The sequence below is a fragment of the Emys orbicularis genome, chromosome 17, assembly GCF_028017835.1.
Source record: "Emys orbicularis isolate rEmyOrb1 chromosome 17, rEmyOrb1.hap1, whole genome shotgun sequence".
NCBI lineage: Eukaryota > Metazoa > Chordata > Testudines > Emydidae > Emys > Emys orbicularis.
This window is the reverse complement of record NC_088699.1, coordinates 8,728,136-8,800,224: the sequence shown is the minus strand read 5'-3', so window position 1 is coordinate 8,800,224 and position 72,089 is coordinate 8,728,136. Positions and strand designations below refer to the sequence as shown.

General features: G+C 44.0%; 1 protein-coding gene across 1 annotated transcript; it reads left to right on the top strand.

The window, feature by feature from the left end:
• Nucleotides 1-28,458: 28,458 nt before the first annotated feature.
• Nucleotides 28,459-51,551, top strand: HEATR6 (HEAT repeat containing 6). The gene is made up of 20 exons (XM_065418283.1): nt 28,459-28,695; nt 31,433-31,540; nt 31,996-32,136; nt 34,163-34,278; nt 35,863-35,977; nt 36,333-36,434; nt 36,998-37,135; nt 38,348-38,640; nt 39,061-39,238; nt 40,617-40,823; nt 41,422-41,521; nt 41,736-42,088; nt 42,833-42,955; nt 43,568-43,654; nt 44,836-44,970; nt 46,335-46,457; nt 47,850-47,974; nt 48,863-48,959; nt 49,553-49,757; nt 50,500-51,551. The coding sequence occupies exons 1-20, from the start codon at nt 28,459-28,461 to the stop codon at nt 51,048-51,050; spliced, it is 3,534 nt and encodes a 1,177-aa protein (XP_065274355.1). The 3' UTR covers nt 51,051-51,551.
• Nucleotides 51,552-72,089: the final 20,538 nt, after the last annotated feature.

The window sequence follows — 72,089 nt, the reverse complement described above, 5'->3', positions numbered from 1 at the left end:
ATTTTCAGCTAAAACAAATCAGTGCAGCCTGCTGGCCTGAGCCCTTGGGCACTGCAAGGGGCACCAACACAGCTCTTGCTCAAGACATGGATTTCTGCTTCAGGCTTCCCAAGTTCACACGCTAAGCAGCAGTTTGCCCAGCAGAAGCTAGCATGTATCCCAAGAGTCTCCCTTGTTAGGCAAAAAGCCTAGATCCCAGTTCCAGGTTGCAAGTTTGAAGCAGTTTTGGTAACGTGGGGCTAATAGGAGGAGGATCCCAGCGGATCTGAGCATCTCCCCAGCTCCTATTTCTTGGTCCATCATAGACCTCCTTATAATATGCATTGTAACCCCACTGACCTGGTTACACGTCTTCCCCAGTCAGCCCCTGCTTCCCACCAGCCTCATGAAAACTTTATCTCGGTGCAGCTGCTACGCTCCTTACTGCTTCCCCTGCTACGGCATCCTTCCATTTCCTTTATTGCCTCCAATGGAGGCAAGTCACAGTGGCAGATTTACAGCTGCTACTCAGCTGTCCAGATTACAGCTCACCTGCCATCCTATATCACCTGCTCGGCCCTGCACCCCAGCTCACTTCCTAAGCTGCAGCATTACAGGAACGTCCCCACGTTTTTCTTCCCACTTGCATACTATTCACAAAGGACTAAAAAAATCAAGTATAAACTGTATAAAAATGGTCCCGTTGTAGCATCCTTTTGGAATGTAAATGTGTGTGCGGCCTTTTGTTTTGCCTCTAACTTTCCTCCCTCTCACTTGGCTTTGAATGGAATGATTTCAGGAGTGGGAGGAGCTCCCTAAGAGTTGCGATGTGTCCTGACACTGTTTATGACCCATCCAAATATCCCAGGAATTCACCATGGCAATTCCAAGCTCCCATTCTTCCTGAACTTCCTCAGCTTCATTTAAAGCCAGTTCCTGGTGCCACAGTGTATAATTATAACAGTCAGCATTTATGCCGTGCTTTCCGTCCTGAAAGCACTTTGCAAGCATTAATCAAGCAGTCTATTTATTCTTATGATCTAGACAAGTAAATTCCAACCCCCTCTCCCCGGTCTTGTATAGGCAGTTACTGTTGTAGAATCATAGAATCGTAGGACTGGAAGGGACCTCAAGAGGTCATCTAGTCCAGTCCCCTGCACTCATGGCAGGAGGACTAAGTATTATCTAGACCATCCCTGACAGATGTTTGTCTAATAGACAATAGGAAGTGTTTTCTAGACATCTGAGCAGAATGCTGGGAGCTAAGAACTCCTAGATCCCAAAGTCAGAGATGACAAATAGCTATTAGATCTTCCTGTGCCAGGTTAGCTTCTGAGCTCTAATTCTTGCATTGACACCAACGCCTCTTGTAGCCTGGGAAATGTCTCTGAACCTTTGCTATTATTGTTGTCGGTCCTAACAGCCTCAGGGCCCCATTGTGCTAGTGCTGTATGTGGGGAGAAACAGTCCCCGCTCCAAAGGATACACAATCTGTGTAGACAAAACAGGCCCAGAGAGGCTGAGTGAGTTGCCCATGATCCTGTTGCAGTTCAGGAGAAGTTGGTATTAGAACCCAGGTCTCCTTGGTTCCACTCTCAATGTTCAGTTCACCAGACCAATACTGCCTCAATTTCCCCATCTGTAAAATGGAGCTAGTGGTCCTTAGCTACCTTATTGTGGTGTTGTGAGGTCTACACACAAAAGTTGTACTGCTTTAACTATGCTGGTATATCTAACGTGGTAAAACTTCCCTGGTGTGCCCACAGTTATACTGGTATAAATATGCTTTATTCTGGTATAACCATTAGTAGGAGACGGGAATAACCTGTATGCCACCTTTTTCCTGCTGTAACTGTGTCCAGTGACTTAGCCTGCATCCTCATTGCAAAGTGGGTGGGTTACCAGCCTGAGTGAAAGTGCCACCAATTTTAGTCTATAACCTGAGGACAGACCAGCTAGCCCAGGCTGAAAACACCAACTTGGGTGAGGTTTTGTGTGTGGATAGGAGAGGGGTGTGACATTCCCCAGGGTACAATCTGGACTATTGAATGGAAGTACCCTCTTAATTCTCTAGCCTGGGACACCTCTTACACTGCTTTGCTGCCAGAACAGCCACACCTAACCTGCTCACACACAGCCTCCAGCAGGTAACTTGCTCCCATCCACACAGTATTGAGAGCTATTAGCTAGCCACACATAAATTACTTACAGGGCGACACTTGCATATCCTCAGTCCCAGCCTTGTTCCCCAGAAATGTGCATCTTGCACTGCTCAGTATTCTCCTGGACAGCGTAAGCTCATAGGAAGCCTGTCATTCCAACACCAGTTAATGATTATGCACTGTCATTCAAAGTAGAGATTCCCAAACACTTCAATCCAAACACACCGGTTGACATCAAACCAGTTTATTAACTAGAGAAAGATTGATTTTAAGTGATTACAAGTGATAAGGCATAAAAATCAGAATTGGTTATAAAAGGATAAAGCTGCTAGCTAATACCTAAATGAACTAAAAAGCAAAATGTCTCTCTCACCATAAGCTGTAACAGTTTCAGCAGTGGATTTCCTTTCAGCCAGGGATCCCTCCCCCAGTTCAGTGTTCTTCAGGTATTCGTTGATGTCATGAGCAGAGAGATGGTAGAAAGAGAGAGGTAACTGTCACTTATTTTTATATGCTCCTCCCCCCTTTGAGGATTACCTCCTCCTCGCCGTGGTGTAGACAAACAGTCCCCTTTGTACGGGAGATTCGAACTGTCTCTGGGAGGAAATGTAAATGTCTTGTTTATACCTTCTCCCATGCTGATGGATGGCCAGTTAAACAGGTAATGGCCCTTTAGTACCCTGCTGGCATGCTAGTGTGTCTTTGTCTCTGAGAAACTGGTTTGTGGGCGTTACCCAGAACTACAACATATTTCAGTAGCAATCATATAGCAAAATCTCATCATTTTACATACAGCCTTGTTACATGCATTTCAACAGGATAAGCATATTCAGCAGATTATGAGTTTTCAAATGATACCTCACAAGGCATACTTTGTAGAAAATAATTCATACCCATATACAAGTGGTGAACATGGGATACAGGGTGTCACAAGGGATACAGGGAGTCAGGGCTCAATACCTGAGTAAGAGGCTGAATTGAGTGAAGATGTACCCTGAGTGCTTGTCTTCACTGTTGAGTTTGCTCGAGTATGGCCCCTAAATTAAGTCCCATCCACGCACACCCTTAACTCGGTTTGGCTGGCCGGTCTGGAGGAATAGGCTGCCGCTAACACAAGCGCTCCAAGAAGCTTGAGAGTTATTTTGCAGCATGGCTGCTCCCGCGTGAGCTAGGCTAACTGGAGCAGAGTTAACTCTAGTGTAGATAACTTGAGTTAACTTTGCAGTGAAGACATAGCCTAAGGTAGAAAACAGATTCTGGGTTCTGACTGATCTCCATTTGCACCCGTAAATCACAGGAGAATGGCAGTGGTCTCACACACACTGAAAGGGAAGAGAAGATTGTAGCCCATAGATTTGTTTGCCCCTATTTTGGGGCAAAAGAACATAGTTGCAGCAGTTGAACTCCCAGGAGATTAAATCTCTGGAGTCTGAACTGACTGCGGGCACTGCTCCCAGTTTGGGGTCTCTAGATGCAGATCCTCTATCTAGCAACCCCTCCTGCAAGCTGAGATCTCGTGGGCCCCTGGGACCAGTTGCTGACCCTTCAGGCTCTCCCGTAGCTCCAACAAGCCCTCTCTCAGAACTCCAGCCATGGGGTGTTCTGGATCCACTGGTTACCTCTTCAAAGAGGCACATGGTAGATGTAGCACAAACTTTGCACGGCATTCTGAAACCCCATTGCTCTTTCTTTAATAGCACAAGAACTGCACAGAGTTTAAACCAATAAGAAACTGTACACGTTTCCCTGCTTCAATTTCCTCACCGCTCTGGAGCATTCTTTGGGCTGTGATCTGTGTCCACTGGGTGTGTCCAGGACCCTTCTGCTGCAGCTCATGCCTTGACTTCTGGGCCACGGAGCGTCTCTCTCTCCCGCTAGATCAGCTTGCTTCCTCTGACTTCAGTTGGTCTTCAGCTAAACCATCCCCGCCCCTGCTACGAAAACTGTTTCTTCCCCTCCTGCCCAAATATTTTCCATGTGGCTCTCTGAGTCTTCCCCTTGTGAGTCCTTTTTAAACCCCCTGTTTTGTCACCTCCGTCTTTTTGTCTTGTTTGGGATTTTTCCATTCTCCGAACGCCAGCAGACAAGTAGGATAAAACTGGTTTTCCTAGCTTCTGCTAACTGCTGGTTCCAAGATGCTTCCACCTGAGTAGGTGGTCACTGAGGTCTAATGACCCCCCGTTGTACCTGGTCTGGGAGGGACGTGATACGGCCTTTGTCAGCCTATGATAGAACCACACAGAGAGCTATTCAATGATAGTGCAATTTTCATAAGAATAACTTCACAATATCAATAAGCTGTACAGATGGATTCCCCAAATCGTCACAACACGTGACCTGGGTTTGATGGATTTACATCTAGAGCCACCGGTTTTCACATTGCAAAACTACCCCCAGAATTCGACATTTTAAAAGAGAGGCCAAGATAGATGCATCACAGGAACTGAAGGCTTCACTCAACCTCTAGTGATGGTTCCCTCCACCGCAGGGCCGCAGTACGCCGGCAGGAAGGCAGCGCAAGAGAGTTGGAAAGGCCACATGCATTTTTGTAAACAATAATTAGCATGAAAGGAGAAAATATTTTGTGACTCAGCAGATGCTCAAAGCCGAGCCATTGTTTTCATGGTTCTGATTGTACTTCAGCAGAAGTGACACATATGCGAGGCAAGAACAGCCTGGGCCATCTGAAGATATTATATTACATACAATAATTTATAGACAATCATTACACAATTAAATCTGGCAGATCTCTCAGCAAACAAAAAGCAGCCTGCAGTTTGTATGATAAACAGGGCAATTCCATTTTTTTCTCGGCTGTCTTCTTGGAATCTAACTTGAATCCTTATTTCAGAATAACTATAATTATCTTTAATTGCCATTATTGTTTAACATTTTTTAACATTTACAAGTACAAACTGTTACAGTTTTCCATGCAGGTACAATCAGAAGCCAGGGTTCGCAATGAAAGCAATTAAAATGCTGCAATCATTACAAATATGTGTGTATGTTCAAATGCGTGTGTACGTTCAATTTGCATAACTTGCCAGTATGTAGGCTAGAAATTCAGATAAGTTTAGCATTTATTTAGAAATTCAGCATAGCTCGTATTTTCTTGCCATCTCCAGTGATTTGCAGCTATGGCTCTTTTTGGACGGGCAAGAAGGAGGGAAAAAAGCACTTTCTATCTTACATCCTTGGAGAATACATAGCAAAGATAAAATTATGCACATGAATTATGCATATAAACGATGCTTTCACTTCTGCTTTTGCTAGGGATTAGATCATGTTTGGTGTTAATCCTTTGTGAATATCTATATGTTCTGTAGCCATCTGAACATCCCCTCTGAATGCTACCGGCTCACAGTAATTTCAGTGGTAATGGCTGAAAACTGCCACATTTCACATTTGTGTGGGCAATAACCTCAGATGGAATTTCAGATCTTGGAAATCAAAAGTATTATTAAAAGTGACATCCTGTGTTCCCTAACTGATTTCAGATTTAGAGCAAGTGATTTTGCTGCCCAATGTGTGATGCTCCTTCCAAACAAACAAACAAACCCACCAACAAAAATACATGCAATAGATAGAAAAAGATTTAGCTATAATAATAATAATAACAACAACACAAGTCTGTGCTATTTTATATATACGCTTGGGAACAAATATTCAATCCTTTAGGCAGATACTTCCTACACCTGTGTAGCTTTGAAAAATCTCAGCCTGAAAGTCAGAAAGGTGGCTAGTACACAAGAAAGTCAAAAGCCAAGGAAAGTTAATGTTACTGCCGCCTCTTCTGGGAAGCAAGATAAGTGGTCATGAGAAATATACCAGCATATCCTGGATTATATAAAGATAAAGACCAGCAAAGAGGATGATAAAGGAAACCCATCAGATTAAAGCACATGCAACATAAATGTAGAGTATTTATGCAACAGAGTACAATTCAGGCCCAACAGCTTTTACTGACATAACTTAAGGCACACATATAGTCTAGAGCAGTGGTTCTCAACCTATTTACCACTGCGGGCCGCATATGCAGCTCTCTATCTGTCATTTGGGCCACAGCCACACAATATATTTACTACCTGTATGGCCCTGAGGCTGTCTGCTGATTGGTAGGGTGACCATATTTCCCTATGCTGAATACGGGACACCTGGTAAAATTACTCATATTTAAGCGAGTTTAACAGCAATCAATCGTACAAATGTTCAAATTAACATCAAGTTGACTGAGCCCCTGTTAAAAAGAAATACTGCGTAGTTGGATTCTTTTTATTTACCTTCTTATCTTTAAGGCTTTAGTGTTCACATGGGGAAGGGTAACACAAACACACCCCTACTCACTCACACACATACACACACGGGGAGGGGTAACACACACACACTCCTGGATACCTCTCTCACACGGGGGAATGAGCGACTGACCTGACCCTCCCTGCCTGGCGCTCTCCACCCTCCATACCTGGCTGGGCCCCCGGGACGGACCCGCCTTTCCTGGCACCGCGTCTTCCTGAGGCAACACATGGGGGTGGGGATGCAGGGTCACATGCTCCTCCTCCCCTGATTTCTCCAAGGATTCATACCAGAACTTGGCCAGCAGCAGCCTTTCAACACTGTGCAGGAGGGAAGGGACGGGAGCTGCTTCCAGCCACTGGGGAGGAGGAGGGGGGGGGGGGCGGGAAGGGATGACCTGGCCTGTGTTTTTGCAGAGCTCATCTCTTCCCACCCCGTACTGCTCCGTGTGGCTGGAAGCAGCTTGTCCCTTCCTGCCCGCACAGTGTCAAAAGGCAGCTAAACACCTCCAGGCTGCTGCTGGCCACCGACATAACCCAGGCGCCTCCTGTCCTGTCCCCCGGCTACAGTGCGGGCAGGAAGGGGTTAAGCCGTAAGGATGCATTGTGTGCCAGGGCCCAGGGAACCTGACTGCAGTGAGCCTGGCCAGAGAGGTGGTTCATCAGGGGACAGAGCAGCTCTGCGCTCCTTGGGGGCAGGACCCGGGGAGGGGCGTGAAGAGGGGGCTAATCCCCTGCCCTGGGGGCTGCTGTGGAGCCTGCAGGTTCGGGGCACGAACAAGCTGAAAATTGCTTCCCTGCCACCACTCCAGAGCTTAGCTGAGGGGCAGAGAGGCTTCCCCGTGCCACTGCCAGCTCTGTGCCGGGCTTTGGCACATGCAGGGCTCCGCTCCTCCTGGGCTGGAGGGTCTTGGGCTTTCCCGGGGCACCAGCCCACCCAGAGGCAGTGGGGGAAGGAAGGAGCCTGCCGGCCAGGCTGTTGGTGAGCTGAGCGTGCAGACCAGAGTCTGGTTCTCCGCATAGCGCTGGGACCAGGACGTGCCCCGCTGGGGGGATATAGAGGAGCAGCTGGGTTGGCGGGGTGAAGGGGCAAAGCAGGGAGCGGACAATGAAAGGGGAAGCATGTAAAGGGCCCCGCCACCAGCCTTGCACACCCATCCCCATTGTTAGCTACTGGATCCCCCCCACTCACCGCTGGTGGGCGGGTGGCTGCCGAGCAGGGATCCAGCCAGCATTACGACCCTCCAATACTGATGGGGGGAGACAGAAAATACGGGACAATTTGCCCGTTTTTAAGAAATAGTTGGGACACCTGAAGGAGGGCTTAAGTGTGGGACTGACCCTTTAAAAACAGGACATCTGGTCACCCTACTGATTGGGCTGCGGGTTGAGCACCACTGGAGAATGTACCTATAGAGATGATGTTTGCTTATGTTTATACAGAAATGTGTTGAAATGTAAGTAGGCCCAAAAATCTATTTTCTAAAAATAGGCTTGACAACGGTCAAGTGAGGCCTAGTAAACTCTGAGTAAAGGGAAGTGGGACAGTTCAGAGGCAAGTTGCAGGTAACTTAGGACACAACCCCAGGTCATGTTGTAGACATATTTTGCCTAACTGGTTTTCACAAACATCTTAGATAAAATGTTAATGTCTTGGAAAATGCTCTCTGTATTGACAGTTATTGGTGGCATTTACACAGATGCTAATTAAAGATGAGCTTAATGTTCAATGGCCAATGAGAAAGTAGAAAATATTTGTGATTAAAATGGTGGATTTAATGTTAATTAATTAAAGGGCATTACTATAATTTATTATAAAAAGGGTAGCATGCTAATTTTAGATTGGGCACGCCCATCTCCCATCAGGGTACCATTAGAGAACGGGTTATCCCCAGTCTCCTTATTTAGGGACTGATCACCCCATAATGCATCATTTCATCTCAGAATATGTGTAACAAGGCAGTGTATGGTAATAGTACGATGCTTGTTTGCTTAGCTTACTATTTTATATTCAATAAAGTCTTTAATGACTCATTCACTGTGTCATTCAAAGCCCTCTATGAAATTCAGTGTTGATAAATGCAAAGTAATGCACATTTCCCATATGATACATACAAAATGATGGGGCCTAATTTAGCTGTTACCACTCAAGAAAGAGATCTTGGAGTCATTGTGGAGAGTTCTCTGAAAACATCCACTCAATGTGCAGCAGCAGTCAAAAAAGCGAACAGAATGTAAGGAGCCATTAGGAAAGGGATAGATAATAAGACAATAAATATCATACTGCCTCTATATAAATCCATGGTACACCCACATCTTGAATACTGCGTGCAGTTCTGGTTACCCCATTTCAAAAAAAGCTATATTAGAAATAGAAAAGTTACAGAGAAGGGCAACAAAAATGACTAAGGGTATGGAACAGCTTCCATATGAGGAGAGATTAAAAAGACTGGGACTGTTCAGCTCAGAAAAAAGAGAAATAAGGGGGATATGGTAGAGGTCTATAAAATCATGACTGGTGTGGAGAAAGTAAATAGGAAGTGTAGTTTATCCCTTCACTTAACACAAAAACCAGGGATCTCCCAATGAAATTAATAGGCAGGAGGTTTAAAACAAACAAAAGGAAGTACTTCTTCACACAATGCACAGTCAACCTGTGGAACTTATTGCCAGGGATATTGTGAAGGTCAAATGTATAGCTGGTTTCAAAAATAAATAGCTAAGTTGATGGAGGACAGGTCCATCAATGGCTATTAGCCAGCATGATCAGGGATGCAACCCTATGCTCCTAGGTGAACCTAAGCCTCTGAACGCCAAAAGCTGGGGCTGGATGGCAGGGGATGGATCACTCGATAACTGCCTTGTTCTGATTCCCTTTGAAACAGCTGGCATTGGCCACTGTTGGAAGACAGGATATTGGGCTACATGAACCATTTGTCTGTCCCAGTATGCCTCTTTTCATGTTATTATTCTAGTTCTTTCTTGATTTTGCGAATGGAAAAACACAGCATGAAGATGCACTGAAATCCGACAACACTTCCTTCCTCGCCCTTTGCTGGCTTAGTGGGAGCCAGCAAGGCCAAAGGGACCTTTTGCGTAAAATCAAGAGTAGCGTCTACTATCCTGGAGCTAGGGCCTGAGGGCATGATCCGGAGCGGCGCCAGGGTTTTTGCTGCCCTAGTCGGGGGGTCCTTCCGCGCTCCCGGTCTTCGGGGCACTTAGGCGGCGGGTCCCGGAGCGAGTGAAGGACCCGCCGCAGAATTGCCACCGAAGACCCGGAGCGCGGAAGGACCCCCCGCCGCAGAATTGCCGCCCCCCAAATCCTGCTGCCCTGGCGACCGCCTAGGTCGCCTAAATGGAAGCGCCAGCCCTGGGCATGATCAGTGCCCACTGAACTCAATGGGAGTCTTTCTATTATTTTCCATGGAATTTGGATCAGGCTTTGTGTCCTGCTCTGGCATGGTCATGGACTGACAGATATCATAAGCCTTTTTAATTGTTAATCTCTCTGAGTCCGCTACATGATTTCTGAACTGTTCCTCCCCAATCAGGAAACTTTGTGGGGGGGGAAATGCATCACTGTCCCTCACTCTTCCCCCCCGCCCCTCAAATCCTCCACATGGGTGAAGAAAAACAAGTGTTTCTAAGATGTTGCATTCATTGTAAAGCTTTCTGATGGTGTTGGCAATTCAATTAGAAAACCATGTTGATTGTATTGTCCATCAAACTGCAGCCTATCCTGTGGAATCCTAGTGCTTTGAAGATGTGTTCATTTGGTACTGGCAAGAAAAGGAATTGAGATACACCAGGATAATGATCTGAAATTTCTGTGCTGATTTGTTGCTTTAACTGCCACTCCAAAGTGCCTGCTGACTGCTCATAAATACGTCGCACTGGGTGTTCTCAATTCAAAAGGTGTTGAAGGGGGAAGACAGACAGAGAGGAGCAAAAGGAGGATGAAGAGAGATTTAGGGAGAGAAAAGCAGCCAACTGCATGTTCTGTCATTCACGCAAGCCCTTGGCTTCGATAGATTACACTTGTCACATGTCTGTTTTACACTTTGAACTCACATACACACATACACTCTGTCACATACACGCTCTCACATATGTACAGCCTACCAAAAATATCAGTGTATGTGCATAGGATATAGCAATATAACTGATGAGGCAGCGGTAGTAGTTCCGTTAAAATGTGAGTACGAGAGGCCTGGGACGGTGTAATTTAAACAAGGCAGCACTGTAGAGTTATTAGAGAAGTTGACGGGGCATCAGGACTCCTGGGTTCTGTTCCTGGCTCTGCTTCTTGATTTGTTCAGGGTAAGTGACCCGAGGCCACATCTTAAAAGGTATTCAGGTGCCTAAAGATCCAGAGAGGCACCTTGGAGTGTTTTCAAAAGCACCAATGCAGATTAGGCACCTAACTCCCATCAACTAACCCATTCAGGTGGTTTTGAAAATCCACTCGATGCCTATCTAAATCTTTAGGTACCTGAATGCCTTTGAAAATGTGACCCTGAAGTCTTGATTTTCAGAAGTGCTGAGTGCCCACAGCTCCAGCTGAAGTCAATCGGAGGTGCAGGTGTACATACGAAGCTCCCCCAAACCGTTACACTGTGAACGTACACAGTATTATTACTAAGTGAGAGAATGACATGTACAGTTCAGGATGACATTGCTAGAAAACACCATTGTCAGAAGAGGGTGATGCAGTCTGGCCATTGGTTGTGAATGGAATAACTCAGGGATTCTCAAACATTTTTTATTTCCTGTGGACCCCGACCCTCCCATTCCCAATATCACAGAGCACTAACCCTCCTGCTGACAATTGTATAGACCACCTTCTAGCCCCGTTGCAAGTGCATGACATTCCCCAGGCAACAAGCACAATTGCTTACGTGAGAAAATAAAAGATTAGGAAAGTATTTAAAGTATCTCTGTCTGTCTTTTAATGGGATTTAGCATCTGAAAACAAGTAGGAGCTGAAGCCATGGACCATCCTTGGACCACAGGTTGAGGAACACGAGAGTAACTGAAATTCCCAAAGCATTTTGAGTGACTCCCTTGACATCTGTGAAGCTGACGCTACCTAGTTCAGCTAAGTCCACAAACACCATTTGGAGAATGTCCCCTTTAATATTGACAGTAACCCACCAAGGCAAGGGAATTCACTAAATTAGTAATTAGTCTTTATCCCAGGCCCATTGCTCCCATAGACCAGGACTCTAATTCAGGTGTGTGTATTGTAACCAGGAGTACATTCTGCCATACAGGGTGAAAGCAAAAGCTTTTCCTACTAATGGATCTGCTATCATGCAATGGCACCTGTGTCTGTTAGCTACACCAGTGGTTCTCAACCAGGGGTCCGGGGCCCCCTGGGAGGCTGTGAGCAGGGGGGCCGCCAAGCCTAGGGCAGAAAGCTGAAGCCCTGCTGGCATGGGCTGAAGCCCGGGGCCCTGAGCCCTGCCACCTGGGACTGAAACCGAAGCCTGATCAATATAGCTTCACGGGGCCCCAGGCAATTGCCCTGCTTGCTACCCCCTAGCGCTGGCCCTGGCTTTTATATGCAGAAAACCAGTTGTTGTGACCCAGGTGGGCCGTGGAGTTTTTATAGCGGGGGGAAGGGGGAGGGCTCAGAAAGAAGAAGGCTGAGAACCCCTGAGCTACACTATTCCTCCTCGTATGTGTTTTCTCCCTCCTCCTCCAAGCCCAGCTAGACCCAGCTTTCTCTGCCTCACAGGGCAGTTTTTATTCAGAAAAGTGACTGCAAAAATGGCACCTTCTCACTAAACATGTCAGCCTGTTCTACACTTAGCTTTGTTTCTTAAAACTCCCTGCTGGTGCAGCTCCCTCAGTGGGAGTGCTAGTGCCAACCGGTTGCTAATGGGGTGAAATCACGAGTCTAGTGCAGCCAGGATACAAGCAGAGTCAGACAACATGTGGTGGAAACGCTGGTTTGCATGAACATCTCCACTGTAGCCACCAGTAGTGGAGCTGCAGAACCCTTAGTTTGGTAGGGATTAGAGATGTGCAAAACTTTGTACTGATAGATTCTGATCAAGATGGAGCATTGCATTCTGGGACCTGCACTCCCCACGAGCATGAGCATGGGCTGCACTGAAGAACTCTGTGGACAGTACATTCCCAGCATGCAGTGTTCCATCCTGATTAGAGCCTTGGCCAGCCGTCTGCCCTGTTGGCCACCCCTTATACAATGTGTTCTGACTGGGAATTTAATACTGGTTTTCCTTTGAATTTGACACATGGTGGAACATTAGGAAGCTTGGAAGAGTAACAGTGTGTTAATGACATTAGAACAGGAGAAGGACAGACTTCTGGCCAAAGCACAGGATTGGGAATTGAGAGATCAGGTTCTGTTTTCATCTCTGCCACTGAATTGCCATGTGACCTTGGGCAAATCACTTAAAACTCATTGTGCCTTGTTTTTTCCCATCTGTAAACTGATGGTGATAATATGTCATAAAGGACTAGTGAAATAAATTCACTAATGGTTGTTATACGGTGTGAACTCCTCCAATGGAAGGCACTAGGGAAGTGAAAAGTGTTATTAATGTGTCTACATTAACTTCTTCAGACATACAGTCACATCAGAAAGTCAGAGCTTTTCTGGGTCAGAGCATTCCATCTACTTGTCTCAAGTTAATACTGATACAACCAGATGAGATGATAGTAAATTTGGAAAGTCTTCAGCAATAAAGAACTGAAGGATGACTTGGTGAAATGGTTAAGTATGTATGGCCAGGAGATCCCTGGACTAAAAAGGAGTCTGATTGAATTTTTCCCCTGAGCAATTCTCTTTATCAAGGTCTTGCAAAGACAGACGTGATGAAGCTGAATTCTCTCCACATCCCTCTTTGATAGGGACAGACATGGCTGAAAAATATGAAATGCAAGAAGACAGATAGAAATGATGCCTGGTCGTAATTTTGTCAAAATGGCATTGATACCCAAGAGCAGTGTATCATAGTTACAGGTTAGTTTAACTCCCCCTGGAAGCTGGCACCCTCCCCGTATTATCAAATCACCTGACTGAATTTCAAGGAGCTCTTCAATATATTCAACTGGAACATTCAATCTCAAGAGACTATCCAAGTCTCTGGGATATGGATGTCTCAGACTGGAATTATCCACTGTTACGTATCAGAGTTGAAATTTTCTCCAATTTGATATCTGCTAAGATTCAGGGGACTGTATCCAATTCCAGCATGTGCATGGGGGTGTTGGCAGGCCTGGGCTCAGGTCAGAAGTTGTAAAGCCATTGATTTGGCTGAAAATTCCTCGCTGTTAGTAATTATGTATCCGTTATTTGAAATAATAGCAATCTTAATGGATTGAACCTTTCTGTCCTTCTTCAAGGGAAAACTCTCATTTGAAAATCAGCTTGCCTGAGTCAGGACTGCAGGATATGGTCCAATAATAACTTGGCATCACAGAGCACATTTCATCCTGTGTGGTGAAGCTGAGAGACAAGGGAGGGGATCTGGCTGAGGGCGTGATCTGTGCTGAAGTCGTTTCCCTGGCCTATGCCATTATTAGTCTGCATCTTTCTTGGGAGTGTTGTTGGATCCATGGCTGCTTCTAGATATGCAGGTGACAGCTATGGCACGTACTCAGTGTGGCTCTACGCACTAGAAGAGGACAAAGAGCCATGCTGGTTAACATGGGTTACTCAGAGACAATGAACCTTCCTCTCTAATGAAGACCTCATCATGCTGAACCACAGCAGCGATGGCTTTAGTGTGAGTTCAAACTTCAGGGGTTCAGTTGCACCCACAGAAATCATGAAACCAAGGGTACAAAACCAGGCAAACGTACACTTCTCCTGACCTGCTGTGGAGAGGAGCCCTGGTGCTGGGAGCATTGGAGAGCTAGCCAGCCAGCCCTGCACTCATCCTGCAGCAGCAGCTCTTGTCCCATAGGGCTGGCTCCCTGCTCTGGGCATTACGACCTGGCACCCAGGGACTCAGCGCCACTCAGGTTTGGCCTGTCATGATGGAGGCGTGGCTGGGCCAAACCTGAGTGGCATTGCAACCCCATGTGCCAGGTCACAATGCCCAGAGTGGGCCAAATCTGAGTGAGTAGTATTGCAACCTGCTGTACAGGGTTGCCCCACGGCTCAGGTTTGGCCTGTCTGTCATGCCCCTCCTCACCGGACTGGGATTAGGGTTGTGGTGCCGGGTCGGAGGGTGCTGCTGCCCCTTTAGCAGCTTAGTCTAGTACACCCACTGAATCAAGAGGCTACATCGAGGGTAGATTATTGCTGTGTACTGTACCTAGGGCTATTCTTATGAGCTGGTGAAGGAGTTCTGCAAAGAGAACATGGGGTCTGTCTGCCAGTCAAATACTTTTTATCAGCGAGAATTTGATCTCTTGACCAAAAAAAAAAAAAGCCAAAGTGTGACAGCTCTGAAAATCTCAGCTGCCTTCAGGGGGGAATCCCCAAAATGGAGGGGCTCAAAGTGAGAAGCCGCTTTTGCAAACGTAGGTCTAAGTGACTTGCGCACAGTGTGTCAGTGGTAGAACCAGGAGTCGAACTTGTGTGTCTAGACTCCAAGGGACAAAATCCCAGCTCTATTGATGAGCGTTTTGCCTTTGACTTCAAAGGGGGCCAGGATTTCAACCCTTATAGATTCATAGATTCTAGGACTGGAAGGGACCTCGAGAGGTCATCGAGTCCAGTCCCCTGCCCACATGTCTCTTGGCTCACTCAGGGATTCACTATTTCCTTTGCCTGTCTTGTCTTTTCAGATTGTAAACCTCTGGCTCTGAGTTCCTAGCCCAATGGGACCTTGATTTTGGTTGAGGCTTGTAGGTGCTACTGTTAATACAAATAATAATGAATACATCATGTTTTTCATCTATGGTGTAATAACCCAGGTAGGAATATTATCATTATATATGATTTTTTTCAGTCAAAAAGTGTTCCTTTATGCAGTATGGAATCAGTGCAGGAGACTCAGCCAGGGTATAAGTAATTCTCTACCTAATCTGTACTCAAATCTATGGGTGGGATTTTCAAGGAAGCTGATGGGAATTAGCCATCCCATTGATTTAGGCTCCTTTGAAAATCCCAAGCTAAAATGTTAATGATAGCCTAGTGTGATACATGCGCAAAGAACCCACAGGCTTTGGATTGTAAAAGCTTTGCTCTCCTGAGAAAGGAGTTTTGATGATTTATTAAGACTTTCACTTTTAACAATATTATAGCAGTTGATACTGGAAGATGTTCACACAATTAATGAAAATTTCATAGACTGACTGGGGAAGAAAGAGACCATTTTATGTCCCCTACCAGATGGCTTAAACCAGCTGCTCACTTTTTTCTTTGAACTGTGAGTCTAATAACTGTGAAACTTATATGTCCTTTGAAGTCTGTTTCTCTGCTGCTGAACCAGATGTATTTATATGAGAGTAGCAGAGCTTATTCAACAATTGCAAAGTTCTGCCTCTCCCCCCCACCCCACCCCACTGGATATTGTCTAATGTTTGTTCTGTTTTTTTGGTCTTGGAGGGGAGAGCAAATATTGACTGATCTAGCAGACATTGGTGCAAATTCATCCCTGGTACAACCCCACTGGCTTCTGTGGCATTACAGCCACAATGAATTTGGCTCAGTGTCTTTATATGGCATGATGTCTGGTTTTGTTTGTTTCACGAGTCCACAGAATGTTTCAATCTTGTGCTCAAAGATTTGAGTCAGGGAATCAATGAACTCAAAGGTAAGGGATCCCTGGTCATGAATTTTTAAATGCCCATTTTAAGCAAGAACATTGAAAAGACAAAAGGAACTCTGTGGTTTCAAAAGCAGAGAAGCCCTTGGGCCCATTTTCAGCTGGTGCAGGTCAATGTAGCTCTGTTGGAGTCAACTGATTTACATGAGCTGAAAATCCAACCCCCTTATGCAAGTAGCCCATTGGGTTAAATGAGGTTACTCACGTAAGTAAAGATTGCTGGACCAGGCTGTAGAGTAGAAACGAACAAGAAAGAATGCTCAAATTTGTTGATCATGAGAGTTGACTTGATTACAGAGAATTCTGACTTGGTTTGAAGCTTTGTTTTCAAAGATGTGCCTGAGAGAGTCTATAGTACCCTTACATTGATCTTTCTTTTTTTTACAAGACTTTAATAAATTTTGTATAAAGTATGCAGTGTGAGGTATCATTTTAAAGTTCATAATCTGCTGAACATTATTGTCTTGGTAAAATATATGTGGCAACATCATATGTAAAGTTATAAAATTCTACCGTATAAGACATGTTCCAAGTCTATGGAAACAGCTTCAAATCAATTCCCCAGAGACAAAAGGCTAGCCATCACCTTAGCCAGGTATCAGCATAATCAAATGGACTATCACCTGATTAAGGGGCCATTCTATGGCAGGAAAAAGGGTGTGAGCAAGAAATTTACATCTTGGCAATGGAACCTATGTAAACAGACTGGCTGTTGCCTGAACCCCAGCTGGAAATGATTTTCAAAGAAAAAGAGAGCTATAAGAAAGGAGAACAGAGCCCCCAAAATATTCCTCCTTTCTCTCTATCTATGGCAACCACAACACCAGAGGAACAAAGAAACAGCTTTGAACTGGGGGGGAGAGGGGTAATCCTGTCTGAAAGGAGTTCGGCAAGTAACACTGCTAAAGCACGTGGTGAGATAACTCTTTGCTTTTAATTCACTTTGGCTTGGTACATTAGGTATTAGTTTGTGTTTTACCTTTTATTTCTTTGTAACCAATTCTGACTTTTATGCCTCATTACTTGTAAGCACTTAAAATCTTTCTTTCTGTAGTTAATAAACTTCTTGTACTGTTTTATCTAAACCAGTGTGTGTTTGGATTGAAATGTTTGGAAAACACCATATGAGATAACAAGGTTTGTGCATATCATTTTCTATTAATGAAATGACCGACTTATATGAGCTTGTATTGTCCAGGAGGTACTGAGCAGTACGAGGTTTCAGAGGAGCAGCCGTGTTAGTCTGTATCCGCAAAAAGAACAGGAATACTAGTGGCACCTTAGAGACTAACAAATTTATTTGAGCATAAGCTTTCGTGGGCTACAGCCCACTTCTTCGGATGCAGTGGGCTGTAGCCCACGAAAGCTTATGCTCAAATAAATTTGTTAGTCTCTAAGGTGCCACAAGTATTCCTTTTCTTTGAGCAGTACAAGATGCACATGTCTGGGGACAAGTCTGGGACTGGGAATTTGCTGGTGTCACTCTGCAATATAATTCAGGAATGGCTGGCTAAAAGCACTCATATTACTCAGCTGGGAGTAATTTACATGCTAGAGGCTGTGTGTGAGCAGGCCAGGAGCGGTTGCTCTCACAGTGAAGCAGTGTAAAAGGCACCCCAGGTTGGAGAATTGAGGGGACACAGCTGTTCAGCTGTCCAGATTACACCCTGGGGAATGTCACAATGCCTAGAAAAATATTTTTTCTTTTTTAAGGGGGGTGGGAAACAGGGAGAAGATGGCACTGAACATGTATTTCAAAATTAGGGATTAGAGAGCGTTGTCAACTGCTGCAGAAACAAGCGCATTAAAGCGTATTTCCATTCTGAGAAATTACTCTGAACAAATAGCATTCTGAGGTCCTATATCTATGACTCCCAGAGAGAATATGCTCAACTTCCAGATAAAAAAAGTAGCTGCCAGCCCTGGAAACTCAACTTGTGAACTGAAAGTTGACCTTGGTTTTTCTGGTTTATGCCTCACCAACAATTGCTACAATCGGAACTTAGTTAACACTTATGTCAAAGATGTGTGAGCTATCTCTGTAGCTGCATCAATTTTTCAGTGCCAGCAGCAGTTAATGGTAGTCAAATCTTATTTTAATCAGTAAAGTGAGCAGAAATGACAACAGATACACACAGGGGTTGGGCAAGAGGTTGCCATTTTTGCGTAGTCACTTTTTAGAAGCGAGCCGGGCCGCATTTGATGTCATCTTCTGTTATTATTCACGAATGTGTCCTGGAGTTTGATGAAGTTCTTCTGTGCAGTTTATATAGGGCCTCATCCAACTTCCATTGACATCAATGAATATTGAACCCTCACAGGTCTTAAAATTAAGACTTTGACTGCTGCCTTATAGACACGGCCCTGTTCTAAGTGTTAAATCTAAATAGGCCTTTATGTAACACCCAAAGACAATGCTCCAAGAACCACAGATCAAGATTTTAATATGTGACTAGTGATTCTAGAGCCTTCAATGTTTGGGTGGCCAACTGGAGACACTTAAAAGGGGTCAGCTGCTTAGGACTGTCTGAATATCCGGCTCCTTTAGGTTTGTGTTAACTTGGGCACCCAAAATCTCTAGCATATTTGAAAATGTTGGCCACAAGGTTTAGAGGAACGGAACACTGTACTCAGATACTGAGCACAGACAAAAGAACCGCTGCATGTCATCTTTCCAAAGTAAAGATGCCAGTGCTGGAAGCCATGCTTACCAAAAGATTTTCATAAAGAAGTACAAATCCATGTGCTTTCATTATACGTATTTTCCCTTTTTGCTTACTTGAACATAGTTCATGATGTATAATTTTCCAGCTGAAAACATACTGATCTTGTGTAACTTGAATAAGACTTTCACTTTATAATCTTTCTTAATTACCCCAAAAGCCATGGCATAGGTCTGGGGAAAATGGGGCTCTAACTAATTTCAAAGTGACATGTGGGGAATTAAGCAACTTTGGTGTTAATGGAAGTTGCATAGCTAAATTCCTGCGTACATAGCATATGGGACTCATAGATATTCTGAAAAGAAGGAAAGGAATGACACATGTTTTGGTGTTTAGTACTTAAGTGTTTTTACTCTAACATGGTAAGCCCCATAGGTCTCCATTCCCAACTATTGTACTAGAAATTGTTCCTGATCTCTGTCCACGGTGAATATAGTATTTGCAGAGTGGTATCTAGCTGAATAAAGCATTAACAACTCCCAGAAACAATCTGTGAGCACTACAATATAAATATAGCTCTATGTTTTACAATCCATGGCTTCTATGCAGATTTAGAGCAGAGAAGATGCAGTCTTCCATGCACTATTTACAAATGTTGCATCGCAACTGAAGCACAAGAGATTTTAAATTGCTTCAGAATAAAAAGAATGAAGCTTGAGTGTGTATAAAATGATTAAAATTAGCCTGAGACAAAGTCTGCACACTGGCAGAGGTGGCCATATGCTCTGCTTTCTAGTCCGCCTCCCAGCATATTTATGTTACAGGAAGCAGATGCTTCACCTAGAGCAAGAGTCTGACGGGAAAGGTAAAAAGCTCACTAAAATTGCCTTAGTATAATGTATTAATAGTAAGGTAGCTCCTGCGGCAAAGGATGCTTTTCATGATGTGTTGTACAGTCCCTAGCACCCTGGGGCCCTAATCAGGACCTTTGGGTGCTACTGCAGTATAAATAATAATTATAATTACAAAGGTAATTAGCAAAGAAACGAAACAACCCTCCCCCAAAATAAAAAGGCAAGAACAAATTAGAAAACAATGCAACACTTTTGGTGTTAAATCATGTGCTGTTATTGTTTGAGATGTCTGGTGAATTTAAGGCAGGTAAAAGCCACTGAATTTGCATCCATAAATCCAGGGGTTGAACTGAGAAGGGGGGGGGGGGAAATGTAGTGATGATCTCCCAACCTCTATCCAAAACCCAAGTTCCACTCACTTGTGACACCAGAGAGTGTCATAATACATATGTCCCTCTTCTTTCTTGGTTCGATCAGCAGGGAAATAGTTAACCACATCTACGTTTAACTTGTTAGGCTCCACTGTTGACATCCCATTGAAATGAACGGGAGCAGTTCACAACTCTCAGAGCTGTTGATTCAGGCTGTCTGCGGGTTCAGGAAGGCCTAGGTTCAGGAGCGCTGCCAGCTTTTCTGCCGCCCTAGGCGGCAGAAGGTCCCGCCCCGAAATGCCGCCCCCCCCGCTGCCGAAATACCGCCGCGGTCGCTGCCCCCCAAATTGTAGTGCCCTAGGCGACCGCCTACGTCGCCTAATGGGTTGCGCCGGCCCTGCCTAGGTTCATGCTCAGTTCACATTTGGAAGGTTCTTTTTGCAACCATAAGGGTTGGAGACTCTTTCTTTTCAAATGAGAACTTGCCATGAGCTGGAGCACAAGATAATGGCTACCACAAAACCAAACCAAACAAAACACCAGCTCACTAAACCACTGCAAGGTGTCCCGTTCTACCTCTGCTTGAATTCCTCGATGCACAGAGCAGGAACAGCATGATTGGTAGCAAGTACAAGCTTTGCTCTAATAGGCTTTTTAACCTAGAGGGACAACCGCCCCGCACCCACTTCAATTCCTTGGCTTCCTGCTGAAATTTCTTATTCTCTAAGGAATGGAATGAGACCACCAATTCCCTCAATGTAACCCACCAAACAGCCATTAGAAAAGGAATTACTTTGTTAACTTCTGTCTAGGCCAAATCTAGACCAATGTCCTAGAGATGAAAGATTCTGTATCCCGATTCCAAGTTCCTTAACTCTCCAGTGCTGTGTATCTGTCACCTTTTATGAGTATATTCAAGTCAGTTATAAAATAAGGGTAACAGGTGGATAACATATGAAGCCCCGTGAGTGATGGAGGCCAACAGCCATGGACTGTGGCCTTATTTCCTGACATAATATGTATAACCTTTTGGTACCCAGTTTGTCAATTCTCCTTTTGCTACAAATAAATATAAAAAGGATGTAAAAAATTCCTATCTATGATCAATAGCTACATGATCCTTTTCTAAACAGTTGATCTTAGAGTTGTGTCATCTTGTTAAGCAGAGAAAGGCAAAACCAGGCACCTCTCCACTTTGTCTTTCTGACTGAAATCACAGGGAAGATTCTTTGCTTACTCACCTGGGGCTTTGTGACAATACAGATGGGAAACATAGTCAGTTAGTGCCACCTACTGTAGATTTTTCTGCAGATGCTTGAACCTAATCTACCTATCAGCCACAACACTTTGCCACTTTGCAAACAATGCAAAAGCCCTGCAAATAGTTCATCGTGTCCTTTCTTCTCATCATCATTGGCTTCAGAATCCCACAGGGAAGCACCCATGTTTCAGTTGAGAAGTAAAACCAGAATCCTGATCATTCAAGTGCATTAAAAATCCCCTGGTACTTTTTGTGATAATAAGGGTGTTAGCCCTAACATCATAGCTACATTCCAGTTCAAATACTTATTCTTCTACCCTAAATTCTCTCTCCACTTTCCAATGGATAAAGAACTCATCTTCACACACTTTCCTAAACCTCTGCATAATATAATTGTGCACTATTAAACAGCGGCTGGGTTTCATCCTAGATGTGACAGCCTTTTGGTGGTGTATGAAATGATCCTTATGTAATTTATAGAGCAACTGGTTAATTGATAAAGCACTTTGAGATCTATACAGTTTGGGAGTGATAATATCCTATATGTATATTACATTAGCTGTAACAAGGTAGCTGTGTATAAGACCCTATATAGGAACGTAGGGCTCTTCTGTAGTATCTCCCTAGGCTTTAGGTGGTAAATCTTGCATTAAGATTCATGGTACATTACTGCTGAGTCATGTCCATTTGGATTTAACCAGGATATAAAGAGGGAGGGAGTGGTTCTTTGGGCTAGAGGAAACTAAGGCAGATGAAGTCCAGTCCGTGAAGCTGCAGGGACAGGTGAGCTTGGGTGGGAAGGTTTGTGTTGTGTTATTGTTTCTGAGTTTTCCAATGGCTTATCTGTAGAGAAAACTGACCAGAATAGCTATTCTGGAATAACTCCCTGTGTGGACACTCTTGTTCTGGAATAAGAGTCCAAATAGGGAGTTACTTCAGAATAGCTATTGCACATGAAATTCTACCTCATTCCGGAATAACCTATGGAGTTATTCCTGATTAACTATGAAAGTGGATTAAGATAAACAGGAATAAAGCACGCTTAGGGCTTGTTTGCACATGGAATTATTCATGAATAGCTATTGCATTTTAAATTCATACCCTACCCTAATCAGAATTAGTTGTCAAGTGTAGACAAATCCTTATCCCAGAATAAGAATGTCCACACATGGAGTTAACCAGGAACATTAGGAATAACTCCATGCAGAGATAATCCCTAATAAATCCAAATGTCAGGAAAGGGGTGATTTTGAGAAGTTACTCAGGGCTCCGTGCTCTGTTAAGGACAGGGAGGACTTAGAATGAATGGTCTATCTATCATTACATTTATGAAGCACCCTGTTGTGCACTAACTAGATGCCATATACCTAGAGTCACAATGCCTCCTCCCACAGACAAGAGATAGACTGTCCAATCTGTCCTTTATTTACGTGTTTAGTTGGGCAAACTTTCAGTGGGCTGATGCTGGGTCATTCCATTGCTCTGTTCTCAGATTTGGGCCTGGGTAGAGAAGAGAGTGTTGTCCCATGTTTCCTTCATATCTGTTAGCTTAGACTCAATCCCTCAAAGTAGTATTTTATAAATTATGTGTCATATATAAACCACATGAGTTGGATTTTGAGAGGTACATGAATAGCATCCCATGCCCTATCCATTGTTTCCTACTCTTATCTCCAGGGCTTCCGCATGATTCACACCTACCACAACACCCCATTCAGTTCCAAACCTGGTCTGTTTTATTTTCATCTGTAAAACCAGAGCTATGAAACAAGGCAAACACCTGTGAAATAGTGCTGTTTAACAATGAAATAAATTAGAATTCCGTCGAGGACATCAAGATGTCACTTACGCCTCGGCTTGGCAGAATTTGATTTTAATTTTTTTATTATTTTGACAGATATTGATGTCTTTTAGATTTGTATTGATTTAAATTTTCACAGTTGTGGGAAATTAGGGGTGGGACAGACAAATATTTAATGAGAGTAGACCCTGAGATTCAAAAAGTTAAAACTGTATAAACCATTAACGTGAATGATCAACATCACATGCCAAAGTATAGAAAGTAAATGTCCTTAAATCCAGACCCGTTTTTACCATTCGTTCACTAGTCCATTTGTAACAAGCCTAGTTCAAAAGTCTAAATCACTGGATTTTGACTCTTATAAGTTCTCAAGCAGCATTTTTCTTACTCTGTCTAGCTGTATATTTCAGTTATCAACAGGATTATTGTTTCTGCAGTTTGTGGGGAGATGGGGAAATAGATGTTTACTAACATTTAATGATAAAAATCTAATTCTTCCAAGCCTACTTATGCCTGTACAAAATGACACAGGTACTGTGCTTCTAAACCTATCAAAGGAAATGGAGTCCTTTGCTAGCTGACTTTGAGGAACACCCTTTTGTTCTGTATCATTTACTTTGAGGTCCTTCTCCTTTTCGTGTTTGTTTTTTTCCCTCTCTCTCTCTCTCATCTGTTGGGAATTGATTTTTTGCTGAGGTGAGCAGATTGCCTTGTGGGCCGTTAGGCTCCCACCCAATCCCTCTGGGTGTACAGTTGACTAGAGTTTGTTCTTTTAACCAGTGTTTGATGGTCTGGCTTTATCATATGGCTCATGATAGTTGCCCTAGAAATGGGATAGGTAAATAAACCAACACACTTACATTACAAAAATGCATAGAAACTACAAACACAGAGCCCCAACCAGAGCCACTGTAATATCCATTAGAAAAGGCACAACACAGCTTCCCTGATATGGAGCCAGTGTTGGCCTGAAAACGATTTCATTAGGGATATTTCTAATCCAACTAGCAAATATAACCAGAAACAAACATATTAAATAAAAGGCCCTTTGTCCTCACAACATGTCATATGCTTTTTAATATCCTGGAAAATTACAACATCAAACACTCAATTGAGAAACCCATTGTGAATGTTAGTCTGTAATCTCATCATCTAATCCACTAAACATCTGTTGGCCCTAAAAATCACTCTCAGCGAGGCTAAACACATTAATTTTTTTTCTAAATAAAGAAACAGTGTGGCATGCTATTCCCTCCAAGGTGTTTCACTAAATTAGATGTAAGTGCTATACAGACATTTGTACGAGAGCTGGGCAAATGCTGCATAAAAGTGTTTGCAAACACTTATCTGTATAACTGCAAATTTGCTAGAATAGCAAATATATAGCATCATTGTCTACTATTGTTTGCTTTCTATGAAAAATCTGTCCCTTTGGATGTATTTAGACAAAGCCTGTGGAGCTCTGGTCATGACTGGGGACTCTGCATACTATGATAATATCAGTGTTAAATAATTTGTGTGAGCAAAATTTTGTTCATAGGGCTTTTTGAGGAAAGGGAGGATGTTGTGATTTCCTGTGCAAATATGTATTAACACAGAGCATTCAAATGAAGCATTCACATGACCATCCTGAAAACTCTTTGTGTGTTTTGAAATACTGTAATCAGGAAACAAACACTGCCATCTGACTTAAGTGACCAGTCACACAGCATGAAGAGAGAGTATTTAATGCTATAGGGCACTTTCTCCTCTTCCAAACTGGAATAGCAGTACTGTAGCATGTTTCTGCTTTCCTTTCTTGAAGGCAGATGGAAATGTTAAGACACCTTTTAAGAAAGAGGCATATGTTGCCGTAGCTTGGGAAAGAATTCTTGCTAACCTTTGCTTCCAAGGAAGTCAGTGTTCAAATTGACGTCGATTTCAGTGAGAGCAACTGCCGTACTTAACCATAGTGAGTAGCCAGCTAGACCTGGTTTAAAACATTTTTTCAATGAGAAATGGCTTTTCTTTATTTTTTGGAAGTTTTCCAGCCCACCCCCGCAAATACTGAAAAACCCCAAATATTTGGTTTTCACCAAAAATTGAAAATTCTTCACTTTCTCAGCGTTTTTTCCCCTCTCCCCTTTTACATTTCCCCCCTTTGTTTTAGTGACAAAATGGAAAAGGGAAACAATGAAACACCCAACAAGGGGAAAAAACAAAACCTGAAAACTCAGAATTTGGGGTCTGGTTTTTTCCTTTACAAAATTCAAATTCTTTGGACTCTTTGGCCCAGATCCTCAAAGGTATTTAGGTGCCTAACTCCCATTTAAATCAATAGGAGTTAAGGGCCTAAATACCCTTGAAGCTCTGGGCCTTTCTCCCTGCAAACAAAGGATGAGAACAGTTCTGACCGGCTGCAGAATATTGCTGGGGAATACAACCAGGAAGCAGCTCAGCTATCAAGGGCGACATGAGCACTAGCAAATATGGCTGTGTGCATAGATTATTGATAACAAATGTGTATGTGAGTGCGGTATCTGCGCTCCCAGAAAGCTGTCCACAAGTGTCAGAGTAGTTGCAAACTACAGGTGCTCCTGTCCTCACCCCTGAAGCATATAGGTTCCTTTTAGTATCCTGTGCTCTACTGCAGATCTGTCCTATAATAATAATACCTAGCTTTCATACAGAACTTTTCATCAGTAGTTCTCAAAGCATTTTACAAAGGAAGTCAGGAGCAATATCCCCATTTTACAAATGAGGAAACAGAGGCACAGAGAGGTGAAGTGATTTGGCCAAGGTCACCAGCAGGCCAGTGGCAGAGCTGGGAATAGAATCCAGGGCTCCTAAGTCCCAGTCCAATGCTCTAGCCACTAGGCTACACTGCCTATGGAGGCGGACATCATCGTTTTAGATTTGTTTTAAGGCAGTTTTTTAAGTCTCCGTCTATTTCCTTTCTCCCACCCTTCATCTGTCTTGTCTACTCAGATTGCAGGGCCGGCTCTAGGCACCAGCAAAACAAGCTGGTGCTTGGGGCGGCACATTTTTAGGGGTGGCACGGCCGGCGCCAGAATGCCGCCCCTAAAAATGTGCCCCGGCCACCCTAGCTCACCTCCGCTGCTGCTGCTGCTGCTCGCGCGCCGCTACTCGCCCTCCCTCCCAGGAGGGAGGGAGGGAGGGGGAGACTCCGAGTGGCCGCGGCGCGCGAAACAGCCGCTTCTCCCCCTCCCTCCCTCCCTCCCTCCTAGGCTTGAGAGCCTGGGGGGAGGAGGCAGGGCTGGGGATTTGGGGAAGGGGAGGAGTTGAGGTGGGGCCGGGGGTGGGGTAATTAAAAAACGGGGGGCGGGGGGGGAGGGGCAGCCAAAATTGTTTTTGCTTGGGGCGGCAAAAATCCTAGAGCCGGCCCTGTCAGATTGTAAGCTCTTTGGGGCCTTCTTACTCTGGGTAGAAACCTCCAATGATTGGGATTCCACAACCTCCCTGAGAAGCCTATTCCAGTACGTAACTATCCTTATAGTTAGAAAGTTTTCCTAATATCTAACCTAAATCTCCCTTGCTGCAGATTAAGCCAATTTCTTCTTGTCCTACTTTCAATGGACATGAAGACCAATTGACCACTGCCCCCTTTATAATATCCCTCCACTGCCCTCTTTATAACAGCCATTAACATATTTAAAGACTCTTATCAGGTCCTCCCTAAGTTTTCTCTTCTCAAAACTACACGTGCCCAGATTTTTTAACCTTTCCTCACAGGTCAGATTTCTAAACCTTTTATCATTTTTGTTGTTCGCCTCTGGACTCTCTCCAATTTGTCCACATCTTTCCTAAAGTGTGGTACCCAGAACTGGACACAGTACTCCAGCAGGGGCCTTACTAGTCCCAAGTAGAGTGGGACAATTACCTCCCATGTCTTATAGGAGTGTTGTATGCAATACACTCTCAATGATATTAACCTCTTTTGCAGCTGCACCACATTGTTGGCTCATGTTCAATTTATGATCCACTACAAACCCCAGGTCCTTTTCTGCAGTATTACTGCATAGACAGTTACTCCCCATTTTGTATTTGTGCATTTGAGTTTTCCTTCCTATATAATAAACAAACTAATAAAATAAGAACAAATATTTTTGGACTGGATGTTTCAATGAGGAATATAAACTCTTCTGAGCATAAAACTGTGAGCTGTGTAAGGGAAGAAGTTGTGTATTCATATGTGTGAGGAGCTCCTTGCAGGATCAGGGCCTATGTTTGTACATGGATGACTTTAATAAAGTCATCTGGGATTTTATTCGTTGTTTCAGTCATTGGATTTCCAATCAAATAGAGATCCATCTACTGTATTAGTTGGGCAGTGTGTTCTCAGCCGAGCCAGAGACTTTTTTCTGCATTAACATGGGGCCACAGGACAGAAAAGGTTGAGAAGAACAACTGAGTTAGGGACCAATCCCCTGCTGTGTGTCCAGAGAAGGGGGTTCTGTTGAACAAAATTATGGGTGCCCCAAATCTTAATAATCACAAATGATGGGCCCCCAAATTGCAGGCACCCTAAGTGACAGGTACATGTGTAGAGCTGGGGTTGACCTCCATTGGCCATGTGTCCAGTGGGGGGAGTGATGGGGGCTGCGGCCCATGGGTAGGGTGACCAGATGTCCCGTTTTGGCTGGCACAATCCCTTTTTTTAACCCCGTCTCAGCCATCCCGACTCTTTTGATCAGTTGGCAAGAGCAAACGGGACAAATGCCCACTTTTGTCAAAAAAGTGGGGTGCAGAGGAACGGGTGTGTGTGTGAGCAGCAATGCCAGCCTTGGGCACGGGGGGGAGGCAGGGCTTGGGCGAGCAGCAACGCCAGTCCCAGTCTTTGGGAAATATGGTCACCCTATCTAGTATGTGCGTCGCTGCTCGCCCAAGCCCTGCCTGCCCCTGTGCAGGGAAGGGAGCTTGGGAGAGCAGCTCGGGACAGTCCCGGGGTGGGGGGGAAGAGCTCAGGCCAGCCCTGCAGGGAAAGATGGTCACCCTACCCAAGGGGTGCAATTGAGCTGGGGCGTGTGATTGGGGCTGGGGAACATGGAGATCCTCAGGGGCATTGGGGGTGGGGGATGCAATGGAGCTGGGGGGGGGTGATGGGGGATGGAGCTGGGGGGGGGATGGGGACTGGGCCCCTGGGAGCTGGGGGCCAGAGGAGCTGCGCCCTTAGGTGCAATGGTGGTGGGGCCCCTGGGGGTGACTGGGGGCTGGACCCTGGGTGCAAAGGAGCAGATGGCGGGGGGAGGAGGGGCGCCCAGGCACCCTGACCCGGAAGTACTACCCGGTTGCCATAGCGCTGACGCCGGCCCGGCCGGGGAAGATGGCGGCGGCTGTGGCGGTGGCGGGGCCTGGGGAGGAGGCAGCGGGCCTTGAGCCCGAGCCCAGCGGCTCCATCCGGCGCTACCTGGCCCGGCTCGGCGCGCTGCGGCCCCTGCCCGGCCCGGATCGGGAGGGCGAGAGCGGCCGCCGCACCGAGCTGCACCTGCTGTTCGACCAGCTCATCTCCGAGAACTGCGGCCCGGGGGCGCCGGGGCCCACGGGGGCGCCGAGCCCGCAGGTAACGGGGGCCCGAGCCTGACGGGGGGGGCGGGCGAGCCCGCGGGTACCGGGCTGAGGAATGAGCCTGACACGGGGGGCGGGGACCCCGAGAACAGGGGGTGGCTCGCTCGCGGGGACGGGGCTGGTGCGGGGCCAAGCAGCTCCAGGCGGGGTCGAGGGGCCGGCAGGGGGAAATGGGGGCCGGGGTGGGAAGCTCGGAAGCTCGGGGGGGGGGGGGGCAGGATGGGACCCAGGTGAGTGTGGGGTGGAAGCTGGCGCGGGGGCAGGGAGGGGCTGCACCAGCTCGGAAGGGTTGGCGGGAGTGAGGGTATGGAGCAAAGGAAGCTGGGTGGGGTGGGACTAGTCCTATCTCCTAATACTCTGCCAGGCTATCACGGAGGGTGCTCCCTTGCCCCCCCCCCCAGGTTTGCTCTCCCTGTGGAAATGCCACCTGCCCCCAGAGACTGATCATGATTTAAACCATAACATGGAGGGGGATGAGTGTTGCTGCCCCAGTTGAGCGTAATGGTTCAGTACAGGCCTGTTCTCAGCCCACCTGTAGGATGGAAACGTTCAGAATGTCCATGTCTACGCTAGAAAGTTGTACCTCTTTCCTACTATAACGGTGTAGGTAGTGGTACAGCCCCTAGTCTGGATGCACTTCTGTCAGGATAGTTGTGCTTTATGTCAGTATAGCTATTCCCATATGGGAAAGGGAATAACTATACTGGCATAAGTCACCTTTATACCAGCATGGGTATATCTAGAGCTTTTACTAACAAGTATAACTGTTTAGGTTAAAAAAAACTAACCAGCATAGTTATATTGGTACAACTTTCAAGTGTAAACCAGATCATTTTGGCGATCCACTGTTGAACCAGTTTCCTTGCTGTTGCAGCCCCACGTGCTTACTGAAACAACAGTCAGGGAACTGTAACATTAACATTAGCTCTGCTCCTCTGCTGCAATTCACATATGGGTCAGGCGCCCTTTGTCCACTTCCTGGTGTTATAACCATGTTAACTCTGCCTGCTTCCCCTCATCTACCCTCTTTATATGGCTGATAGACCTACTAGCTTATCTATAGGTCACAACACACTAGAGCTGGCCAAAAATTGGAATTTCCAGTTCATGGGAAATTTTATCATTTTGAAGTTTGGTTTCAGACCAAACCCAATTTTTTTCAAAATTTCCCAAGAACTAGAAGTTTCAAAATACATTGTTTCTGAAAGGAAGTATGTTTCCTGGATCCCCATCAGTTCCTCTGTGAAATTGACGTTATTCATGTCAGTTTCACAGCCCTCCGCCCCTTTAGCAAGTTCTGGGACAGGTTGGCCATGCCCACTCTCCCAGGACTGGGGACCCCAGAGCCTCCAACCTCCTGGGCAAGTTGGCTCCCTGGGCTGCCTGAATCCCATAGCCTGGGAAGCCAGCTGCCCTGAGAGTTGGGAATCCTGGGGAGCCCAACTCAGTAGCAGGAATCCTGGAAGTCCTGAGAGCCCCAGCTTGAGTTTAGCCTCTCAGGCTCCTTACTGTAGTGTCAGAAGCCTAGACCCTGTGGTTCTGTCTACACAGCAGCTGGGAGGGCACTTCCAAGTGCATGTAGACAGACATGCACTAGCTCTTGCAGGCTAGTGCTCAAAAAATAGCGGTGTGGCCATGGTAGCATAGGTGGCAGCTCGGGCTAGCCACTCAAGTGAGTACCTAGGGGATCAGGTGGGCTTATACTCAGGCAACTAACCTAAGCCATCATGACCGTGCTGCTGTTTTTAGCATGCTAACTCAAGTCTGTCTATCCACCCTGGGTAGCATCCTCCAGCTGCCACATAGACATACTCTGAGAGTCATGGCTTTTAGGAGTGCCATGCTTCCAGCTCTCGCAGCAGGGAGTCTGGAAGCCATTGCCGAGTTGTGTTGTAATAGTCGTGTGCAGTGGGGTAAGGTCAGTGGTAGCAGACATCTCTGGTTTATATGCCGTGGGTAGGAGAAGATGATGGACATAATTAAGGTGGTTGTTAGCACTTTCTTTGACAATTTCCTGTCTCTGCAGCATTTAGATTCTCAATTACTGCACAACATCTTAGTAATTGTTTTGTAGGGGGAATAAATTAACTATGCAAAAATGAAGATAATTTATTGCGGGTCCATTGTATATAGCATGCTACTCTGACATTCAGTAACAGTCTTTAATTACCCATTAGTCTTCCTATTTGTTTTTCACAGCAGTTGCCCAGCTTTTCTTTTCATTTTGGGAAGTGCTTAGGATAATCTTCTCCTTTCACCCTAATATTTTAGACATTTCTCCTTTTTTCTTTCCTCTGTTCCTTGGTTTCCTACCTCCTCTTTTTTTCTTTGGCCTTTATTATATGTTATGCCTTGGTCTTTAAATATTATTTCTCTCAGTGCTGGTTTCTTAAGTGGTATTTTGCATATTTAGAGGCAGTTGGATGCCTATGTCATATGGACAGTCAGTGGGACAGTCTACTCACTAGGTGCTCTATTGACTTCAGTTGTGCTCCACACAGAATCATAGGACTGGAAGGGACCTCGAGAGGTCATCTAGTCCAGTCCCCTGCACTCATGACAGGACTAAGTATTATCTAGACCATGGATCCAGGTGTTCTGCCCATGCAAATCCATTTGCACAATTGAGACCTTAGCTGGTGGGATGGTCTCTACTCTGGAGCCACAATTTTGTATTGTCTCTGATAAATAATCATTAAAGCGTCTGCCTCTTTTTTTTTTTTTCTCTCCAGGATGTTTGTGCTCTACTTGTTCAAGCCTGTCAACTGGTTCATCTCAATCAGGAACATCTTGTCAACAAAGTTTGTCAGCTCATTCATCATTTACTTAACAGATTCCAGGTATGGAAAATTTGATGGTTCTGTCCTTCCCCTTCCAAGCACATGGATGTGGGCCAAAAGGGCTCTCGCCTCCATGAGGCAGAACCAATAGAGAGGACCTAATATGAATGTGCTTGGATTTTCACCTTCCTATTCATCCTGCCATTCTTCTGATCTACAGTCCTAGTTTGGCTATGTCTGGCTAAAGGGTTGCTGATGTAAGAACTACATGTGCTGACCCTCTCACAGGAGACGGAAAAGCTTGTGTATCATGCCTTCGGTCTTGGGGAAAACAAGAATCCCGTGGCCGTTTCCTAAATGTAGGCTGTTTCTGTAGCAGCATGAATTTCTAACAGCCAAATCATTTGAGTCACTACCCAGCTAGAGGAATGTTACCCTGACTTGAACAATGTGCAATATAACAAGGATGCCTTTTGGAAGTTATTTTTAAATTCTGTATTTTTATATGATGACAGATAGTGGTTGATGAACAGAATTTGGATTTTCTTCTGTCCTATTCCATCTCTGCTCTCAAACAGTGCAGCTCTTGGACACACACTGAAATTCTGCAAGCCTTAGCAGCTCTTGTTTACAACAATGGACCTAATTGTCAGAAGGTAGGTTGAAAGCTGTGCTGAATTTATTGCTAAGAGAAAGTGAACTCCAAAGCCTCAGATTCCCTACACTTCCTTTCCTCCAAAAGAAAAGAAAAATGTCATATTCCCAGACACACATCCTCTCAACATTAACTCCTAACATAGTGTCAGTAATTGAAGGGTAAAGCACATTACAGGGATGTTACAAATCCTTGAAATCCATATTACAAATCCATGAAATTCAAAGTTAAGGTTACACTGAAGAGAAATCCAAACATATTAAGGCAAGAAATTCACAGTGAAGGCACCAAACAACTTTAAGTTTGCCCTGTTGTGAGGGTGTACAATAACCATAGCATTATGTTTTACTGTTTGTTGTTCCGGATTAGATTAAATTGTTTTAATATACCCTTCAGATTTTTTTTCATATTTTTTCCACTTTTAGCATCATTATAGGGCAAAGTAACCCCAAAGCAGCCAGAGCACACGAGCCAGTTAATCATTATCTGCTTGTACAGCTGCTTAGCGTCGCCAGATCAGCACAAAGCAGCTACAGCACACTGGTGAATGTGGACCTTAATTTGCAATTGACTTATTGGTTTAGATGGTTGTGTGAAGGCAGGCCGGCCCCTGGTGTCCCCATCTCAGCCAGATGGAGAGGTGACCCTAGACAGAATTGCCCTTCTGCAGCATGTGCACCGCCTCCCTGTGAGAGCCCATTTCCTGCTATAAGGGCAGATTCCTGTGCAGGAGTGGGCTTTGGATTATGCACCACTCTCCAGGGTGTTCAGCACACAGGGCCGGCTCCAGCGTTTTTGCCGCCCCAAGCGGCGGGGGGGGGGGGGGAAAGGCGCAATCGAACGATCAGCAGCAGCTCTACCGCCGACGCTTCATTCTTCGGCGGCAATTCGGCGGCAGGTCCTTCACTCCGAGAAGGACTGGGGCACCTGCCGCCCAAGAGCCGGATGTGCCGCCCCTTTCCGTTGGCCGCCCCAAGCACCTGCTTGCCGCGCTGGTGCCTGGAGCCGGCCCTGTCAGCACGCTCCCTCGGGGCTCCTTGCGCTCAACGGGAACCTGAGATTGAGGCAGCAGCAGGATCAAACCCTCATTGTACAATGGAGCCGAAACAGCAGTGCCATGAGAGCCTTTCAAGCACTGATGCCGAAATTAACATGAAGCTATCGGCTCTTTAAAGAGCAGTGACAGCTGCGCTAAGTGGCCTACCACTGTGAACTCCTGACACCACCGACTCATTACAACCAATATAATTTTTGCTTGCAAATTAGCTGTAGAAGAAAGGTATTAATGGGTTGAGTTACCTGTGATGTCACAATGATACCTCTTAAGAGTTCCTGAGCAGTTGACTTGAACCTGTCTGTAGGCTGTATAACAATAGCAATTAGATACAATTGTTAATAACTTAGCTTAATTACAACCTAGTATCTTCAGATATAGTCTGTGTACAAGGTATTAATTAACTTTAATTATCTGCAAAATGTGAAGTGTCTATGTTGTTCCATTGTTAAGAACTTTTGGGACAGAGAAAAGACAAACGCAGACAGTAAATTTCTTAACGCATTTTTAAATTAATTTTACTTTATAAACTAGTTAATGGATTTACTTTTAAATGCTCAGAAAATTCATTCTATACCCAAAGAGCAAGTGCTGTAAATTTGGGAAGGGTGTGCCATATTTTTCATACAAAACAAGGAGGTTGCAGCTCTGTTTAAGTACAGAATGGAACGTAGTCTGAACTATAGGGTCATGACCAATGCCTCCATAATAATGAATGACAACTTTGCAACTGAACATCATTTCTAATCAGAGGATATAGAAATCTTAGTTCTGTCTGAATATCAGTCCAACCTATTCTGTAGTTGGTATATCTATATCTAACTATAAGATTTAAGGAGTAGCTTGATTTATATCATATTGACTGTAGATCTGTTGTTCTGAAGTAAAAAGGGAATTTGCCAATTGATTTGCATTCACCAGACCTGACTGTGTATCTTGTTGGCCCATAGTGACTGTTAATGGTTTATTTTAGTATCTCCCGGATTTGCTGGGGAAGAGCGGACTGTTGGTACAGTTCAGTGATCTTGCTCAGCCTGACGTGGAACTCAGGAGGGCAGCAGTACACAGCATGGCAAATCTATGTCTCAGGTATTAAATCAAGTCTTTTAAAGTGATTTGTATAGGTGCTTTAAAAGATGGGTGTCTGGAAATGCTGACAGCCAGCCTGTTCAGTCCACCTGCTAAGCACAGTAAAGGCGAGAGCAATGCGATGGTTTCAGGGCCACGTTGATTAATGGGACTTTGCCTTTTGATGAAAGCCAAAAGAAGAAGATTTTTTTCCCCAACAGCTTTGTTCTGTGTTACATCCTGGAAGTTATAAACATGACTTGTGTGTGAAAGTTAAAACTGCAGTGCTCCTAGCCGTTGTCATACTCATTCGGGGAAAACCAGGAATTCTCAGATTTCCAAAAATAAATTATTATTAAGGACATTTAATTTAAGGGGGGGGGGAAAGGCAGGTATGTTCTACTACCTGGTCTGTGCAGCAGTAGTCAGTCGGTTAATGTGGTTGTTAATGTTTATGAAACAATTGATTACATCTTGCATTGGGATTATCTGTTGCACTGGAATGGTTGGTCTATGAATGATTTGTTATAAGATTCCAAGAATTAATAAGTTGATGCCAGAGCAAGATCTCATTACATCCGAAAACCTCCACTAAACTATTCAAATACAGAGGGAAGTTTTTTCTTGTTTGTCTATGACAAACATAGACTGATTAATTATTCAGTCTAAGCCAGCAGGAGTTTAGACCTGCTCTAAAGAGCTTTGCAATTATGAAGGAAGGTTTGATGTCCCACGGAATGGGACCCTTAAAAAAGAAGAGTCTTCCGAGGTCCTGGATGAGGTCACTTCGATATGAGCAAAGTGCAGCATCTGGTGGTTTTGAATGTGATTTTCTAATTGGATTCTACTGTCAGGAAAATCACTTGCGGTATTTGAGTCTTTTTGTGAACATTATCAAATGTGCACACTGGTGACTTGAAGTAATTAAACATATGGGCACCAGCTGCTTAGGGAACCAGCACAAAGAAAGCTGTTTAATGAGTCTAGAGCCACAGCACTAATGGTCATGTTATGATAAGCTGATATGCAGGTAGCACAGATTGAAGTGGTGTAGTGATTGCCTTCTTTATATTCATTAGTAAAGGAAGATGGGTGGCTATTTAAATAAAAAAAAGGTAAACATGTCACTGCATTAAGGCAGTCTATGTTTTTGTGAAAACGAAGGAAAATGTAAAAGCCTTTCAGGGTCATATTAAGGGCTAAATTGTATCCCAAGATATACGCATGCAGCTTCATTAATTCACCTGGGCATCCGTGTCTGAGGACATTCCCAGCAGAATAGTGACACCGCTCCTGTTGGTGTCATTCTGCACCTACTCGCAGCCTGGAAAACCAAACTTAGGAATCCACTTTAATCAGGCAGGAGAAGCCAGAAGTTAGAGTAAATTTAAGCTGTACTGAGATTTTACTAACCAGTGTTTCCAGATAGTATTTACGGTGCTAGAGTTTCATCCTTTGTAGGTGCCAAAGTGCAGTCCCACTCCATGTCTCTGCTATGCTGGGGAGGGAGAGATCTGAGCTTTTGTAACGTTATCTGTAAGAATAGTTTGTATAGCTTTATATTGAGAGCCACATCTTGACCAGCTGCATCTGCTTTCATTTTAGTGTGCCTGGACAGCCATACTTAGATGAGTCTTACAGAAGTCTGTGCTTTCAAACTTTCCTAAGTGTGTTACAGTCTTCAAAAACTTCTGATGTAGATGACATCACTTTTTGTATGGTATGTATGAGTCTAATCTGCTGAAATACACTAATTATAAAGTTATACTACGTAAAACTATGTTTTGCACTGGAACAGCTAGACAACTTTTAAAATTTGATTTGAAATAAGTAAGTCTGTTATAATCAAAGGCTTCCTGTTTGGCAGAGGCTGTACACATCTTGTGATTTGGAATATTGTCAGCTGAGACTTCGCTAATATCTCTAACCTCATTTTACTTGAGTAATATGAAAATAGTTGCAGGTATCTCAGTGGTGCTAAGCAGTCGTGTTGTTTTGCACAATATAAGGTATGAAGTTCATAAGTTGAAAGATGCTGTATTTGTGTGTGTTGCCTAATTCAAAGTTATTTTCAGCTGTTACAGAATGCTCTGAAAGGTATCCAGTCACTCTTAAATGGTGGGAAGATGAAGCTAATGCAGACTGATCAGCTTGGGTCCCTTCTTGCTGTATTAAAGGTGAATCATTTCTTGGTTTAAATCCACTTTTAGAGAGACAGACTGTATAGTGTGTGCTCCTGTTTCACTTTAAGTGGGAAAAGGTAGAGAAGACAGAAAAAAGAATCAGGTGGAGAGTTGATATGTGGGGAAGGAGGATAAGATTGAAAAATGGAATGAAAGACATGGAAAAAGGGGAAAAGTTCTCTCTAGAATATGATAACGCCTTCAGTTCTCTCACTTGTACTTCCTCTCACAAAGAAAGGGGTGGCAAAGCCTTGATGGTTAAGAGGCAAGTCTCCCATTAGCTTCAGTGCTGGACCCTTGCTAAAATCCTTCTAGAAATAGTTGAATTTGGTTGCCAAAATATGTCTGATTAGAGAATCAGAATTACTATACAGGCATTTTATTGTGCTATTTGAGTCTCCTCATGCTGACTTACCTGCCATTGGCAGCTTGGGTGTGAGCTTAGGGAGACAAGACCCAGAGAAGAAACTCGTAAGGTAAACTGAAAACAATTGGTGAGCACCTGAATATATGACAGTTCTTTGCACATCCAAATGGATTTCTTGTTACTGTTTTAGAAATGCATGTTCTATGGGCTTCCTGGACTGAACGTGGAAATGCCTGCAGTCTTGTACCCAGCTCCACTTCCTCAGTATGATGGACGATCACCTGTCAAACAAGAGCAGTCAGAATTGAGCACCATTAAGCAAACAGGGGTAAACTTAAATTATACCACATGTTGATTTTTGTGTGTGTTTATTTGTTTTGACTGTATATTTCCTGTTCTGGTGCTAATGGCTGAAAGTTCCTTCACGTTCTCAGCGTGTGGTGTATTTCATATTGCTTGCCTTAATGGCATTGATTATAAATTTCTGCACTGATTAACAAATTGCTCGTAAAGTCAGATTACTAAAACAGAGGGTTCTGCAGAGATTGATTTGATTGACTCTAGCTGTGTGCATCAGTTATTCATTTGTAGTCAAGAACTTGTGGCCTGCAGATGTGGGACTGATGGTGGCAGACTAGCTGTGGCATTTTCCATCACAAATTACATTACTTCTCTTCTAACACACAATCACTTTTACTTTTTCCTAGGGAAGTCAGGCTCATCTAAAAATGAGTTGTCTCCCTTGTTTGTGTATCTCCGTTTCTCTCTCCCTTTGCTGTTTATTATTTAACCCTGTAAAGTGTTTTGGGTTACAGATTACATGAAAGACATTAGACAAAATAAAGCTGTAGGGTCATTTTGTTGGCTTGTAATCTTCTTTTAAAGTTAATGAGTATCTCCTATAAATCCAAAAGAGCTACAGGAACCCATACATAAAACACCTGAAAAGATATCCTACTGTTAAGTGTCTCAATGTAAAAATACTTTTTTCTAAAGAAAAATAAAGGAGAATTGTGGAAACTCTTGTAGTTACACTGATAGTTGGAGGTTAGCATTTATATATATCTAGAGGTTTGCATCCAAAATGTCCAAGCAAACCAGTCTTGTAACATGTACCTATGGGACATTAAGATGTTGTTAATAAGTTTATTTTGTCGTCTTAAATGGAGTATGCAAGCTGAAATCGATTAAGATCTGATTGTCAGTGTATGTATAATTCATTTATGTAACACTATTTCATAACAGTAACTAAATACCTGTGACCAAAACTTTTTCTTTGGCTGGCTAAAGACCATCTGTCTCCCTACAATAAGCCATCTAGGTGCTTATAAAATATGCATCTCCGTGTTGGTGAACTTAAGTACTGACCACGCTGGAGTTTATTCATTTATGCTACTTTTTGGGATTTTATAGTCTCTCTTTTTCTCAGAAGTGACTTTGTTGTCATTCAAAGAGATTTTCAGAATAATAAAATCTTTTCTGGTTGCAAAATTCTTACTTTTGTGTCAGCCTTTTGTGTTATTTTTTCCTCTTGACACAGACCCGAAGGAAAAAGTCCAAGGCGAAACAAAAGAAAGGACAATTGGGGGAAGAAGTGAAAGAAGAATTAGAAAGTGATGTAGGAGATGGAGCAATCCATGGAATGGATATATTTCAGTTACATTCAGGCAATGCACAAAATAGTCCTTGTCTAAATCCCTGGAATCGTACATTAGATGCTGCATACATGCCTGCTGGAAAGGATCACTTATCATGCCATCCCAGCTGGAAAAGGATCAGCAGCAGTGAGTCGGAGTATTCTGATGCTGAAGGTGGAATACAAAGCAAAATGAGGTTATTGTTGTTCATGTCAATGTAAAGCATGGAAGCAAATAATACTGTGATTCATAACAATCGTGCTTGTGTGGCATGTTAAATGATGCTTTTTGTCCTTTTTGTAGATCTGGCACCAGTTTTGCACATGTGCAGCGTTTTACTCACCCTCCCACTCTCACAATCCCAGTACTGGATTCTTAAATGAAACTCTTAGTGAAATTATTTAATGTGATTTATATAATTTATTAACTAAGAAAGTTGAAAGGTGGTAATTAGTAGTAGTTTGAAAGTAAACTGATACTTTCTTTTCTTTTTTTACCTTTTGGCCTTAGCTATTCTACTTGAAGTTCTTATAGCTAGTCAGGAACCTGAATAAATGAGGTCAAATCAATTATTTTTTCAGAGCTGCTATTAATTCATCTTTTTGTTTCATTAAAGATCGTATCAAGCCAAAGTTCGTCAAGGGGCTTTAGCCTGTTTCCTTTCCACTATCAAATCAATAGAAAAAAAAGTTCTTTATGGCTACTGGTCAGCATTTGTTCCTGATACACCTGGAATAGGCAGCCCACAGTCTGTGTCCTTGATGACTATTGCATTGAAGGATCCCTCTCCAAAGGTAAGGGAATTTGCTGTCCTGAAAGCCTTGTTTTCAAGAACTAGTCTTCAGATTTGCCTTCCTTGATCTTTAGTATAATAGAGCAGTCTTGCTGGGGTCTTTGTGGCCTGTCTCACTGTATCACAGGACTAAGAGAGGCTGCATTATTAGGATAACAAAGGATCTGTTATGTATGTAGACTCTAAAATTATGAGACCAGGTTATTGGAGTTAAACTTATTTTTCTTGGAGAAGATTTTGAGGTGACCAAAGAGTTTCCAAAATGTATGAAAGGAGTTGGTCAAATTAGAAGAGAGTGTGAAAAGTTTTCTTTTATATGTTAAGGATTTGTCTATACAGGAAAGTTTGTGTGCAGCAAGCTATGGTGTGAATTTAAAGCACAGTAGCTACTCTGCACTAATTCTGCATGTGGACACTCTTCTTGCGCACTAAGGGTGCCCTCTGGAGGTTTAGTGTAGCACACTTCCAAAGCGTATTAAGCTAATGTGCACAAAGGCACTCTTACTGCGCACTCAGTGTGTCCGCATGGAGAATTAGTGTGGAGTAGCTAGTGCTCACCAGCTATTGTGGGCGTTTTCTCTATGTAGACAAGCCCTAAAAGGTTCAAAAAGGGGGATGGTCCCTTTAAATTGAGAAATGTAGGCGCTTCACACACACACAAGATAAATGTATGGACTGCTGTACCAGGGAAGGCAACTGAAACAGAATATGAATGAATTTGAGATATCTCAGTTTGTTTCTAGAGGAGGCGGCCATTAAGGTGAGTGGTGAAAAAAGCTGGAAAGTGCTGATTAAACCAACCCCCAAAAAGGTGTATTGAGCTGGATGGGCACTTTCCCTTATCATTTACAAACAGCTAGTTGATGCATAGTAAAGATCTGCAAGGTCCAGAATCGTGCATTTTAGGATGCCCTGAATTCCAGATGTGGAGGTCTCTGTGGTGACACTGAATGGTACAGGGCAGAACATTTATAAGCTTTTGCTAGGAGAATCCAAGGAAACCTGAGGGACGAGGTGTTGAATCCCAATACCCCAATAATGAAAAGAAATGGACACCGGATAATAAGTGAGTTGCAAAGCCAGGCCTGTGAATATCTGCTATTGACCTGCAGTCATAACATTTGTGCAGTTAACAGAGTACGTACTCTGCATACTAATATGTATGCAAGGACGTTCTGTCTTAAGTGTGTTGCAAAATGCTATCATGCAGAGCTGGGTTCCATGTTAGCATATCCTGCAGTAACTTTTTTTTCCCCAGCGAGTAGAAAGGTGCTGTGTAACAGGCACACACAGAATGTGAAGAAGCAGGATAAGGAAAGTTTGACATTTCCCCACAGTTTCTTTGATTGAAACAGAATTGAAATATTGTATCGTTTCAGACTCGGGCCTGCGCTCTTCAAGTTCTCTCCGCCACCTTGGAAGGTTCTAAGCAGTTCCTTTCTGTTGCTGAAGACGCACATGACCATAAAAGAGCTTTCACTCCTTTCTCTGTAACGATTGCTTCCAGCATCAGAGAGTTGCATCGCTGTCTGCTGCTAGCCCTGGTGGCAGAATCCTCCTCACAAACCCTTACACAAATCATCAAGGTACTTACGCTTACTTTGAACGTGCTTACATTTTGTAAGCGTCTTCGATTCAGCCTCAAAGCAATTTTCTAATGACCTTCAAAGCAGACCTCATGCTTTCCAGACATGACTGAGACAGGGAGATTATGCAAAATTCCTGAGAGCTGCCTGGGTCACAACAGCAGTTTTTTCTCTTTCTTACAAGGCTTGGCAAATTGAGTCTGTCTGGAAAGTCCCATTATTTCTCTTGAACACAGTTTTCTTGTTTCCATATTTCTCTTATGGCTTCTGTGCTGAGCAGATGTACAAAATAGTGCTGTAGAACTCACTATCGAAAAATAGTTGTAAAGGTTTTTGTGTATTTAATGGCAATTTTGATTTGAGTTTTTAATCTAAAATATTCCTTCCCTAGCTCGATTTTTATGGTTGGTCACAGTAATTGTTCTAGAAGCAAAGCTTTTGGGACAAATTTTCAAATACTGACCAACTCTCTTCAGTTATTTGCAAATGTAATCAATGTAGCTGCCTAAATGACCTAACTCACAGTACAAAATGAGAGAGCCACGTTTTCAGTTTGGCCTCTGTCACCTCTCATCCGGTTATCTCTTGTGTGTTTTAGTGCCTTGCAAATTTGGTATCGAATGCACCGTACAGCCGTTTAAAACCGGGTCTATTGACAAGAGTTTGGAACCAGATAAAGCCCTACATTCGTCATAAAGGTTTGCATTGCACTGGGCTGGATTCTTTTCTCACTGTATATGTTGATTCTTAACTCAGCATGAATTCTTAATTGCTAGTATTTTTTTTATTTTATTTATTTGTTTGGTTGTTTATTTATTTAGAAAAATTTCCCATGATTGGTAACTGTGTAAATAACTCCACTGCTTAGTGGTGTTTACCTTTTATTTTATTTTCCCATATTCTCTTTAACAGATGTTAATGTTCGGGTTTCTAGCCTCACGTTGTTAGGCGCTGTCGTATCCGCTCAAGCTCCTTCACCAGAAGTACAGTTACTTCTGCAACAGCCCAGTTCTTCCGGACTAAGTAACAGCGGCACCGCCACCCCTCATCGCGTCAGTTCCTCTGAGTGGTGGCGAAGAGCCCCACCTTCGCAAGGGGAACCCACGGACAATTGGGAGAGTTCGTCTTCAGAGCCTTGTTGGCTCATACGTCTTTGTATCTCCACTGTTGTTCTGCCCAGAGATGATTCCTATTCTGATAGCGATACTAGCTTCACAGCTGGTACTGTCTATGAACCATCTCCTGTTCGACTGGAATCTTTACAGGTAGGAATGGACAACTGCTAGAAGAGCCAACTAAATGTATGAAACTAAGAATAAATATCAAATCTCGCCAGTATCAGCCGGTTCTTCTGCCCTTATGATTTGGTAACCTTGTTTGATGATAGGGCGTGTATGCATCTGGTAAGAATTGGGAGTATTCTCTATGTAAGCCTCTCTTTCCAGTGTTGCATCTAAGTTAAAGCTTGACTAGAAAGATCTTCTATAAGTGAAATACTAACAATAGATGACTTTTGCCTGAGTGAAGCACTGTATAGGAAGATTGAGACTCATAAACTCACCTCTGTTATTCTTTATGCAACCGTGTAGAAAAGTATAATTTTGTCACTTCCATCCCAAGGAAATTAAGCGGCCTCATTCCCTTGCCAGAGTAATGGATGCTTGTCATAGCTGGCTTCATTAACCAGGACAGCCAAACTACAGGAGATTCAAGCCTTGTCACTTTTGCAGATTCTCTTGTGCTTAGGTAGTAGTTAGCTACAGGAGAGCTCACTTAAACTTGAGAAATGAATTTACTGCGAGTTCCTGCTTGACAGTGCTTTCAACATGTTCTGTTAAACAAGACAATAGAATCTACAGGGCCCAAATATCTTTTATGTTCGCTAGTTTGTGTTGTACTTTCTGGCTCTCATGTTAGAGTTTAGTGTATGGTTACTGCATTGACTAAAACATTCTCTCTCTTTTCATTTTGGTAAATTCCATTCAGTATTTTTTCCCCCTACTCTGCAGGTCTTGGCACTTCTTGTGAAGGGCTATTTCTCTGTGGCTCAGAGCTATTTGTTAGAGCTTGGAGAGGTGGCTTGCAAATGCATGGAGGAAACAGATCCGTCCATTCAGCTCCACGGTGCCAAAGTAAGAGCTTGGAGAAATGCAGATAGCTTTTTACCGAGTGTTTCTCTGTACGTATGCTCTAAAAGTATTTGTAGTTAAGCTTGATGTGAAAATACCTTTATTATAATTCAAGACAATTGTATGGAAAGAGCTCTGAATGTGCGTCTGTGTCTATTTCATGCAGTACACTACAAACAAGACCTATCTCTTCTCCATACTATAGCTACTTGTGCATTACTGTACTCCAGTACATCAAGAAATACAAGTTTTGGCCCCAATCTTGCATTCTTTTCACACACACAATTCCATTGAATGCTGTGGAAGCATTCCAGAATTGGACCCTTATTTATTACAGTTGATTTGGGAGTTTTCATTTTGTTCTGGATACCATAAGACATTTCCATCCATCTCGGCACAGAAGTTTGCTATGTTGCCCTACTTGGAGACGTTATTTAGGAAGGGCTTTTCCACTAACTCTGAGCTAGCAGTCATAGAGTGTAATATAAAATAACGTTAAATTACAGACTTCATTCATTGTGTAAACGACTGAGGTTTGTGCTAAGTATTTCCATAGTCAAATAATACTTGAGTTTGCTTTGATAAGGAGCCAGTTCATTTTCTTTTTCTTGGCAGCTTCTGGAGGAGCTGGGCACAGGCATAGTACAACAGCATAAACCAGATTCAACCATTGCTGTCAGTGAGAAAGTACCTGTCAACTTGGTAAGTATATGGACTTTAGAGGTGGGATTCCACCTAATTAAGCCTCATGTCGTGAAATCTGCAGCAAAGTGATTGTTATATCCACATTCAGGTTCAATCTGATGTAAAGTGGAGGGGGAGTACAAAGTATCTTTAGATGCTGGTATGGTATACACTGAGGTCAGCAAACTATGATAGTGTAAAGATCTACAAATAAGCCTGGATTGTAAGATTTTATTGTGATAGGCTGTTTCCTGCTATTAAAATGAACTGACAAGAACTGCCGTTGTTGATACTTATCATTTTAACACAGTGTGTGAGTGTGTATGTGTGTTCGTGTTCTATCCTAATACAGATACGGCAACCTTTGTCAAAGCCAAATAAACCTCCTGGTAAATATCAAGCTAATTTAAGAAAGCAACAGTGAGTTATGATGGGCATCTCTTGTCTGACTACTTGAGACAGAAATTTTATACATAAAGGGGTTCTGTCAAGTTTGGTTAGGCCTAAAATTAGACCTACTAGCATTGTTTAGATTTGTGGACAAGTGCTTTTTATGAGACACAAGTATTGACTGTACACTTTCCCTTTGCTCCTGCGTTCTGCTGTAACTTTGGGTTCAGGAAGAATATTGAGGAGCTCAGATACCACATATGATAGGGGTGCTCTATAAAACCCTAGATAGATATGCACTACAGCCTCAGTCACATTTCATAGTCAAGTGCTCCAAGAGCCTACGTCAATAGTCTGCCTGCTACAAGAACTGAGTAGGTGGCTGATACCCTAGTGCGTGTGATCACCGAGAAATCCATTGCTTGGGGCTGTTTTTGTCAAGCTCACTGAAGCTGAGAAATTGGGATTCTGGCACTAATGTGGGTCTGTTAAATATTCTTTCTGCGAACTGAAGGCTATTTTAAAAATAATTTTAGGGGATGTTAATAAATAAAACAGAAACGAAACAAGCAGATTGAGCCAAAACATTATTTGTACAACTAACTATTTTAAGATTTCTAATAGTTGTAATAGTCAATTTCATGCTCATTTACACCCACTGATGTGATACTAGATATGTTTTAAAGATGATTTTAGAAAAGACCATCCATTTCAGAGATCAGAGACGTGGGCAGTATTGTCAGGCTCATCTGACATCAGCATCAATTGTCTAATGGTTTCAGTTGGTAAACATAGTTTCTCCACTACAGGTTGTAACCTTTTGGACTATGATGTTAAATGGCCCTTTACCTGGTGCCCTTCAGAATGCTCAACATCCTACCCTTCAGACAAGTGCCTGTGATGCTCTTTCTTCTATCTTACCGGAAGCTTTCGGCAGTCTGCGGGTAAAATACGATATCTTTTTAAGTACTAGAGTCTTCAGCTTTTATCCCTCTTAACTATATTAATATTGAACCTGTGTTAAATTCATATGAAGGATGGAGTCACTGCTTTTTTTTACATCCAATCTTCATATTTTTTCATATTAAAAAACCCTGTGTAAACCATCACCGATTAAGATTGGAAAAAGCATGCTTGGGAATATTCAAAAAGTTTGATTGTAGAGGCATTTTAGGAGATAGCTACTCAAGCAAGCAGTAGACTGCTTCGAGGCCTTGAATATTAATAGCCTGGTTGAATAGCTTGGTTGTGTTGCATGGCAAACAAAGGCCTTTAGAATCTCGTTCTGTGGGTGAGATGTGGAAGATATTGCTATTTTGCTGATAAAGTTCAGCGAAGCATGCAGACAGCTGAACTGAAGGCAGTGGACTGATGTTCACGCACTTGGGTTCTTTTCTTCATTTGGCTGGCTAGCAAAATGTAGCTGAAACTGTAATGTTTGCTCTCTCAATTGCAACTGAATCTGATGGCATTACTCTCCTTTTACACAATGAAATATGCTTCTGTACTTTAAAGCCTTGGCAGCATATAGCCACTGTATTGTGCAGCTCCATTCATGTCACTGTGCCCTGCTTGCCTCAGAGAACCCGGCCAGGTCTCATTTACAGAGGAACTGCTAATGCAGCAATATCCCTGGAATTCTGTTGGTCCGGCTTCTCCAAGCACAGTGTGTACTTCATCTCTCTGTACTTTGACACCGAAGTCTGAAAGGGAAGTGGGATCAGTCATTGCCCACTTTGACCTATGGCTCTGATGCAGCACAGTTGACTTGGCTGCGGGCTTGTATACTTGCAAACCATACAATGTGAACTTTAACGTGCTTTATGATCCCTCTTTAATGCTTTCACACTGAAGAGTGACTCTCTCTCATGGCATGTTGGCTCCCCTACAGTTACAATCGTTCCTGTTCTAGCCAGGTGGGTAGTGAACCTATTGTCTGCCCCAATCCTTTTTGTTGCTCCTTTTTCCCCAGCACACATGCCCTAGCTGGTTGCCATTGTATCACAAAGATACAGCTTGGGGAAATCAACAATGCCCCGTTTACCAGCATTGGGGTAATTTGTTAAAAGTGGGGCGTACTCCTGTCTCCTGTGTAGCATCCAAATGCCAGCCAGCTCTTCCACTTATTTGCTGTACAGGAATATGGGACGTTCTCATTGCTTCTGTAGACTCCTGGTGTTCGTTTTTTAAAACACACGTCAGTTCTTAGCTTTTTCTTTCCCCCCCCAAAGAGGGGGCTCTGCAGTACAATATTGTCACCACTGTTCTCTTTTAAGGAATGCGTCTCTGTTCCCATTGCTAATTGCAGGATGACCGACAGATACTGTGCATCACGCTACTGCTGGGGCTGAATCACAGTGAGAATCCCCTGGTGAAAGCTGCTGCTGCACGAGCCCTTGGAGTCTACGTCCTCTTCTCATGTCTTAGGCAGGTTAGCAGTGGGCCGTTATTATCTGACTCGGAACTCTTAACAATGCATTTGTTGAGCAGCAAGTTGTAGAGCATGAGGTTTCTTTGTGGGAAGTAGGCCTCCCTGTTAGGCCAATGGTAATACAACGCGCTGAGATATTAGCTGGAAATATTCTGGCAATTTGCTGGTGCTTCTTCCAACCCTGCCCTCTCTGTTCTATGGGCACTATAGGCAATGGAACCCGTGCAGTTTTGCTGTGTGGAATGTGGCAGGAGATGGAGTGTCTGTAGGTGCAGTCCTCACCCTCTCCAGCCCCTTTGTCAGGTGAAAGGGCCAGCTAGGTATGAGGAAGCTCTAAAAGCCCTGGATCTGGCTGGGAGAGGATTGCCTCGGTGCAGGAGCTGCAGAAGGCAGCTGTAGGGCTGAAAACTCCTGCACAAGCCCTCGCTTGGGGGCATGTGGAGGGTGGGGCTGGAGCAGGAGGGGCATGTCAGGAATAGGGTCACAGCACATAATGCTGCAGAGTTTCCAGGCAGCGTTGTGGCCCATGAGCAGCTGGGGACAGGTTGCCGTAACTTAGACAGGCCTAGTACTGTCTGTTGTGGCAGGGGCTGTGGAGCAGCCCAGAATGGGGAGCGTGCAAAGTTAGTTAAGAGCGATGATCGCCCCTGTCAGGACTGCGAGTTCTGTGCTGTCTCTCTAAGAGGTGCAGCTGAGTCCGTCTCTGTGTACTGTAAAGCTCCCTTCAGCACAGCATGCAGCGGGGCCTGGGGGAAGTGTGTGTGTATGGCCGGTGGATTTGCAACTGTGCAGGTGGACCAAACTGCCCTTTGGAGCCATGTTAACCCATCTGGTTGCAAGAGAGGATTCCATTGTTTTTGCAACACGGTTGTGAAGTCTTACATGGGTGACTATTTTGACAAACTTGAACCGTAGCTTAAGTTGAAATTTTAGTCTAAAATATTTTGAAAGAAAAGCTTTAATCATAGGCAAGGAAATGGAAACGAAATATAACATGCCACAAAAGTGAAGATTAGAGAGACAGCTCAACAGGGAGTTTGGAGACGCAATTACTTATTCGACAATAGCATTTGATGAGTATGAGATTGTCAGTCCAGGTAATTATGCTTAAATCAAAGTAACTAAAGTACCAATGAAATTAAAATATGCAGTGAAATCATGTAGAAGCAGTCACCCAAGAGAGGAGCAAATTTGGACACTTTAGAGTTAGATTGTTAACTAGAGATGAAACAAAGCTGTACTGGGAACATTAGAGATACTTTAAAGCTGTTACTTAGCACAGACGGTTGCTTTAATGGAGCTGGTGTTTGCAGATTTCACTGTGACGATAAAGACCATGAAAAAAGAACTTCCATGCATTTTAAAAAAACAACAAAACTTTTAATTTTCTAGGATGTGATGTTTGTTGCCGACACAGCAAATGCTATCCTGAATTCCCTCCAGGACAAGTCTCCAAACGTCCGTGCCAAAGCAGCCTGGTCCTTGGGCAACCTTACAGACACGCTGATTGTCAACATGTAGGTAGCAACATTTTGGCTAATAAAACTTTATAAATGGCTTGAGCGCTTTATTATTTGTCCCCCAGTAATATAGGAATTGCCATACCTGGGCAGACCAATGGTCCAAATAGATCAATATCCTGTATTTGACCGTGTTCACTACCATAAACATTGGAGCAAGGTGCAAGAGCCCTTGTAGAGGACACATTATGGATTAATGTGCCTGTACCAGAAGCTTCTTCCTAGCCACTCTTAATTAGAGTTTGCCTTATGCCTCAAAGCGTGAGGCTTTGTATTCCTACCTTCTGTAACTTGTGGATGTTTTCATTATCCAGATCTAATCCATTTTTGAATTCCATCAAACTCTTAGTTTCATATCTTCCGCGGGTTATGTACTGCATAAGAAAGAGATTTCCTTTTATCCTTTTTATATTTGTTACATTTTGATTTCATTGAATATCCCTTTGTTCTTGTGTTACATGAAAGGGTAAATAGGATAGTGAATATATTTATCAACCCCGGTCTTAGTACAGAACGATGGACCAGCCTGCTATTAACTTTTTGCCATATTGAAAATTTACCATTGATTCCTATGCTGTTTTCTGTGTCTCAGATAGCAGTTTATGAACGTCTGCATTTCATTAGTCTTATTGCGCTACCAGCAGGATTTCCTGCAATGATGATTTACATTTTAAATTAGGTGTAATATCATATGCTTTTACTATGCTCAGTGTTTGTCTTACATCTCAGCATTTTAGTTAAAATCAAGAGTATTGTCAACTTAGTCAATTATGTACCCTATATAGGGGGACTGTATCTTATCTTGACAGGAGGATTGACTCTGGTCTGGTCTTTTCCGTTTCTGACTGCTCTGATCCTGGATGGTGTGTGGTTTATTTTTGCTAGGGAAATGATGGGGCAGAGCTTCCAAGAGGAATTCTCAGACCTCCTACTACTGAAAATGTTACGATCAGCAACTGAAGCATCCAAGGACAAAGACAAGGTACGCTGCAGTGGGGCAGGGAAAGGAATACATCCAAGCATAAAGCCAAAAGCCAAGTTAAAATCACCCATTACTTGCTTTTGACTTTTTATTATAACATGTTTTATTTGAGTAATCCATAAGAATGGCGTAACCGGGGAAGTTGATGGTAGTACTTACATATAAACAAATCCTATGTGCTGTACTGCAAAATATGTTGAGACTCCACCGACTGGCATTACCATAATCCATATCCACCATTAGAGTAGTGTAGAATAAAATAATGCTGTCTCATCTGGAGATATGGACTGCTGGCATCTAGATGTTTACACTGAGTGAAGTGCAAAGTGTCGCTTTTTCTTGTCAGTTGGACACAGCCTAAGTTGGTTGGAGTTCCAAGCATTTTGTAAAGCCTGTCTTATTTTCCTAGGAACTTTTTGAAGAGGCAGTTTGAGGGATTGTTTTTTTGACAGGATATGAGAAGTGTTTTTTAAATAACTGAAATTACTTTATTTCAGCACTAGATGCATTTAATTACTTTTGTATATGCACCGAGAGGCCTTGCCAGATGCATGTGTATAAATTGAAAATATAATTTGTGCTTTGTGTTTCAGGTAAAGAGCAATGCAGTCCGGGCCCTAGGAAATCTGCTTCATTTCCTTCAACCATATCACATAGTAAAACCCAGATTTAGTGAAACCATTAAGGAATCCATTCAGGCCCTTATTTCTACTGTCCAGAGTGAGGCCACCATGAAAGTACGGTGGAATGCATGTTATGCGCTGGGAAACGTATTTAAAAACCCTGCCTTGCCACTTGGTAAGTAAAATCTTCCTTTTTAAAAAATTTTCACTGACCTCTTTGGGAACGCACAATGAGCTGTGCAAAAAAAGAATCTTAAGGTTGTGTTTTTACTAAGAATTGATCTGGCATATGTATGTGTTTGGAATTAAAAAAAGAATGTTTCTCTCGAAACCAAGGGCAGAATCTGGCCCAGAATGTACATTTGATATTAAATAGACCTCATTCCTGCAAACACTTACGTACATGCTTAACTTGACTACACTGATTTTAATATGGCTACTCATGGTAGTAAAGTCTGTGCATGTTTGAAGGATCAGGCCAATAACAGGTACTAGATATGAGGGTTAGTGACTCAGGATAATGTAAAAATATTGGACTCGCTAATAAATTTCATCCTTCAGTGAAACCAAAACAAAATAAATTAAGGCCTCTGCCTTGTAATAAATGGCATCTGCTCAATCACTGAGCTTCCAAAAAGTATCATTCTGATTATCTGGAAGAATTGTTATATAAGCTACACAAGTGGAGTCTAAATGTCATGTCACTTGAGTATATTTTTTTCAGATCTAGAGGAAAAGGCTAGAATATTTTTTATTTCAATAAATCAAAACGCAGTTGATAATTTTCTGTTTATGGCAGAAATCCTGAGTCTTCAAATGAAGACAAGGTTGATCAGTGTAATAAATCTTTGTGAACAGCTGCTTTTGTAACATTGATTTTGTATTTTTTATTGACTGCAAACTTGTGCGCTTCCTAGGAGAAGCTCCTTGGACTGCACAAGCCTATAATGTTCTTACATCAGTGGTGAAATCATGCAAGAATTTCAAAGTCCGAATCAAATCTGCCATGGCCCTCTCCATCCCTACCCAAAGGGAGCGCTACGGAACCACTGAACAGTTTTCCCAGATCTGGAGTGCGTTGGTTATAGCTTTGCAGAAGAGTGAAGACACCGAGGACTTTCTGGAGTTCAAATACAGTGCCAGCCTGAGAACGCAGATCTGCCAGGCTCTGATTCATTTGTTAAGCTTGGCAAACAGTACAGACCTGCCATTCATTAGGAAAACTATAGCAGAAAATGGGGATGTGATCAGATCCTATGTCTTGCAATATATGAAATCGGGGGTTGAAGAAGATGAAGCAGGAATACACACAAACTCCCATGAAAGAGACAGATTATTGAAAAGAGCTATTGAGCACATTTGTGGTATTGAGGAACTGTCAGAAGGCAAAGCTAAAGTAGTAGTAGCTGCTTATCTAGAAGATATCTTGACAAACCACATCAACTCCACTGAATTGACGGAGGCTTAGGAAGAGAAATCCATTGCAGTAAATTGTGCCTTCTGATTATATGCAGAGGGAAGTACACCGCTTCCATGTATGCAAGATGTCCAGGAGAGAGGTTTCCTATTAGCAACATTAAAACATTTCTTTCAAACTTATTTGAATCAGTTGAAACTCTTGAGAAAAAGTTCTACAATGCTGAGAAAAAACATTTAATCTCATTTACTTTCCTACTATTTAGTTTGTTGTAAATTGTCTCCATTTGGTTTGGCTGGTGACTGAGCTGATACAGAGTTATCACTCTGAAAACAAATGTCTTTTTATTCTTTGTATATTTTATAAGAACAGAGCCTTTTTATGAGCTCGTTTCCAAAGCCTTTTATCACGGTTGGCTGCTATCTTCAAAAGCTTGCCCACAAAGGACACGGGCAGAATTGGTATTTTCTGCCTTAGCTTTTCTGGAAATCAGATTGATCATAAATATGGAGAGTTGGTATACTCTTCTCAGCATGACACATTTGTCACATTTATTGCACTTGTACAATAAACTCAAATATCAGTTGGAATACTTGAATAACAGCTTGATGTAAATCAATTCACACACACTTTATATCTACTCTGGCCCCCCTCCCGCACAGGAGGGCTGCTTCACTGGTGCAGGGCCATTGACTTCCCCTCTTCTCAAAAATAAACTCCTACCCGAGTCTTGGACTCATAGTCCCAAGTCTGATCGTACAGTACAGCAACCAAGATGCTATCCTACCAGCCCAAGAGCTGCAGCTGGTTTCTTGAGGGTAACCATGTTCATAGAATATGGGCTGAGATTTTGGCATAGAGTATTTGGGAGTCTAACTCCCTTAGGCCGTATTGAAAATCCCAGGCATAGTTTGTTCGTTTGATCTCTGCATATAGTGCTTAAGCACTACGTGGTTCTGTCTTCCAGATTTTGTTCCTATTTTGTGATTTAGCTGGACATGTCACCTCTTGAGTATAAATTATTGAGGGAGGGAGGGATAGCTCAGTGGTTTGAGCACTGGCCTGCTAAACTCAGGGTTGTGAGTTCAATCCTTCAGGGGGCCATTTAGGGAACTGGGCTAAAAATCTGTCTGGGGATTGGTCCTGCTTTGAGCAGGGGGTTGGACTAGATGACCTCCTGAGGTCCCTTCCAATCCTGATATTCTGTGATTCTATTATTTGTTATTTTTATTATGGAGTATGTTTACAGGTACAGGGCTCCCACCTTGCAATTGATAGCATGTAGCAGGACTGCTGCACGGATTGACTTCCCCATTGACCGATCGGTGTTTTAGATAGGCACAGCTGTGTGTGACACTTCTGAGGGTGGAGGGGTACCCAGGGTTGTGTGGCACCTGGCCCCCACCTGCCCTTTGCGTGAGGAAGTCTTGTTTGTGCCTGTTGTGGATCAACTTCCTGAAACCATGAGCTTCTGGCAACACAAGCACTGTCTCACAGGCCTCGCTCCCTGTACAGGTTAGCAATAGGCATACATCAACCCATGTTCCACTGGGCACTCAGGAACTCTTAGAACCATGGTTCCCAAAGGAATAGTACACTCTAGCTTGTAAGATTCAACTCAGGATCATCACATTACTTAACGCACCACACATATAGTGAAAACAAGAATAAGTTTATTTTCAAAGACCAGATATTCAAGTGATAGTGAGACTATTGGAAACAAATGGCTCCCTATAAAACAAAATCATAACATGATTTCTGGAGCCTAAACTTATCTAACAAGGCATTCCTCTGTCTCTCTATAAGATTGCTTACCCCACGTCCCTTTCCCCAGTGTTTTCAGCCAGTTTTGCTGAGATCCCTGCTCATAAGATCAACCTGCTGGTGGCTTGTCCTCACAGATTGAAGGCATACAAAGAAGAGTCTCTGCACCCCCAAATATACCAGAACAAATCTTTGATGCTCACCTGAAAGTAGGGTCCGTCCCACCCGTTTACCTCTTCCTGTTAATTGCCTTCTGAAGTCTCTGCCAGCTCTTCATTAACATTTGACTTCATATGCGAATAGATTCCTATTGTATAATATACAATACACAATGGTCCACCATACAGATAAGTGTCTTCCAGTTCCTGGCTGGAGAAGTTTGTTCGACACAAGATACATTTGAGTGATCTGCTTTTTAACTACAGACTAGAGAACATAGTTTTTAGTATATATACACATAACTCCTCATATTTTCTGTACATTCATCTTCACAATGAATTCAAACTGGAACAGGTGCAGAGAAGGACTACTAGGATGATCTGAGGAATGGAAAACCTACCTTTTGAGAGGAGACTCAAAGAGCTTGGCTTGTTTAGCCTAATCAAAAGAAGTCTGAGGGGAGATATTGCTCTCTATAAATATATCCAAGGGATAAATAGCAGAGAGGGAGAGGAATTATTTAAGTTAAATGCCAGTGTGGACACAAGAACAAATGGATATAAACTAGCCACCAACAAGTTTAGGCTTGAAATTAGATGAAGGTTTCTAACCATCAGAGGAGTGAAGTTCTGGAACAGCCTTCCAAGGGAAGCAGTGAGGGAAAAACCTAACTTGTTTCAAGATTGAGCTTGATAAGTTTATGGAGGGGATGGTATGATGAGACTGCCTGTAATGGTATGTAACCAATCTGCGACTGCTAGTAGCAAATATCTCCAATGGACAGCGATGGGACTCTGAGCTCCTGTATTACACAGGCCATAAAACTTCCCCAAAATAATTCCTCCCTTTCCCACCTCAGAGTACCAAATACCTAACTTTTTACAGGTCCCAAACAGCTTTGGGCCTACACATTTACCTATGCCTATGTTATGGTACCATGGGGTAAGCAGGCATGTTAGATATTTCAAGACCTAAGACCCCTATCCTACCATGAGCTCCATGTGGCCACAGGAGTCTGTCTACGTAGTGGCCGTTGCAGGACTGGGCCTAAATTAACAAAAAGAACAGAGATGCCCTGTCTTAAGTCTGTTACAGAAGCTCGTTCAGATACAGCTTTTGTACATTTATTTATATGTTCTGTCCTCGTTACACCCTTGAAAACATTTTTCCCTCCTAGAATCTACGTCTGCAGTTTTTATAGTTGCCTTAAGCAATTTGAATGCCCAGTTCCTGTTCAAATTAACAGGACTGGATCTCCAGGTCCCCTCGGCATATTTGAAATGCTCATTTTATTTGCAATTCCTACCCATCCCTGAACTGTCTCCCTCCGACTCCGCCGCAGCAGAAACAAACACAGCAATGGCTGGTTTACATCCGAGGCTGGCTAAAAAGCATTGATACCCTTCCCCAGACAGCTGCTGAGTGTATGTTAAACTGCGCTGCTGCAGCCCAAAAATTATTGCTGTCAAGCATAACCATCAGCCTTGTTTTTGAGAGCTGCAGCCAGGATCTTTTATGGAAATCACAATCCGATGCTATACTTCCAGCCACCTTAAAGCTCTTACGCTGCCCGAGAGGTGTAAAGGGCTTTAGTGTTAATGCAACGGAGCTTGTTTGTCAGCCTACTTTCTAGTTTATCCCTGCTGAGAAGGGAGACGCATGAAACTTTATTAATTCTTGCTTTCTCCATAGTTTTCCTCTGAGCTTTGAGCTGCAAGCCTCGGAAACTAACCTGCAGTTTCTCAGATCACTTGTAGAAACAAACCTGTTCTCTCTCTTTGTTTGTTTATAAAACTGTGATTGGACAGAAGGGGACAGTACTGAGGCACACCCAGGATTTGGGAATGTTCCAAAGCTGAAAATGTAATGCATATAATGTATGGGTTGAAATGTACAGAGGGGCCTGCTCATGGGCAGAAGATGGAGATACAGAACATAACTTGAGATTAGTCCCTTTTTTTTTTTTTTTTACTTTTACTTTACACTGAGTGTTTAATCAAAGATCGTATTTCAAAGGAGCCATTGGCTTAAAAAAAAAAACCCCAAACAGCTGCACAAACATTTCAACTATTTAATTAGTGATAGGGTTACAGGCGGACCCACAGAGGCTCAACCCCTTGTTTCTGTACAGATAACTTGAGGTGCACATCCCAAGTACTTGCATGTGGCCAAAGCCACTCAACCCCCAGTAGAGGTTTCTCATTGTTTGAGTACTGAGTGTGCGGTAGGGCCTGTACAGAACATAGAATAAGATGTGATCCCCGCTCCAAGGATCTTTCCCTTGACTTGTCCCTGCTCCCCCATATTTTAGCAGTGATGCAGGCGGAAAAATAGGTGGAGCCATGGGTTGTTCTGATGGTTCAAGAGTGACCAGTGCTTAAACACCCAGTGATAGGTAGAACGGCCAAAATTGCATGCCAAGTTTCAGACCTGAGGGAATATCCACAGTTGACTTAAAAGCCCATGAATAGATTCCTTTAGACAAGGAGCTGTTACTTTATTGCTAAGAAGCTACATGAGTTGCAATCTAGAAAAGCGTGGCCCCTTTCGGGCTGTCTCCCCTTTGTAAAATAAGGGGACGAGATGGGGCTTTGGTTCCCTTTAAGGTTTGTAAAAACAAATCCCAGAGGAACATTAATGGAAAGCTGCATATTTCTATTCAGCTCCCTGAAAACTGAACAAGGAGACCCCTCTGGAATGTGCCTACGGCTGTTTATTTTTCCTCCTTGCTGTATCACCCACAACCTTTGGAAGCATTATTTCTTTACCACTACACTGCACAGAATGGGTTCACAAACCTACAGTACATGACAGCCCCTGCTCCATAGAGCTTCAGGCCAGATTTTCAAAGGTAGTTAGGCACCTAAAAATGCAGTTGGGTGCCTACTGGCATTTTCAAAAGCATGGGGCTAATTGCATCTTTAGGGGCCTACATACCTATACAAATCTGGCCCTTGCCCTCTAAGGCTAGGTACACACTTTGAGTGGGCAGGTCGAGTACAGATGCTGCACACCTACCTAGCATGGCTATAAATGGCAGAGTAGATGGGGAGGCACTGGTTAGGCCAGTAGGGTAAGGACATGTGTGATCTTTAGGGTACACACCCTACACAGCTCTCTACATGCCCAAGCTCTACTTTCTACATCTAGTGTCCTGCTGCCTCCCCATAACATAACATAAGAACGGCCATACTGGGTCAGACCAAAGGTCCATCCAGCCCAGTATCCTGTCTACTGACAGTGACAAATGCCAGGTGCCCCAGAGGGAGTCAACCTAACAGGTAATGATCAAGTGATCTCTCTCCTGCCGTCCATCTCCACCCTCTGACAAACAGAGGCTAGGGACACCATTCCTTACCCATCCTGGCTAATAGCCATTCATGGACTTAACCTCCATGAATTTATCTAGTTCTCCTAAACCCTCTTATAGTCCTAGCCTTCACAACCTCCTCAGGCAAAGAGTTCCACAGGTTGACTGTGCGCTGTGTGAAGAAGAACTTCCTTTTATTTGTTTTAAACCTGCTGCCCATTAATTTCATTTGGTGGCCCCTAGTTCTTATATTATGGGAACAAGTAAATAACTTTTCCTTATTCACTTTCTCCACACCACTCATGATTTTATATACCTCTTATCATATCCGCCCTTAGTCTCCTCTTTTCCAGGCTGAAAAGTCCTAGCCTCTTTAATCTTTCCTCATATGGGACCCGTTCCAAACCCCTAATCATTTAAGTTGCCCTTCTCTGAACCTTTTCTAATGCCAGTATTCCCACTGCAGGGAAAGACTCTAGCAGAGGGTGGGCAGCTGCCAGTGCCTTTCCCCCCTTCCTCCCCACCACCAGAGCCTTGCACTGCCATGTGTAGCTACGCACTGCTGTGTGGATGCAGCTTGCTTTTCACTGCGGCGTGTAGCTACCCCTACCCTATGCACTGCCACCAGCACACGCAAGGCCTAAAAGACGACATATCACAGGTGGCTGAGACGAGCAAGCAAGCCAGGGGGAAAGATGAGAGTAACAAACGTAAAAGAACATTTGCCATCCTTCGCTAATCATCCGTGTCAGTGCAGCAGATGCCACTATGGCAGGAAACCTGGCTGCAGTGTTTTTATGCTCAGCATATCTCGCTTTATCTATTTCCACAGTACACACATTAACCTGTGGTTATGGATCTGCTCATTTTCCTCAGCAGGGACGATAAGAATATTTTTATCTTTGAAAGATTACTCAAGGTAGCTTTTCTAAAATACCACCTTCAGTAGTATTCCCCTTATCAGCCATCCTTTTAATGAGGAAGCTGACTTATTACCTATTGATTAAAGCAAATTGGTTCGTTCAACACTTTCCTCAGCAGGGATTTGCCAGATGTTATGCAAAGCCCTGAGAATGTGTACCTCCAAATCTGATGCTGGCTTATGCCTTTACTATGGGAACAGAAGAGGGTGGGTCAGCACAGGGGGGTAGTGTATTAAGTCCAGGGTAGGGCTTTTCTGTTTTCTTTGGAAAGGAATTAAACTTGCATCTCTCTTCCTGATTATACTAGAAAAGCGTGTGTGCCACTGAATTTTCCGACACAGAATGATACATAGTGATGGGCCAGGACAGGAGAACCTACGGTGCAAGGCAGAAAGAACCCCTTATTATTAAGAAGCATTGTGGGGACACATTATAAAGTAGAAACTCTGCCTATAGCCACATGCCAGTTCCATCTGCGGGTCATTTTACATGGACCTAACATAACATAAGAATGGCCATACTGGGTCAGACCAAAGGTCCATCCAGCCCAGTATCCTATCTACTGACAGTGGCCAATGCCAGGTGCCCCAGAGGGAGTGAACCTAACAGGTAATGATCAAGTGATCTCTCTCCTGCCGTCCATCTCCACCCTCTGACAAACAGAGGCTAGGGACACCAAGCTATTCCCAATACATCAGAGCTTGGCTCGAGCCGAAGAGCTGGCTTGCGTATTTGAATGTCCCTAACAGTAGGAGCACTTGCAGCTGAGGGCTTTAAAACAAATAATGTAGATTTGAAAAGATCTTGTATTTTGATGTAGAGCCTAAAGAAGTTTGACTGGGGTGGGCCAATCTTTCTAAACAGAAGATGTCAGCGTAGGGCCTGAATCCGAGCATCAGCAAACCACATGATAGTGTCTTTTATTATAAACGAGCTCAAAGCCAGTTACTAGCGAGGACGCCGATGCAGCACAGGGTTCCCTTCACACACAGCTCCTTGCTTATATGCATACAGCACTACTCACCTACACCCATCTAGAGCTACGTTGGTGTAGATGTGCTGGACCTCATGCCAAGCCTGAGACAGAAAATACTTGGTTCAAGGCATCTTCACTTTGTGCAGAGAGGCCCAAACATGTCAGAAGAGCCAGACAAATTGAGTCAATTACTGGTGTTACAAGTTGCCTAGAGGTCTCCTGGAAGCTGTTTTCATCAGCTCTCTACTTACCGAGTTATTGTGACGCCTCCCAAGGTTCAACTCAACCACTAACAAAGTCCTGTTGAGACGTTCAGACCATATTAGCCCCTGGGTAAACCCACAAGGATGCTTTTATATCCAGCTTTTAATCTGGGGCCAATTTAAAGGCAGCTCAGAGGAGGAGCCAGACCTGTAACCGCCCTCTAGTTGGGGTTAATAATCTCCAACAGTGAATGTGTTTGCAAGGCAATCTAGAGGGCAGACTAACCCTCCCAGAGCCTCCACAGCAATCATGCACTTCCCTTCTGCAAAGAGAGAGCCTGTAACATCAACCACCTGTCCCCAGGCTGCCAGGTAAAGGAGAGGCTAATCTGTCATCCTCATCATTAGCAATCTCTGTTGTATCTCTTATCAGTGGGGTCTAGGGCAAACCCCTCCTCTTGTAAAAAGGGCTATAGGATCTTTAATGGCCATACAGGTGCTCGTTTTGTAAGATGGGCTGTGAAGAAATCCACCACCCCTGTAAACGATATGCCCCACAATGTTTCTATCTGGAAAAGAAGGCAAATGCTATGTTGGCAGGGGCTGGGGAGGAACCCATGGGGTTGCTTCATAAAACACTCTAGCAATCCCCCTCGGGATGATCCAGCCAAGGTTACCAGCACTGACTGGCTCTGGAAAGAGCTACAGCTCATTTCCCTCAGCCAGAAGGCCAGGGAAGGGGAACAAGGAAAACCAAGAAGCTCCTTTGAGCATGGAGGCATCGGCCTGCAAAGTGCGGGCAGGCTACGGTGGTGTAACTGGGTGGCAAATGGAAGCTTTATTGGCAAGACTGCTGAATTGTGATGGGCTGAACACGCCCATCGGCCCTGCCTGGCCTGAGAGCAAGCCCCATGCTGGGCGGCTGGCCAGGCTGTCCTGGCTGCAGACACTCCATTGTTGACGCTAGAGAAGATGTCGTGGTGTTATCCTCCGCCGTCTCTTTGTTTTATAGCGGGTACATTGTCCCTGTGCAAGGAATGTAGGAGCTCCCAGGGAGTTGATGGCAAAGGCCTCTGTAAAGCATCTCCAGGTTCCAGGGTGCGCGCACACACCCCTTGCCCCATGGTCTGGAAAAACAAGAGGCATTTAATGGTCAGCAGAAATGTAGTACCCTCCCCGCCCTGAATGAGGTTTTATTGTGCTGCCTCTTTATTGTTCTCTTTACAAGCCAGGCTTTTTATAGCTTTCTCTATGAATTGTTTCAAGGAGAGGGTAATTACCTTATCACATGCAGCATGATTTATAGCCAAAGAAGTGGCCAGGGACATTGAAGCTACACATCGGCTCTTTGAAAGGCAATCTACATGTTTTAGCACAAAGCTTGTTTTCTTCTAAATTCACTAAGTAGATGGAATATAAAAGGGCGTCCGTGTCCATACCTTCTTCCATCCAGCTCTGTGATTAGTTACAGGGCTGGGACTCTTCTACCAAACCTACTGTACCTGTCGGTAATTGGACCAGATACAAGGTGGGAATTAGGGCGTGTCTATACTGGGAAGTGGACCTGAATATTTATTGAAAAATAGCACCCTGTGTGGATGCTCTCATAGCTTATTCCCCAGTAATTGTGGTCAGTTTCCCTTTTGTAGACAAGCCCTTATTGACTTTAATACCCAAATCTCGTAACTGATAATGAAATGGCGCATGTGGCTAGATAATTGGATCTTTCTACAGGTGCTGACTGAAGTCTTTTGCTTGAAGAATCATTTGAGGGTAGTTCACCCCAAAACAGGATATCTAGATGTGAAAATATGAATGTAAACTAATGGATACTGCCCAGAGGCAAAATGCACTCCACTGGAATGGGCCATACACAAGACCATGTGTATCACTTAAGGACCAAATGCTGCCCTCACGTACACTCATGCAACCCTCATTGTCATGAGTGGGCAGAACTTGCAAGTGTTCCTTAAGAGGTATATAAGGCCTTGAGCAGGCACTTGAGACATACTCATCCCTCATTAATTGGCGGTGGACATCTTTATATGCACTTACCTGTGTTGTACTGAATGAGGGGTTCCCTGTGGCTGTACTGGAGATGCCAGCATAGACAATTTTCTCCCGCTTCTGTGCAGATCCATTTCCACTGTAAATTAATCTCCTTCTACTTAATGGTGCCATTGTGTCTGCTGAATCCCTTGGCAATTTTATTATATTTTAAAAATCATGATGTGCCAACGATTTGTGACATAGGCACTGGAGTTTGTAAAGCAATAAAACTGCCCCATACAACTCCACCACTGGTGCTGGAACCAAGAACTGACCAACTAAGAGCAAGATGCAGAAGCCACCTTCAGTGGATGATGATCCTGAGATCTTAGATCAGGAGTTATTCTCTTTTCCTTCATGGCCTTCAAAATGGCTCTGCCTGCATTGTTAGCTGTGTGTTCCTAGTGGCACTAGTATGCAGAAGTGGGGCATTCACAGCATGAATGTGAGCGTTATTTTTAGAGCTGTGCAAAACTCATCGGGAGAAGTGTATCCTCATAAAAACTCACCTGGTTTTAAGTTTTGTTCTAGTCTTGAAACTCAGCCTAGATTTGTTGAACGTTAATGATCCCTCCAGGAGAGCCTGGGCCCAGTTTTGAGCCAATCTGGGGAGATCCAGCTATGGTTTTGCAATGGAAACCAGGCAAAATTTGGAAAGGGGTGAACAGGAAGCCCGTTGAAACTAGGCTGTGTCACCTGGGTTTGGCTTTAAGATTGAGAGAATGTTTGACCCCAAAATTCATACAGGCTGATTCTCTTTTTGGGGCCTAGTCCAAATCCAATGGCTCATTAAAATCAGTGGGAGTCTTTCCATTAGCTTCAATGAGTTTTGGATCAGGCCCTAGTAGAGTGCCATCGATTTCATTGGAGTTGCTCCCAATGTACCCAAGCGTGAGAGGGACTCAGGCCCAGGAAGTGTAGATCTGCAGGGACTGACACCAAAGAAAAGGGCTGCAACAGCCTCTCTGAAGCAAATCAATGGGTAAATATGGCCCCCATTTGAGAGCTGGAAAGGCCACATGTCTTGATTGTACCAAGATGAGCTTGAGCCAAAATCCCAGATCTGAACATTCCTAAACTCTAGGGCCAGCCTTTGCAGTGAATGGGACCCCGAAGGACTGACTGGGCCTTTTGGAAGATGTCTCCTAATCCAGTGGATTAGTTACCCAGCTGACCTTGTGTCGCCTGAATTCACATGTAGTTGTGACTAAGTAAATCTCTCCTCTATAGGACATGCACTCACCTGGCTGGGAAGGAATCCCAAGAGGTTCCAATCCTGACTTGCTACAATCTGCAGCACTGGATCTGAAGCATTTTTCCTTGGGAGGGAGGCACTTTTTTTTTCTTTTTTTTGTTCCAAGTCAAGCAATGGAGTGAGTTCAAAGATCAGGTTGCAGCTCAAGTTATAAAGCCTTTTTTATTGCATTACCTAGATAAGTAAATATGCGGTTTCCTGTCTGAAAGGCCACAGGAGTGCTCTCAAGGCATCTATGCGCTTTCCTAGGCGATTGGGCCACAACACACCGCACGCATCCATAAGCCAAGCAATGGCAAAAGTAGCTAGTGAAACAATTTAGAAATGGCCCCAAGCAGTGTTAATAACACGCAAAATGACTGTGATAAACTTCAGTTCACTTTGCACAAAAATCCTCTTTGCAAGACAGTAACAATCTTTATCTCTGCACTGAGCACTCGAGAGAATGAATAATGAGGATGAGCGGGAAGGGAACAAGGAGAGAGAGAGAGAAAAAGGTCTTGCATTTATATAGCGTCTGTCATCACAAAGGTTCCCATACCATAGTATAGAGCAGGGGTCGGCAACCTTTCAGAAGTGGTGTGCCGAGTCTTCATTTATTCATTCTAATGTAAGGTTTCGCGTGGCAGTAATACATTTTAATGTTTTTAGAAGGTCTCTTTCTATAAGTCTATAATATATAACTAAACTATTGTTGTATGTAAAGTAAATAAGGTTTTTAAAATATTTAAGAAGCTTCATTTAAAATTAAATTAAAATGCAGAGCCCCCCAGTGGCCAGGACCCAGGCAGTGTGAGTGCCACTGAAAATCATGTGTGCCATAGGTTGCCTACCCCTGGTGTAGAGATCATTTTGCCTACCAGTGAAATGCAGCTGCCTCTGGGATGTAAGATGACAGTTGTTTTAACATGACAAAATAACACTGGAGAGTGAGGGGGAAAACCTGCATGCAGTTGAAACTGCAGGGGCAATTTAGGTAGGTACAGTGCAGCCACTCACAATAGAACTGGATTAGGATGTTGGGACTCGACTCATAATCATAACTATTGCAACTACTAAAAACCTGACTGGCTCTGAGACTGTGAAATCACTGCATGGCAAAAATAACAATAAAACGAGAGAGGAATTCTTTCTTCTCCTCCCTTCTCCCCCTGCTTCCCAATCCCGGCCAAAGAGAAAAAAATGGAAAATCCAGGAAATTCCATGGGGGCTGCTTTCTCAGATAAGCACCAAATGAAAGAAGATTCAGCTTTGCATAGCTAGAGCTCTAATTGCCGAACAAACACAGGGTTAATCTTAGGACAACCAAACCCAATTACACAGATGAATTCATTGTGCGAAATGATCACTGAGCATAGGGAATTTTAGTACCAGTCCAGAGTCCAAGCTCTGTAGGGGTCACAGCAAAATCTGCTGAGCTGAACACATGCAAACCTCTCTGTGCTTTCATCCTTGACTATACTTAACACACGCTCACCCGCGGGCAGCTTCCTGGAGTGAGACTCTTCGTTTTCAAGAAGGCTCCAGGGGCCAGAAGTGGTTTGTGGCTGTTGGGTTAGAAAGATCACGCATTTACCCATCATACCCATCCTTAGGTAGTTAGTAGAGCAGGTCCAATATCCGAAAGCAAATCAATAACAGCTAATAGACTGTCAGCACTATTGCAGAGGGTGGTAAATTAAATGTAACCAAACAAATGCACAAGTGACTTCTGCAGTCGTTATAGCTATAGGAGCTGCTATTAGCATCCTGCACTGGAATCGAGATTGCAATAGTCTGGAAAGCAGCCTCTAGAAATGGAGATGGGGTGGAATGAAAGAGATGGGACAGGGGATTGGGGGTCAGAGAGCCAGGAATCCAATGGAAGGAAGGAGCTAAATCGGAGGTGGAGAGAGCTGAACATTGAAATGGGGTGGTGGGAGGGAGCAGACTGGGTCCTTGGAGCTCAGTACATGGGCCCTGATTCAGAAAAGCACTAAAGCATGTGCTCAAGAAGTTCCATTGACTTCAGTGGAAAGTAAAGTTAATCAAGCACTTCAGTGATTTTTCCCAATCAGGACCTGGTCAGGGCGATGAGAGGGAGCGGATATGTATTGTAAATAATGCCGTCATTGTGACAGTGACCGTTACAAACAATCCATATTCAGAGTGGATTTTGGCATCAGATTTGTAGAGGGCCAGCTATTCCTTGTGGGCAGGCTATTATGTAATTGCCTATTCCCAGGTTCCTTGCACCTTTCTCTGAAGCAGCTAGTACTGGCCCTTTTGAGGATTGGATTTCAGACTAGGGAAGGTATGGGGCAGCATATCCTATGCCTTGTACCAAATACAAATCCAGCAAACTGACTGGATTTGTACACAGCTCAATTCAGAATCTGATTGTCCCATTATAGTCCTGATTTACCTTGGCTTTCTTTCCTAATTTATCAGCTGGGACTTTGAAAGCACTCGGCTGTACATAGAGTTCTTGCAGAATAGCTCTTCTGTTGTAAATACACTCTACCTTACTTCAGAATAACTTTCATGTGTAGACGAGTTAGATGCCAGCTCCCATTGAATTTCAGTGGGGTGTGGGCACCAAACTTCCTTTGGCTCTTTTGAGAATCCCAGCCCCAATGTATAATTCAATTGTAACAAGAGTGCTCTGTCTCTCTGTGTATGTATATGATTAGTTAATAGAAAAGGCACCAGTACATGGTATCCACGAATATATAGCCCAGCTCTTGGGTTGTGTTGAACCGACAGAACTCGTTGTGCACTACAAATGGCTTCCTTTGTGCAGTTCTCCATATCCGCCTTTAGGCATAACTTAATAACTGCAGAAATGTCGAAAAGACCAACCTGCCTGTAACTTGATTTCCCAGGTTTGGACATTTTAATTTCCTCTCTAACTGAACAGGGAATGAAGACGATGACTTATTTTATGAAAGGTCGTTTGTTTCCCTGTTCATGATGGTTGTACGCTCTTGTGATCTTTAATGTCACCAGCTCCAAAACTCATGTAGTTGGTATTCTGCCAGCAGATTTCTAAACCAAACAGCCCTGTTAGAGTGGAGAAGATTTGTGGAGCGCTATAATTCAGGATTTCCAGCTATCGAAGGGAACATCCACACAGCAGGTAGTTCACAGCCTGGGTAGATGTTTGAGCTGTACGGCACGGGCAGCAGGACTGTACATGGGCAGCTAGGCCAAGCCACTCCCTGTGCTATTGCAGTCCCATTGCTATTTGTAGCAGGTTAGCCCAATCAGAGCTAGAGCGGGTATGTCTGCCCACTCTGTGAGTCTCACGTCCAGCTGCTCTGTAGACATACCTAAGGCTTTTATATTGCAGCCCATCACTGTAGTATCTGAGCAAAAATCAGTAGCAACAGTGAAGTCCCACTCTGGCCCTTCTGCCTTTTCAGGGTAAAAGCTCTGCTTGGGAGTGGGGGTTTTTGCTTCTGAGTTTTTAGGTTTTATTGATTTCCACTTTTTGTGGAATGTGATGGTGTGTTCACTGAACACCACCCCAGAAGTGGTTAAAATGGCTCAGAAGGGGCTGCTTGACAGGATAGGCTGCACCTGGGTGAGGTGTAGGGTAGATCTATAGCCCTAACTGAACCTGAAGCCCAGCTGGGCAGGAAGAGAGGGGACCAAGAGGAAGCACTGCAGCTTGTGGTGTGCGAGCGGGGCCGCGGAGTGAGAGGCTGGGACAAGGGGTCTGGGAAATTGCAAGAGGAGGCGTCAAACCAGTGCTGAACTAATCCCCAGATGACCCACAAGGAGGTGCCATAGCAGTGAGTCGAGCAAACCCATACTAGGGAGGGCTGGTTGGAGGGGAGTTACTGAGGTGTTAGTGTTGTGAGTTTCATGCTTACAATGGAAAGGCGTTTGGAAGAGGAAGGTTTTGCAACATTTTTTTAAGAGGCTCCGACTCTGGGTACACCTGATCTCCTTTGGGAGTTTGTCCCATGGCTGGATCCCCTGGACTGAGAGTGCTTTGTCCCCAGCTCTCACACCCTTCATCCTGGGATTTGTGACCTGCCTGGTCCCAGAGCAGCCCAGCTGTCACGGGGATTCATAGATCGAAATTCAGTCTTTAATGTACCTGGGGCTTGATCCATTAACTGCTTTGGAAAATCAAGACCAAAGCCTTAAACTGGCATTCTAATCGCTCTAATGTCTGGTGTGCTCCAAGTAAAAAGAAAAGAGTGGGAAAACTTCAGAAGTGTTGGTCAGTGGAACTGCTCGGAGGCAGGCGAGGCAGATGTACTGTGCCAACAAGGGATGGCAAAGCAACAAAATAGGTAGGAGAGACCCTCCCATCTCTCCGTCTGGCTCTTTTCTTTCATTCTTCCAGCCTTTCTCATGCAATGAAATTGATTCCTGTAGGGCACTCACTGTGGTGCTGCTCAGGAGTGCTAAAATTGCACCCGAGCACACAATCTAGCTGTAACAGCAGCTATTGGAATCAGTGAATATTGACACTCTGCCATGTGACAGAGGTCTTGCCCTTTTGTAACCCTGACCTGTGACAGGGGCCAGGAAATAAAGTGCAGGCTCGTCACAGCATTCCTCTGGGTCACACTTTTATTACACCTGGAGCAGCTGAAGTGACGCTGGAAATGCCTCTGAGCGTCCCCCATTATGATTCGTAATGACAGCCACTGCTACAGAGGTTTAATCTTATTTCAGCCTGATCTGAATGCCAGCAATGGAGGCTGGAGTCCTAAATGAAAGGTCTGTTCTCTGGAGCCACATCTTACTCTCAGCACTGAGATGGGCTTACGGTCACACTAACTCTTAAAAGCACTGGAGCATGGCACTCCAGGTTTCAAAGCGGTCAACTTTTGCATCTCTTTACATGTCTGTTTTCTCAGAGCAGAAAGTGGGGCTCCAAGCATGGGGTTCGGACTGTCAGCATCAGGGCTGGTCAGCCCCACACTTGGAGGTCAGCTGTAACAAGGTGTGGGCCTCCCAAGGCTAACATGAAAAACCTGCACAGCCAAACGTTGCCTTTGCTTATATAACCTGTACAACCCCCCTTAATTCCACAGGATTGTGTGGCGTGTGAGTGAGAGCACAACTGGGGCCCAGATCTCTTGTGTTCAGTGACTCCTGGGCAGTTGCCACCTTAGCCAATGACAAGTGTGCTGGAATTGTTCCCGAGATATTGCCTGAAACGTGTCTTCCTCCAGTGTAAACCCAGCCACATCAAGGGAATCCCTCCTGAGCTTAAGCGAGAGACCTGGTACTGCTGGGTGAAGAAGGCATCCTGGGAAATTCCCAGCATCCTCAACTCCCATCTATCAGAAGGGCTTAGCACCTCACACCTTCAGACCCTTAGTTTGTCAGGAAACGAGTCCAGCCGATGGGGCTGATTATTCTTCTGGAGCCAGTTTCTCCAGCATTTGCTCCTGCTGAAGCCAATGGCATTCCACCGGAGTGGGGTCTCAGTAAGGATTTGGTCCAAGATGAGAGACCTTGGCCTGTCAGACAGGTTACCAGGGTTGGTGGTTGATTTGGGAAGGCAAATCTTTAATAGGGGCTGAATGCTGCCAGGACCATTTCCCCTGTCCTTTTGCAATCACCCAGGGAGAGATTTTCAAAGGCACAAAGAGGAGAGAGGCACCCAGTTCCCATTGACTTTCACTGTGATTCTGCCAGGGCATTTCTGGTGCCAGGCCCCTGTGATTGCAGGGCCTCACCCAATGCAATCACGTCTTGAGAGCCGATGGAGATTCAGCTGGACCCCAGTGAGTCAGTGGGTGTGAGCGTTTCGGCTTTTGAAGTTGTGCCAGCTTCTCCGCAGCTTATCAGGTGGCTAGCAGCCTGGGTTAGCTGTGGCTTATGGTACCATATGAAAGTGCTCCCTTTGCTCATTAAGGAGGGATCTTAAAAATATGCTCTAATCCAGCGTTCCAATTTAGATAAGATAAAGATCCCTCCCTCCTGTCTAACCAATCACTGTGCTGTGATAGGCTCCTCGAGTGAAGTAGATACATTTCTCCCCCCACCCCCCCCGAGTCATTCTGTCTTTTCATGGGTTTTCCCCCATAACTTGACATTCAGAAGGGATCGCTAGGTATGGAAGGGTAGATGATGGAGCTGTACTAACAGCATCGGATGGGAATGGTCCTTCTTTGCAGGTGCTGCCCTAACTTGAGTACACTAGGGACCATCCCTTTTACAGCCACCGTTAAGCAAAAGACTTGAGGGCTTTGTTGAACAGGGATGGGCTTTAGCATGTGAGCCCAGTTTTCGAACAGAATTTAAGACTGCATTTTGTGGCTCAGACTGGCATTTAGGTGCTTGAAGTAGACCGCTGGGCAGTAAAATCCCTATAGGAGTGCCCGCATGCACAACTCTGTGCTCTTGGTTAAGTGCCCAAGTCTGAAAACTGGACTTTATTACCTAGGGCACTGCACCGATATATGAGAATTTTAAGCCCATCTTTACTTTCCGTATTCTACATTTTCTAGGACAGGGTAAGAATTTGATTAACTGCTCAGCACTTTTTTGTGCTGAAAGAACAGAATTATGGTGCTATGCGCCATCCCTAAGCTCTCTTGTCTGTTGGCTGGTAGTATGTTAATCATCTGACAGTCAGTGATTAACTTATTCAGGCTGCAAAAGCTGCTGACCCAATGTAGCACTGGGGTCAAGCAGTGTGTGTGCGTGGAGGGGCAGGGGGAAAAGGTTCTGAACTCCCAAGGTGTCACCTGGATCTCAGCGGGAGCAGATACCATTTGGGGATCTGTAGACCCCACTGCCAACCGGTGTCATCACCCTGAGAGTATTAATGGGAATTACGTGGTTTAAGAATGCGTAGCATATGGAGAATCCAGGCTCCAAAGTGTTGGGATTGAGACAGTCTGACATTTTTCATTCCATTGCTTTGGTACCTCTTTAAAAGTCAAGTCACTTGAACCTGTAGGGTTTTTTGTTTTTTTTTTAAGATTTACAGAATTTGTTAATAAAGTTTTCTCAAATGTTTACAACATTTGAATGAAAACTTTTTTTTCCCCTGAGGGGATGGGGAAGGGAGAAGTGGACAGAGCTCATTTCCAGACATGCCAGTGCTGAGATAGTTTGGAAGAACCTGACTAAATAAAGTGACACTGACTAGAGACAGAAAGCAAAACTGACCATTTTAGTTTCACTGTCCCAGCTGACTGAAGTGCAAAAAGTAAATAAACCGCATAGCCAGGATAAGAGACATCAGCACAGCTCCAGCATATACAGGGAAAGACTCATTCTACCGGGCAGCCTGGCCCTTGTAATTGTCAGACTCCTTTTCTGGGCTAGGGGTTGCAAAATGTACTCACCCTGAATTCTGGTCTCCCGCCACAAGAAGTCAGCAGAGTTACTTCTATCCCAAAAGGGAAGAGTAGGCCCCATCGTACGAGACCACTTCTAACTCCCTGGAGTGTCGTTAGCCATCCATTCCTTGTCTCTGCCGTAAAAGGCCATTTCACCCAGCTGTTGCATAGTGCCAGCAGACCTCAAAGCACTTTACAAAGGCAGCAAGTATGATTATCCCCATTTTATAGAGGGAGAAACTGAGGCACACAGGGGGAATGCTGCCCAGCAGCTCAGTGGTGGAGCTAGGAAGAGAATGCAAGTCTCCTGAGCTCCAGTCCAGCCCCTCTATGCTGGCCCATGCAATCTAATAGGCACTAAAAGCTAGGGCGTAGGAAAATGTGTTTCAATGGGGCCAGGATTTCACCTTTCAGAAAGTCTCCTTCTCTCTGAGTGCTACCATGGCTCAGGGGGTGAGCCCAAGCTCCACCTCCCGTGTGTGCATGAGACCCAGTAGGTAAAACTGTGGCTCTGAAAAGTTGTCTTGATCATCCCTAAGTGCTTTATCCTGTTTGCTGCACCATACGGATGCAGCCTGGGGAGGGAGTTTTATTATCATGAACTATTGCTGTATTCCCATCGACGCAAACACTCAGCTTTACAGGCCCCGTTGCTGGTTGGCTCTGCAAGGGGAGTTTAGTAGGTGAATATGCTGGGCCTGACTCTCCTATTGCTTAAACCAGTTTTACCTTGGTGTAATTCCATTAACTTCACTGGATTGAATCCTGATTCTCACCAGCGCAAGAGGAGCATCAGGCCCTCTCTCTGTGGCCCCTCAAACGTTCTTGTGTTCCCTTTTGGGACAGGTCATTCCTTCCCACCATTCAAAACCAGAAAGCCCTCTACTACCAGGGAAGGAGCGGGATGGAAACACCAAAGACCTATGATCATAAGTACATATAATCCCATACAACCTCAGTCAATTACCCTAAAGAATTTCAAGGGCCCAAACATAAAACCTTTAAACTAACTTAGTTGGCCTAAACGTGATCCCAGAGAAGAAAAGCACATTAGGTTTGACAAGTAAAGTATGCAACCAATTAAATATCATTGAAAGCCAAGCTCCCTGGGAAGCTACAGCCACCGCTGCTTCCGTCTTCCCGTGATTTACAACAGCACCTTGCTATTACAGAAAAACAAAAAGATGCTCATAAACCACAGTCCCCCGTGTGTCCAATGGACACAGCAGAGAACTGTCCAACTTCTAAATCAAATTATATGGCTGGCGGTGGAAGACTTCATTAGAGGGAAGTTGAGAAGCTGTGGAATGTGGCACATGCACAAAGACTCGTCTTGGGGGTTTGTCTTGACTAGGAACAATAGCTGAGTTTAGGTCAGGTTTAGCTAGTGCCTTTTCATTAAGCCCAACCTAAACACAACATTTTTCCTAGTCAAGACAAGGACTTAAACTTTTGCCGGTCTGGAAGAAAGAAAATGCCATGACCAAACTGGAATGCCTCCTTGTAATCTCTGTGTTAGATTGTGAGCTCTCTGGGCCAGGAGCTGTCTGTTAGTACAGCCCCTGACCCAGGGGCTCCCTGACGCAACTGCAGCACAAATAAGAAATAAAATGGTGGGATTTTCATCCTAATCCCCTACGAAACCAGCGCATAGTTTGACATAATTGAATAACCCTGATCCCTTGAGAGACCCCTAAACCTGGAAGAATAGCTGGTGCAGCGGATTAAGACTGAGGTACGTTAGCAGAGTAGCGTAGGAGTCTAGCAGCAGACTACCTGAGGTGTGTGGCAGGGTCAGGACGGAGGTGCGCTTGTAGAGCTCTGTGAAGGGCCCAGGGAGTGCTACACTTCAGGCCTGAAATGCATTTGTGGAGATGAGTGGGAGAAGCTTGTGGCTCCCCTTCGCACTTCACTAGCCTTGCTGCTTTTTTATCGCATTCACACCACCTGTCTAGGAGAGTGTGGGTCTTTGTGCCCCCTCTAATGGCCAATCCACATAAGAGGATAAATGTCTACTATACCTGCTAGCTAATGGAGTTTCTCCCATAACTCAAATAGTATAAGCTGTGGCTTTAGCTCAGAATGTAATGTCCCAGGTGGAGTTGGTTTTGCCTGTGCTGACTTTCTCTCATTTGCATGAATGTTAAATTCACCCACAAAGTGAAGACATGCACACACAAATCTCAGGTAACTCAACGTTCCCAGACATTTTTAAGCCTAACTGTAACAAATAATAATAAATAAACATACCTAATGACACAGTTAATAAAAAATTGCCCTGGGTAAAAAGGGAGACGGGCACAGTTAATTACTTCAAAGAACTTTCCAAAGCCAAGGAGAGTTAAGAAATTTATGTAACAGTCCAAATATCCTCTCCCCTGAGTAACTCAGCCAAGGGAGGCAGGGGAATTTGTGTAGTTGCAGCAGGAAGTGGCCAGATGGAAGACAATGGGTTACCCCAGTTCCATTTCGAGGTCCATTTCTTTACAGAACAGTCTCTTCCATTGTTTTGACTGTTACAGGTAGCTCACTGCACTTTGCTGATACTGACTTCACTTGTTATTCTGATCATATAACCTCTGCAGACTACAACATGCTCTGAACGAAGCATCCACAGTGCAGGTCAGAGAGGAGCCTTTTTTTTGCCCATGGTCTTTACAGATAATCTTGTGAAACAACAATGGAAAAGTGAACAAGCCATAGAAAAATATACTGAATTCAGTTCTCCCCTCCGCCCCCACCACATATATCTACAGTACATGTATCAACTAGACTCAGTTCAGTGCATAAATCCATACAAACTAACCTTCAAACAATACATCTTTGTAGCTTCTGGTAAATCCACTGGCAACATCTAGGTTCATAGCTGACACCCAGAATCTGGGACAGCAGAAAACTCTGCAGCTGAACAGAACCAGCCCATGCAGCCCTCACAATGGCATGTTATTACGTTCTGTAATTCATAAACCTTTGCACCAGAATAACTGAAAGGAGATTGAGTCCTCACTTAGCCACTAGGTGGCACAACCTCCAAATCATCTGCCTCAAAATGTGTGTTTCTTTATTGTTCCACTAGTGGAAATGGAATATTTAGCAGCAAAAGGAAGAGTGGCAGACAAGCCGAGTCTACATCACTGTGTCTTGTCCAAT

What these genes read in the sequence shown, in the direction of transcription:
- HEATR6 (XM_065418283.1), top strand. Translation starts at nt 28,459, where the DNA reads ATGGCGGCGGCTGTGGCGGTGGCGGGGCCTGGGGAGGAGGCAGCGGGC. An exon ending in TTCAGCTCCACGGTGCCAAA is followed by an intron (nt 42,956 to 43,567) that starts GTAAGAGCTTGG and finishes TTTTCTTGGCAG; the next exon opens with CTTCTGGAGGAGCTGGGCAC. An exon ending in TCTTCTCATGTCTTAGGCAG is followed by an intron (nt 46,458 to 47,849) that starts GTTAGCAGTGGG and finishes TTAATTTTCTAG; the next exon opens with GATGTGATGTTTGTTGCCGA.